At 50.7% G+C, this 60,948-nt stretch overlaps 4 protein-coding genes across 6 annotated transcripts; 3 read left to right on the forward strand and 1 right to left on the reverse strand.

Annotated features, from left to right (window-relative positions):
- The first annotated feature begins 2,267 nt into the window (after positions 1 to 2,267).
- On the forward strand, positions 2,268 to 14,579 carry GPR157 (G protein-coupled receptor 157). Its single transcript, XM_032131858.1, has 6 exons — positions 2,268 to 2,370; positions 2,706 to 3,188; positions 8,960 to 9,173; positions 10,405 to 10,599; positions 11,308 to 11,564; positions 13,782 to 14,579. Exons 2-5 carry the CDS (start codon positions 2,812 to 2,814, stop codon positions 11,527 to 11,529), a joined length of 1,008 nt encoding a protein of 335 aa, XP_031987749.1. The 5' UTR covers positions 2,268 to 2,370; positions 2,706 to 2,811; the 3' UTR covers positions 11,530 to 11,564; positions 13,782 to 14,579.
- Positions 14,580 to 14,676: 97 nt separating this feature from the next.
- On the forward strand, positions 14,677 to 26,317 carry LOC116454828 (solute carrier family 2, facilitated glucose transporter member 5-like). The gene is made up of 13 exons (XM_032131855.1): positions 14,677 to 16,724; positions 17,766 to 17,896; positions 19,471 to 19,569; positions 19,932 to 20,092; positions 20,588 to 20,712; positions 22,468 to 22,620; positions 22,703 to 22,828; positions 23,101 to 23,288; positions 23,666 to 23,776; positions 24,043 to 24,144; positions 24,547 to 24,622; positions 24,933 to 25,060; positions 25,696 to 26,317. Exons 2-13 carry the CDS (start codon positions 17,840 to 17,842, stop codon positions 25,921 to 25,923), a joined length of 1,554 nt encoding a protein of 517 aa, XP_031987746.1. The 5' UTR covers positions 14,677 to 16,724; positions 17,766 to 17,839; the 3' UTR covers positions 25,924 to 26,317.
- Positions 26,318 to 26,710: 393 nt separating this feature from the next.
- Positions 26,711 to 43,702, reverse strand: CA6 (carbonic anhydrase 6). 3 transcript variants are annotated; one of them, XM_032131853.1, is made up of 10 exons: positions 43,367 to 43,701; positions 36,551 to 36,642; positions 35,412 to 35,597; positions 31,966 to 32,114; positions 31,477 to 31,572; positions 30,897 to 30,963; positions 30,255 to 30,412; positions 29,261 to 29,384; positions 28,158 to 28,256; positions 26,711 to 27,638 (listed from the first exon to the last, which is right to left on the reverse strand). In XM_032131853.1, exons 2-10 carry the CDS (start codon positions 36,627 to 36,629, stop codon positions 27,025 to 27,027), a joined length of 1,572 nt encoding a protein of 523 aa, XP_031987744.1. In that variant the 5' UTR covers positions 36,630 to 36,642; positions 43,367 to 43,701; the 3' UTR covers positions 26,711 to 27,024. The 3 variants fall into 3 exon arrangements, with proteins under 3 accessions (XP_031987744.1, XP_031987743.1, XP_031987745.1); XM_032131852.1 differs by lacking the exon at positions 36,551 to 36,642 and having other exon boundaries at positions 43,367 to 43,702; XM_032131854.1 differs by lacking the exons at positions 36,551 to 36,642; positions 43,367 to 43,701 and having other exon boundaries at positions 31,966 to 32,109; positions 35,412 to 35,513.
- Positions 43,703 to 46,770: 3,068 nt separating this feature from the next.
- On the forward strand, positions 46,771 to 60,173 carry ENO1 (enolase 1). Its single transcript, XM_032131857.1, has 12 exons — positions 46,771 to 46,883; positions 50,951 to 51,044; positions 52,365 to 52,460; positions 54,676 to 54,734; positions 55,393 to 55,462; positions 55,653 to 55,786; positions 55,938 to 56,160; positions 57,704 to 57,901; positions 58,145 to 58,346; positions 58,702 to 58,810; positions 59,226 to 59,284; positions 59,709 to 60,173. Exons 2-12 carry the CDS (start codon positions 50,960 to 50,962, stop codon positions 59,776 to 59,778), a joined length of 1,305 nt encoding a protein of 434 aa, XP_031987748.1. The 5' UTR covers positions 46,771 to 46,883; positions 50,951 to 50,959; the 3' UTR covers positions 59,779 to 60,173.
- The last annotated feature ends 775 nt before the right edge of the window (positions 60,174 to 60,948 follow it).

Here is a 60,948-nt window from a genome sequence, read left to right on the forward strand (position 1 = left end):
GCTGTAAAAAGCATCTGAAGGTGAAATTCTGAAGGGAGAATTTTCATTGTGTGTGTTGCTATATGACAAGCCACTTCCTTAGATTTTTATTCCTGAGCTACAGACAATGCTGCCTTTGAATTGAGATGTGTCTTTGGGCAGTTTCCAAATATTTCTGTTCTCTGGGCAACTGCAGATTCCTTGGGTCTGGAGGGAGGAATGTGTGTTTGGGCAGGGACAGCTGCTGCCCTGCCCCGCGGTGAGGAGGTGACAACACCAAGTGACAGGAATGCCACAGAGATGCTGAATGTCTTGCAGGTGGAGGTGCCGAGAAAATGGAAGGTGATGGGACTCTTCAGTAAGAATTATTTGCCTTTTGTTGCTCAGTTTTGAAGCACAAACTCTGAGTATGCCCTGCTGTTGAGGGGTGACTTCTGTGTGCAAACTTACCGTGCTCGAATCCTCTGCCTGTGCTGTTTCTGATGGTTAAGGCAAAGATCCATTTCTCAGTTTTTTATTTCCACAATTTATGATGACCTGACAAGCCACTATTTTAGAACTGAGGAGAAAGGAGTATCTGAATCACAGCCACAAGTTAGTGGAAATGCAAATTCTGGATTTATCTTGATTCTCTATCTGGCAAGACTTAATTAAGCTGTGTTGTGGAGCCACATCCATCACCCAAAATAAAACAGCACTCAGCAGCCAGGGTGTTTGCTGACCTGGTGTGTCTGGATGTCTGTGATAGGTGGGTCCTGTGCTATAAAAGTGGGGAAAAGGGAAACCAGGGAACAAGGAAGAAGCCAAGAATGTGCAAGAGCAACAACTGGGAATGCAGCCTTGACAAAGCTTTGTCTCGTGGGTTTTTTTTGAGGGGTCAGATGGTAGCTAAAGAAAGCCTGGAACAATGATAAAGTTAAAAAAGCTATTGGTGTCAGATTGTGGGGGGGGGGGGGGGAATGCAAGTTGCTGCAGCTTCCTTTTTCTATAAAGAACATGCAGAGGGCATCAGGCTCCAAAATAAATTGCTAAAAAAGCAAAGCCTGCTTGACAGAAGTTTAACTGGGTGGCAATTAAGGTACGTTGAAAGAAGATCTTGTTTCCAAAGGAAGCAACTTCAACCAAAAGGTGCATCAAGGTGAGCAAGAAGCAGCACAGCAGGCCTAGGTACAGGTGAAGAATTAGTGAAGAGAGTTTTAAAAGGCTCTGAAGTTCTATCCAGTGTCTTCTAGGAAAGGTTTTGGTGTGACTTGTCCCTGGAGCTGCCTCTCTGGAGCAGCAGGAATGTCTTTGGGTGGCACAGGGAGGAAGCTCTAAGATGCTCCATTTGTGAGGTGCTGACCCATGGGCACCCCTTTACATGCTGTGGCAAAACTGATTTAAATCAACCTGATATAAAGCTCTAAAGGCTTCACTGGCACCCAACCCAGGGCAGCCAAGGCAGAGCTGTTGGTTAGTGAAATCCTCCTTGAGAACTGGCAGAGCCATTTAAAATGTGGAGAATCCTCTCTGTTTGGAAGATGGGAAGGTGAAACTGAAAGGACACAATGGCCAAAAGTACTATAAGAACGTGAAATCATTTGTAGTTCTTAAAGATGTTTTTGTCAGGTGTTTTTTCAAGGGTGTGGTAGGATGGCTTCAGGGTGCTGGGAGAAGCTTGGGTGGGGCTAAGACACCTGGTTTTACAGGTCAGACTAAACCTTGTCAAAAGATGAGTTCAGTGGGAATCCTTCATGGCTGGGTGGCTGGGAAATGATTAAACTATTTGAGAGAACAAGACAGCTGAAACAACAGCCCTGTCCTTCGGAAACGGAGCACATCACTCTTCACATCAGAGGTGTGAAGTATGAATGATGCCACAGAGGGATCCGGCAGGTTAGGAGCAAACAAGGACACGATTCCAGCCTGGGAGTTCTCTGAAGAGGAGGGGGGGAAGCACTCCCTGAGTGCTCGTGTGTGTGTCCATAAATCCCGGCAGCTCTGGCTCAGCAGGGGAGATGAGTTGTGCGCTGTCCTTGGGGAAGGAGGTGTCGATAGTAAAGGAGAGGAGGCGACAGCAACCCAGGCGTTTATTTGTCCCGCTTCCTGCTGTGACGCTGCTCTCGGCGGCCAGGGCGGGTTTTTCGATTGAAAGAGAAAAGGGCTTTTCTGGGCTGCGGGGCCGCGGTGGGTTCGCTCCGTGCGCCCCAGCGGGAGCGGCTCCCGATCCCGATCCCTGTCCCGGCGGGGATTCCCTCGGGAGCGGGGGCAGAGGGGCCGGCCCGGCCTCACATGACGGCGGGGGCGGGTCGGGCCCCGCCGCTCCCGGAGCTGCTCCTGCGGCTCCTGCGCTCGCCTTCCCAGCCGGTCCCGCGGCTCCGGACAGAGCGCTCCGGTCACTCCGGCAGAGCGCTCCGGGCACTGCGGACAGGGCACTCCGGACAGAGCGCTCCGGGCACCGCGGACAGAGCGCTCCGGGCACTGCGGGCCGGGCACTCCGGCAGAGAGCTCCGGTCACCGCGGACAGAGCGCTCCGGGCACTCCGGACAGAGCGCTCCGGGCACCGCGGACAGAGCGCTCCGGGCACTCCGGACAGAGCGCTCCGGGCACTCCGGACAGAGCGCTCCGGGCACCGCGGACAGAGCGCTCCGGGCACTCCGGACAGAGCGCTCCGGGCACCGCGGACAGAGCGCTCCGGGCACCGCGGACAGAGCGCTCCGGGCACTCCGGACAGAGCGCTCCGGGCACTCCGGACAGAGCGCGCCCGTCCCTCGGGGCTGCATCGCGCTGTCCCCTCGCTCCTCTCCGCTGTCCCCTCGCTCCTCCCCGCTGTCCCCCGGCTCGGGCCGGGCCATGGCCGCCCCGCTGCCCCCCACGCCGCTGTTCGCGGCCGAGCGCGGGGCCGTGCTGGTGTCGTGCGCGCTGTCCTGCGTGGGCTCCGCGCTGCTGCTCTGCACCCACGCGCAGTGGCCGGAGCTGCGGACGCGGCCGCGGCAGCTGCTGCTCTACCTGTCCCTGGCGGACCTGCTCTCGGCCCTCTCCTACTTCTACGGGGTGCTGCAGGACTTCGAGCGCACCTCGTGGGACTGCGTGCTGCAGGGCGCCCTGTCCACCTTCGCCAACACCAGCTCCTTCTTCTGGACCATGGCCATCGCCCTCTACCTCTACCTCACCATCGTCAGGGGCTCGCCCACGGGCACGGGCTTGCTCTGGTGCTTCCACGCCGTGAGGTGGGTGCTGTGAGCTGCTGCTGCCGGCTGGGACCCCCGGGCACCCCCCTCCTGCCGTGTGCTCCGCTCGGGATGGAGCCTCGGGTGTCGCTTGAGTTTCTGTGCTTTTCTTCTCCTCTTCTTCCTCTCAAATTCCTTTTCAACAGGGATTTTGCTGTCTTTTAACTAACCGACCCTGTTTGTATCCCCTTTCCCTCCCCAAGTGAAGGGTTGGAGACATGGAAAAGTTAAAAATTCTTTGTTCAAGGTCACTTAGAAAAACCTCTGGCAAGTTCTAACGACTGAAAATCCTGGCTTCTGCTTTCCCTCCAGTCTGCTTTGATGTTCTAGAAATAATGTAACAAAACTTGTGTCTGTGATACCTGTCTGCTGCTGCCCAAGCTTCCGTGGTTGGGATCTGTTTCCATGGGTCCCCAACTTCCCCCTGTCAGCCTGGCCCGTGGATCCTTCCCCTCTCCCCAGGCAGGTTGCTGTAGTTCCATACTCATAGGACAATGTTGTCTACAAGTGATGAAACTGCTAGAAAAGCACTCGGAAGGTTGTTTTGGCATGTTTGATTGAAAGCAAGACAAACCAGACCACAGCGTAGCTTTATGTCTCAGTTTCTGCTATTTAGGGCGCTGATTTTCCACATCATGTTTAGTAAAGGCTTTCATTATGCAATTGGAGCTTGTGGAATCATGTGCTACGTCCACACTGAGCAAAACAGTGATCCTTTAGTCCTCTGTGTTGCCAAGCTTTTGCAATAAATTATGAGGAGTGATCTGGTTTAAAAGGAAAAAAAGCCCTCAGGACAAGTACAGAATTTTCTTAGGTTTCTTAGTCAAATATTTGTCACCTTTGAGTTTCAAACAGCATCGTTTGGCAGATGACTGAACTAGAGCTGAGTCCAGGTGAGGATGGGCCAGAGAGAGACTTTGAGGCTGAGTGTGAACCAGGGAGAACTTCAACTCCTGCCCTGCCTGTTGGAATTGCTGCTTGATAGCAGGGGCAGTGTGAGGGAGCCTGAGGGGACTGCACATGGCCCTGGCACACCAGGGTGGTGGTGAAGCTGAGGGAAGATGCAGTGGAAGGGTTTTGAGGTTATTTCATCTCCAGTAAATAGAGAGTTGCACTCTGAGAGCTGTGGTGAGGACGGGGTGCTGGTAAAGAGCCACGTGTCGCTTAATGGATGTTAAAAACAAGTCTGACTCCTTCCTGGGCATTCTGGCTCCATCAAGCACATCAAAGAGCTCAGGCAAATCTGGCCTGTTTGTAATTTTCCTGTCTGCTAATTGCCTGTGTGGCTTTTGTCTGTACTTCAGTTTCTCCATCTGGTTTAATGCTCCTCAGCATTACCAAGCTACCAAGCGTGGAAAGAACAGAGCCACTGAAACAGCGCTGGTGCAATCTGTGCACTCTCTAAAGCTCTAAAAACCCTGGAAGATCGCTCTAACCCCTGACATGGAGGGAGAGATGCTCAGACTGAGCTGCTTCTGGGTGAATTTGTTAGGTTTATGTTCAGTTCTTCACAATGAAAATGAAATGCCACCTTCAGTCCTTGGAATTGATCAGCACCACTTGCTCCTTTTAAAGGCTATTGAGCACCTCTGATCAGGTTCTGCTTTGTAAATGCCTCCTGTTCTGTGCAGAGCCAGTGTTTAAAGCTGCTTCTGCTTTATGATCTGTCTGAAAAGCCAGAGAAAACAAGCAAGGACGTGTTCCCTGCCCATCCCCTCGTGACACATCATCCTGCTTTCCTTCCCTGCACCTTTATTGTTATCTCAGTTACCTGAGAAATAAAATTCCAGACATAATGCTTGGAGATGGCTCCCCCTCACCCTTTCCAGCATTTCAGGGTCCCCTGGCTGTGGTGCTGGTGGGCTAAAAATCTGTTAGAACCACGCAAGTAGAACTGCTTCAAGCAGTGTATGGAGAGTGTCTTTTTGTATGTGAGTTGCAAGGGGTGGGTGAGGGAGAGCTGTTTAGAGCAAAAGGGAACTTGGCAAAGGAAGATGCATTTAAGGATTTAAAGTTAAATTTCCAGTATTTTAGCCTAGGCAAGAACCTGGAATTTTTTCCCTTCCTAGCTTTGTAGGTTGCCAGTAGAGCCATGCAGGGACCATGGGGTGAGAGTCATCCCCAGACACCTTTGGGAGGGACCCAAGGCAGGGTGGAGTTCTGTCAGGCAGGTTCCCTGTTCTTCACAAGCTCCTAAGGGCAAAGTGCTTGTAAAGACGAGTACTTGGTTAATGTTGGCTCTAACCAGAGACTCTTGATTCTTTAGCTGAGTGGAGCTGACTAAATACATGTTGGAAGTCAGTACCCGAAATTTTCCTGAGGGAAGTCAGGATGTCACAGTGGATCGGACCTGTCAGACAGGTTTGTGCCACAGGGATTCCTGTGGTAACACATCCACCAATTCCAGGCTGGAGAGCTGCAGCCTCTGCTTTGGTTTTAAACTTGTTGATCTCGGATGAGCTTTGAAAACCAGCCTACATCAGCTTTGGAAATAATTACGTAGCTGTGAAATGTGAGTTCTGGCATCCAGAGTGCAAACGACCAGGCTGCCTCACTGCTCCTGAATTTCCAGGTGTCAGCCGTCCTCTGGTTGGGTAACATCACCTTTGTTGTCAGAGAAGTTGATCCAAACTTGGGGTGAGGAATGGAGCAGACAGACAGAACCCACCTTGGCATTGTTTCCTGCTTGGCTTTTGATACCAATTGCTGCCAATGTTTGAAGGGTTTTCATTTCATGATCAGGCTGTGCAGATCATTATAAGCATAAATATACTTACTTTAAAAAATATATGTATCTATAACATATGCATGCTTATATATTAAAATATACGTGTTTATATATGTATTTACATTTATAACCATGCATGTTCTTTGAGTGCCTGGGGTCATTTCATGCACTGCTGCACTGTTCATCTCAGCCCTTGATGGGCTGCCTCCTGCAGGATTAAACTGGGGCAGATTTGGAATTCTGGTTACAATGTGTGCTCAGAGCTCCTTCCTGGAACTGGCTGGGATATCCAGGAGCCTGATTTTTCACTCCTCACAGAGTAAAAATTCCTGTCCCCTGAAGGAACTGCCTGCAGGCCTGCTGGCAGGATGGCTCCTCGTCTAACCTGTGCAGGCAGGTGACAGCAAATCACCTGCTTCTGAGAGCCTCCAGGGAGGAAAAAGCAGCTGTGCAGCATAAATCAAAACGTGGTTATTGAGCAATCTGACCCAAGAAGACCAGGACAAGTCGAGGTGAACACTGCTAGAACTGAAGGGTCCTCGCCTTGCCTTGTTTTGGTGTGACTGTGCAAAGATATGCTGGGTTGGATGATTTCTTAATTCACAGATGGTCAGGAGCTGTATTGAAGGAATAAGTACGGTTGTGTCTGCCTTACAGGTGGGATTTCCAGCCTTTCTACAGAAAGGAGGAATCGTTTTCCTTTCTCTCCCACACTGTGCCTAGATCCAGGTGTGCTTTGGAGAGGCCCAGCCTACATAATTGCTCTTTGGGGCTCAGAGGAATATTTCTGCCTCTCTGTGATCTTGGATCCTTTTTATTCCAGGCCTTACTCACACCTTGGGTGATGAATCCTGATTCTTCAGTTCCTGCATTCTCCTGGTTCAGTAACAGCACTGACGTTTTGCAGCCCTCCTGAATCTGTCATTTAGGAGCTCTTAAGAACAACCAGATCACCAGTCTCAGTTCTCCTTTCCAGTCTGCTGAAATGGAGCTGAAGTTCACGGAAATGTCTGATTCCTTTCTAGATCCTTTCTAATTTCATTTTGTTGGTAATCCTTTGTGCTTGGTGTTAGTGGTAAATATCCATCTGATCCCAGAATGCTATTCCAGTGAAAATTTACTGCCTGTTAATGCAGCAGTTCTATTCTTCCTTTCACCAGTTATCTCCTGAAGGGTTTTAAGTCCCTTGCTCAGTGGTGTGTTATTGCCTCCTGTGGCCCCTCTGTGTCTGTACTTACACTGTCCTGTCTTACATCCACACACCATAATTTCACCTGGTTTTGTCTTAATTCTCTTTCAGGTCACTGTTGAGATCATTATTTAGGCAAATGCGTTTTTTAATTCACTTCCTTTTTCTTGGTGCTTGTGTGCCTTAAAATGGTTTCTCTAAGGAAGTACCATTTCTCTTGAATTCTTTACCTTAGTGCTCAGTTCTTCCAGGAGTGCTGAGAATGGAATGGCTTTGCATGTGCAGTTGTTTTCTGAGAAATTGCCAGTTTAACCAAAATGACTCGTGAATTGTGTGGAAACTTTCATGGTGGTGGTGACGTTTGGGATGTTTTTAGAAAGTCTGCTCTGATAACAGAGTGGGGAGGGCTTCCTGCAGCACAACTGTCCTTAAATAACAGCACTGGCTTGGATTAGCACTGCCTGTTCTGAGCTGAACCTTGAGACAAAATGTTCTAAATGTGCTGAAGAGTTGACTCTGAATTTTTTTACAGTATTATATTTACATTTGGTTCTTTCATGAGTCGGTGAATCCAGACATTGTTTAAGAGTAGGAAATGGGGTATTTTTGAAATCTAATATCATGGGATTATCTCTGATTTTACAGCTGGGCTATGGACTTTCAGATAATCTGGTCAAGGCCCCTGCTGGCTATGGAATTTCAGATAATTTGGTCAAGGCAACTGCTGTTTGCCTGCATAGCCTGGTGTCTCTGAGACTGATTTTTGGGGGCAAGATCCTTCCCATGCTCCCTGCAGCTGCTCCAGGCTGTCAGTGGAAGACTGTATGAGAGCAAGACAGTCATGAATTTGTTTTCTCTGCACCTGGCGAGACCAGGAGGGTTATGCTGGAAGCTCAGTCTGAGCACTCTGAGCATTTGTGTCCTTTATTGGAGCTGTGGCCCCCATCCCTCTCTCCAGGGTGGCTGTGGGGAGGGCAGGTGACACATTCAGCTGGATGCAGGGCACTGTTGTGGTGTAATTTTTGTTTGGGCTGGTGGGATTTTTCTGTTCTTCCTCATGGTTTCTTGTGGGCAGCCTACACTGCTGAGTGACTTAATTCATGTGTCACCACAGTTATTTTTCTTCTAAATGCTTCCCTGTATTTGACTCTGCTGTCAAGTGAGAAGCCAAAGTCACAGCTCCAAGTTGTGTGAGTGTGGCTCCTTGTTGCTTTCTTGGCTTTTTGCTGTTACTGCCAGTATTTTTCCCTGGCTCTTTGTCCTTCAGAAATTATACTTTTGCTCCCAAAATACTGACTACACCTTCACTTAAAAGCAAAGCAAACAAACAAACAAACCACTGATGGAATGAAGCTGTGGACTTCTTTGTGTGCCGAGTTTCACTTTGGAATCAGAAGGTGGGACTTGGCTGCTTGTGCTCGGAAAGCTCAGGATCAGCTGGCTGAGTCCTGCAGGAAAATCACATTTTACAGTGCCCTGGCCTTGTCAGATCCTCAACCTCCCTGAGTCCAGGAGGGAGTGGGAGAAGGGCAGGAGGTGGGCTGGGTTCTGCTGCCCTGGCTGCACCCTGTGCAGGCCAGGGGGGAGTGCAGCACATCACTGCACCTCTGCCCTTCGGGGCTGGGGCTCCACATTCCCACAGAGGGTCCCCAGGAGGTGGATTTGCAGTCCTCGTTCATACACTGCCTGTTTGCCACTTGCCCTCACCTGCTGCAGCAGCGCCGATGGTCTGGGATAAGCACTGGAATCCTGGCTGGGGAAGAATCCCTGGCTCTGCCACCCATTTCCCGAGGTGTGGGGGGCTCAGCTGAGGATGTTCTTGGCTTAACCTCGTTCTCTGTGTCCCTCCCTCAGCTGGGGTGTCCCCCTGGCCATCACGGTGGCGGCTGTGGCTCTGAAGAAGATCGGCTACGACGCCTCCAATGTTTCTGTGGGCTGGTGCTGGGTCAACCTGGATGCTGAGGATCGGCTCCTGTGGATGCTGCTGACGGGGAAGGTCTGGGAGATCCTGGCCTATGTGACCCTGCCAGTGCTCTACATCCTCATCAAGAAGCACATTAACAGAGCAGTGAGTATTCTGCTGGGTGATTCCATCCCCCCATGCTCTTTGCTCCTTGTTTAGCAGCTGCACAGGCAGGAGCTGCTTCATGACACTGAAATGTCCCCACCCCTGGGAGAAGCAGTGCCCCGATCCAGCAGCACCATCACACAGTGACTTAGCACAAGCAGGATGTAAAAGCCCTTTGAAAACGAGCAGGGATGTGGGATGTTCATGATGGAAATGTTCAATGCTACAGTAAGAACTGAAACACAATGTGAAGGACAAATTCAGCTTTAATCAGTTTTCCGCAGTTCCACTTGTACCAAGATTGGAATTCTCAAACCTCAGTCCTTTTAGTATCTCCAACGAAAGTTTGTGTTTATGAATTTATTTTGTACTGGAGCTTAAAGCTCCATTTGGGAGTCCAGGCACTGGATGGCTTTGGATGCCACAGAGGAGACTCCCTGTCCTAGCAGGGGTTTGGAATTCAGGGGTTCAGTTGTTGCTGTTCCTTGTGAACACACAAAATCCAGGCATCTAGGACAGCATTTGCACAGCAGACAGATCCAGATGAGAGTGGCAGAAGGAGCTGCACCCAGAGTTTCCTTTTTTCTCTGGGTTGTGTTAGGGAAAAAAGCCCCCCGTGTGGAGAGATGCCCTTCTGGAAATTTCTGCCTCTGCTTGTGGTGCAGCTGTGGCGGTGCTGAGGATGAACACAGCCCTGCTTAGGGCAGGATCCTGCAGAGGAGGTGGAAGAGCGAGGCAGTTTCCAGCAGCCCCAGCGTCCTGGGAAGGGAAGGGGAGCCGGGGAGAGTTTGCTGGTGCCTGTCAGCATCACCTGACGTGCAGCAGGCAGGACACGCTGTCCCGGCCGTGGTCAGAGATAGCAGCGTGACCTCCTGGAAACCTGACCCTGCCCGGCCGGGCTGCTGCCTGTGCCAGGGATTCCTGGGCACGCTGCTGTCCCTCCCCACCCCACTCTGGGAGCAGTGCTGAGGGCAGGCAGCTGCCCCTGTTCTTTCCTCGGGGGTCTGGGTGTTCAGGGCAGCAGCACACGGAGCCTCCTGGGCTGTCGCTCTTTGGCCGCAGCAGGAATGTTTGTGTTTCCGAATGCAGAGTGTGGCTGCTGCTCACAGCTGTGCCCCTGTTACCCTCCTGCAGGGCTCAGGGATCCAGTTTGCTCTGGCAGGAGCCCCTGGGGCCGGGGTCCCGTGTCTGTAGGCTCTGCTCACGTCCTTGTCTCCCCCGCTCCCCGCAGCACGCCGCGCTCTCCGAGTATCGGCCCATCCTCCCGGGAGCCCCGGCCCTGCAGCCCCGCACCTCCATAGCAGACAAGAAGCTCATCCTCATCCCCGTCATCTTCATCTTCCTCCGCATCTGGAGCACAGTGCGGTTCATCCTGACCCTCTGCAACTCCCCCGCCGTGCAGAACTCCGTCCTGGTTGTCCTGCACGTGAGTGTTTGCCAGCAAACGCATCCAGGGGGGTGCCTGGGAGGGAGAGAAGGGTTTGGTGCTCGCAGTATCCCCTTTTTTGGCAGGATGAGAAGGGTTTGGTGCTCGCAGTATCCCCTTTTTTTGGCAGGATGGAGAGTTGCAAGAGCTGGGAGGGAGAGAAGGGTTTGGTGCTTGCAGTATCCCTGTTTTTGGCAGGATGAGAAGGGTTTGGTGCTCGCAGTATCCCTTTTTTTTGGCAGGATGGAGGGTTGCAAGAGCTGGGAGGGAGAGATGGGTTTGGTGCTCTCAGTATCCCTTTCTTTGGCAGGATGGAGGGTTGCAAGAGCAGCAGCAGCAGCAGCAGCAGCAGCTCCGGGCAGGAGCTGCTCCAGCAGCATCTGGCGGCTGCAGGGGAAAGCTGCGCTGGCAGGGAGGGCCAGGGCCCGCAGCCGGCAGGGAAAGCAGCTCTGGTGGGAGTGCTGCCTGGCTGTCCTCCAGCAGGGCTCAGCCTGCTGCTGCCCGACACCGGCGCCGGCCCGCAACAGCCCCCTGGTCTGCTTTCGGGTGCTTTTTGGGAAAAAGAAAGCTCATTCTTCGGAATTTGTTGTTGTCGTTGAGGTCGAAGTCGGTGACTGTCAGGACTGCAGCTGCTCTGACGCGGCGTTTGCTCCTCTCTGGGGGTGCCCGTGGGAGCAGCCCTGGGTGATTCCTTTCCTGCCTTTGCAGGGAATTGGAAACACGTTCCAAGGAGGAGCCAACTGCATCATGTTCGTGCTGTGCACACGGGTGGTCCGGGCTCGGCTGCTCTCCCTCCTTTGCTGTGGTCACTGTGACGAGCTGGACTGGCCTGTGCAGGGATCCAACAGCTCCTGGCAGCGCCCACGGCCCCACAAGGACAAGGATGTGCCCGGCCCCGAACAGACGAAGCCGCTGCTCTCCAGCACCTGAGCTGCCTCTGTCTGCTGCTGATTCCTTCTCTCATGGTAAAAACCCAGAGTGAGCCTTTCCTCCTGCCCTGCCTGCACAGATCTGAGGGCTGGGAGCAGTGACAGGGGGCTTCTGCTGCTGCTCTGGGGAGTCCCTGACTGACTCTGCAGCCCCCATCACGCTCCCAAACCATTCACAGAACTGCTCTGCTCCTTTCCCTCTGAGCTGTTCCTCGAGCCTGCAAAACGAGGAACTAAACTGCAGGGCTGTCTGGCCCACAAGGACAGGACACCAGTCAAAACTGAAGAGGAATTGGTGTCTGTTTTTAGTGTGAAATGCCGCATGCACACACATTTCGTCAGTACTGCACAGATCAGCTGTTCAGGGCCCCAAGTTCCCCACAAGCAGATGGCAGCCCCTGCTGCCATCATCATAGAGGGGGACAGAGGGGAAGTGATTCACCCAAGCTTGCCTAGAAAGTGTCTGGGAGCAAAAAAATTGACAGAAGCTCTTCACTGCAGGTGCAGGATCCTTGGATTGGTCTATTTGTGTAAGCACCTCGCTTCCTGGAGCTCGACCTCAGGAGTGATCATGGCAGAATTTATAGGGGTGTCAAACTTAATGTGGGCTCCTGTCTGTGAATCAGATATTGATAGAGCTCTTTGCAGTCCCAGAGTGCAGCTGAAGGAGGTAAAACCCAGAGCAGCTGTCCTGGCTGCTCAGATGGATGTGCTGGCATGTGCTGTCTCTTCAGGCAGAGTGTGAAACCTGCTATGAAAGGGCACTTTTGTACTCACCCGGCAGCTCACACTCAGTCCAAAGGGTGAGTCTGGAGGGCAGGATGCCCATCTGGGCCGTGGGGCATGGCAGGAATCAGAGTCTGGGAAGAAGGCAGGCTGTTGGGAATGGCAGACCTCTCTCCATACACCTGTTTCTCCTCCTCCCAGACCACACGGCTCAAAAAACCAAAGGACTTTTTATTTGTCATCAGCTGACATTTTTAATTTGTAGAAGAGGTTTTTGCAAAGGGAACAGGAGCCTCGTGAGCTGTCTGGGGAGGGAGGGCAGCTGCAGGCCCCCAGCTGTTCCAAAGCTGCTTTATTGGCCCATGTTAGTCAAGTTTACAGCAGGCAGCAGAGTTACGTGGCGCAGAGTCCTAGGGGACTGTGGGCGGAGGTGAGTCCTGCTATTTCCTGAAGCCTTGGCATTAACTTTGTAATTTTATTAGTATATTTAAGCTCTATTGTGCACAGGCTGTGTAAACGTGGGGTGTCTTCAAGAGCTCATGAGCCCAATTTCATGGGGCTGCAGAATGGCCCTGCTTCTCAGCATCCCTGGAGTCTTTGAAAGGTAGCTGGAAGCATCTTATTTTTGCCACAGACTTCAAGAGGTTTTTTTCTCCTTTCAAAAAGCTTTTTAAAACTTCTAAAAGCTAAATAGAAACCTTGATAGCTCAGCCTCTTGTGAATCCCACAAGGCTTGGAAAGAGGAGCTGTGTTAAACTTCTTGCAGAAAAGTAGGATAGAAATTCTTTAATTTTATCCAGCTTAGTATTATGCTATATTCAGTTTTTTTGGAGCCACCCCTGAAGAGAAAAAGTAAAATTGTCACCGACTTGGCTTAAGGGAAAACAAAACAGCAGAAAAAACAACACCAAAAAAAAATCAAAACAGATCCCATGTTGTCAGTTTGCCTTTTTCCATTACAGAGCTCTGAGAAATGCTTTAGGAGGAATGTGCCAGGGTCACATTTCCAGCTCCAGGGGTTCAGGGAAGCGCTGGGCTGCGAACACCAGCTCTGGGCTGCAGCACCTGCACTGACACACACGGGGAAAGTCTGGGACATCTCTGACATCCTCAGATCAGAGAGGCCAGAGAGAGGAGAGCAGCCAACAGAAAACCTCTCAGAAACGTCTGTGGTTCCTAACACTGCAGCTGAGGGCAGCCTAAATGCGAACAGAGGAGGAAGAGCAGGGAAGGGGTGTGGAAGTGCCTGGCTGCTCCTGGCAGGGCCCCCTCTGTCCCCACACCAGGTGTGAGTGCAGGGGAGGTGCCTCAGCTGGCTCTGAAGGTGTCCCTGACCTCCTCCCTGTCACCATGGGCGGGGGGATTTTAGCAGGAGGGGCTGAGGTTGGGGTGCCAGGCTGTGCCTGTTGAGCTGCTGCGAGGTGACATCCCTGCAGCCAGCCCGCTCTCCTGGGCCAGGGCAAAGCGTGCCCGGGCTGCGGGGCGCTGGGACAGCCCCGGAGCGTGACTGTGCCTGGTTCTGTGCAGGTGCGGGATGGAGCCAGAGCCCCACAGAGGGAGCTACAGCCCGGGGAAAGCGCCGCTGGAGAGGCTGAGCCGAGGAGAGGTCCCAGCCTTTGCTCTTCAGCTGTGCTCAGGATGCTCTGCGACAGGCTGTACTCCGGTTTCCTGGTTTATCTCCCCTCCTTCCCCTCACCCTCCACTGTAAAAACTTGTTTGGGGTTTTGCTTTGGGGTTTTTGAGGCCGATGTGTGGTGAGTTCTGAGGTGAACAAACACCGTGGGGAAAACTCGAGGAGCTGCTGGACCGACTGTCCTGGGCATGGACTTCAGTCGTGGGGTGTGAGCCTTCCCGGGAGCCCCAGCCTGGCTCCTGCTCTTCGCCTGAACGTGGGCAGCACCGTGCTGACAAGTTTGGTTTGAGCTGGTGCTGGACAGACGGTTCCTCTGGATGGTTTATCCCTGCTCCTCGGTGGTTGGGGGCCACTGTCTGTGGTGGCAGCACGGGGGCATCTCCTGAGGGAATCGGAGCCCTCCAGGCTCCCTTGGTGCTCAGGGATATCGGGATGTACCCCCAGGGACAGCCCCTGCCAGGAGCAGGACAGAGCCTGGCTCTGAGCCCCAGAGGTGCTCTGCTTTGTCCATGCCTTGGGAGTGTTGTATCGGACTGGGGAGGGCATGGGGCTTTGTTTGCTGTTCGGAGACAATGTTTTGCCTTATTCACAGCTCCTCACTTGCTTGGTTTTTAAGTATTTTCTCCAAGTTTTACAAAATAAAGTTCTGTTTCTTCACCAGGACGCTGCCCGGCATTGCATTCGTGCAGCAAGAATAGGATCTGGGTTGGTTCTTGGTTCCAGAGCCGCAGCTCTGCTGCTGTTCCCTGCACAGTCCATATGGATCCGGCCCTTTCCTGTTGCTGGGGGATCAGACTGCCAAATCTGCCTCCTCCTTATTTGATTGGGAGCCATTTGTACCGCTGATAAAGCAGTGTCTGTTTATCACTTACTTTCAGGCAGATAATTTATTCCTTAAATCCTTGTTTCACCCCAAGGCCCGTTGTAGCTCAGGGGCCCAGAGTATTGAATTGGCCTTGCCTGAGCATGCGATTCCTTCCCAAAATGCAGGTGAGAAGGTGCTGATGTCACTCGTGGACATGTTCTGTGGGCTGCCTCCTCAGGGTGGGAGTTGCAATGAACACTGCAGCACGGCTGGCTGCCAGCTCCTGCTCAAACATCCCCGTTTAGAGCTCACCACTAATGTTCTCCAGCAGATTTACTGTCCTGGAAACTAAGCTTGCCCTCTTAATCATCTTTTTCCCCCAAAGATATCAGGGTTTCATAGGATCCAGCCTTGAGCACAGACCATTAGGCTGAGAGTAAATAAATAAATAAAGGGGAACTCTTACCATGAGGTGGGTGACACCAGAGCGGAGTTAAAGTCTCCAGACCAGCACGGGCTGGGGTGAAGAGCAGATGTAAGAACCTTGATACCTGCTGTAGCTGAAATGGAAAATGTGCTTGTAAAATGCCTGTAAAATCAGCTTTTTGCTTGTTCCTGGCTCTGTCCTTTGCCCAAGTCCAACAGGATCCCAACTGCTGAAGATGTCATGCCCCTGCAATTGCTTTGAAAATCCAAGAAGCTGATTTACTATCCTGTCTCCCTTCATCGACCTCTTCCAACATCATCCCAGTGCCAACTACAACCTTGCAGATGTTTTTATCAGGTTCTTGCTGCGTCTGGAAAATATTCAAACTGTTCTGCTGCCATAAGCAAATATTTACTCTAACGAAGGGTCTTGGATGACAAACGTGTTCTCTTTGATTCCTGTATGTTTCAAGATTATTTCTTCAAGTTCAGGAACAGACTTTAAAGACTGTAACACAAGGGAGCAGCGAGGAGTCCCCAGGCAGGTGCAAAGGAGGACTTTTATTTGCAAAAACCCGGCCTTTTTATGCTGTTAGTCGGTTGCCAGTTTACATAGTGTTAAGGCACAACAAACCGAATTTAACCAACCACCACACACCACGGTGCGGGCACGAGGCATTCACGCAGCCAGCGTGCCTCCCTTCCTCTATCCCAGCTGAGTCACTCTCCCTCAGCCCATTTCTACTCAGGCTAAGTAACAGAGCCATGATTTTACCAGGCCTTCCCTGGACAGAGCTTTACCTATCGGTCACAGAAGACCGTGGCAGAGAATTCTCCTTCCCTGTCTTTACTGAGTGTCAGAGCAGCTGTCGTTCTGCCCAGAGCTCCCAGAGGTTGATACGTGGAACTCCATGATGGAAATTTGTACTCTTTGCATTTTCCCCATCTCTGGGGCAGAATTTTCCCTCTTGGCTGATGGTCTGCAAAGGTGAGGACAACAGGAGTTGCTGAGTGAGCTGTGGGCTCAGCAGCTGTGACACAGGAGCGTCCTTGAGGTGTGATCCCCATTAAGACACCTGGGAACAGTGTCCTTCAGGCTGTTCACTAAAAACATGCAATAAAAGAGAAACGCCAAGAAGTCTGAGGACTAAATTCCACCACCCTGAGAGCAGCGGGGCTCTGTTCTTCTTCCTGCTTTGGAGCACAGTGCTTCCACGTGGAGGAAGGAATGCTGCAGCCAGCCAGAGAACGTGGGCAAGGACACGTGGAAAGGAGCTGCTGCTCAAGAGGATTCCTTTTGTTAAAGTTACACAGCCAATAAACAGCAGGTTTGGTTCCAGTTTCTCCGGCTGCTGGGGATATCTGTGAACTTTGCATCTCTCTGATAAACCCTAGGAGTTGTAGTGGATGATTAACAAGGTCTTGGGCTGTTAAAGCAAGCCCATAACAGAGGAGGTTAATACTGAACCAGCAGCACGTGGTGCATCTTGTGCTGGAGGAGGGAAAGGAACCAAAGTGCTTTGGAGGAGAGGCTGTCAAAAACCCAGCTCTGGGAGGATGAGCTCTGAGAAGCGCAGGAGCGCCTGAACCAGCTGGTCCGTGCGAGGTAGGACAAGAGCAGATGGATTTGTGAATTTGTGGCTGCAGGGGGGTTGCTGGGGCTCAGCTGCAGTGCTGGGGCTCAGGGCAAACACTCTCTCTGTTGCCAGGGCTGCTCCCTGTGTTCCCTGATGCCGCAGTTGCTGGGCAGCATCTCCAGCTGTGCCATCCACGGTTGCCCAGGAGCTGCAGCTCTGTAGACTCACCTGGTCCTTGCAGAGATATCGGGGGAAATGGGCTCATTTTAGCGACTTTGGTGATAAGTCTGCCCCGTCTGGTTGGACAGGTGAGCCTGTGCCCCCTGGAGCTGGGCAGCACCTCTCTTTGAGACAGGATCTGATAAAGAACATCTGACACTGGCAACAGACTTGAAAGAAAAATGAGTTGAAGACATGGGAGAGTCAGGCAGAGGAAGGGAACGATGAGGCACAGTGCCTTACCCCGCCGGTAGCGCCTGAGGGTGATTGGATGTGTTTGGAAGAGTCACAGTGGATCAGGGGAGGGGGGGAAGCCGAGGTTAAATGATTTGCTAGGAAGCAGTTTGTTAGAAGCAATGCATACAGCTTGCTCAACACTTACTGTGCCTACCAAAGCAGGATGAGAAGGTATAACACTATTGATAAAGGGAAGGAATTTTGACCAAAAATCCTGGTTTTAACCTAAAACTAACTTAAACCAGCCTTGAAGTTTGGAGTTGGGCCAGTTGTGCAGGGAAGCAAGGTGAACAGTTCAGAATGAGGAAGACCCCTGCCCACGACCACCAGACGACACTTCACAAGCACAACGTGGATGTAAATGACTTTTGGGCTCATTGTAATGCTAGGCGGGGCCAGGTAATGAATATGTATAGCTGTTTTGGGAAACTTAACGAACATGGAGCTTGTAACCCGATCTACACCAAGCTCAATGCAGGTGTCGGCACACATGACTTCGGAGGAGCTATCCCCCCATGCATCCCAGCGCTGGAATAAATATACCTACTTTACTGCTTATTCCAGTAGTGGAGTCTTTCCGTGTATCAGCAGAAGGGGTTTGTTTTTCCGTGCAGGGCGTTTCCATCCCCTGCCGTGGCTGCCTCGGCTGGAAGAACCTGTGCTCAGCATCTGAGATTCAAACACCAAAATGAAGCTGAAAGGAGAGAAGCAGGAGGGCTCCGAGGGCACTGAAGGTGCAAAGGGGGTGAGTATTATCGCTGCCTTCTTCCAACCTGAGTCTCCCACAGGGATACAGAATAAGCATTGGAGACCTGTGGGTACCTGTAAAGAGAGGAAAAGACCTGTGGGCACCTGTAAAGAGAGGAAAAGACCACGGTCTTTTGGGCTGAGATACCCACAGGGAGAGCAGAGATGTTTCTGTTCCTGAGCCCAGTTTGTGTCTGTCTGCACGCGGTGTTGCACCGAGTCTGGTGCCTGCCTGCAGCTCTCCTACCCTGTAACTTCTGTGTCACTTTCCCCTTCTGTGTGTGAGTTTTCTTTCCTACTTTCTAATCAGCTTTAGGCTGCAGATGCTCCTGGATGGGGCTGCCTTTCACAGCAGTGTTTGGGGAGTCTTGCACAACGCGCTGCTCGGGGATGCCAGAGGTTTTCCTGAAGGTGCTGGATGTCAATAATTAACACCAGTGGCTCTTTTGAGCTCCTGGGATTAGGTTAACTGGGAGCAAGGCAGCTGCTTTTCATCACCAGTGAGAGAATGTCAGCAGTGTACTCGTAGAAAATGGACCTGGAAGCCTCAGCTTCCCCCTGATCCTTTGTGTGAGATCAACTTGAATTTCGATCTCCTGTAACACCTTAAACTCTGCAGATCCCTGGAGCTGAACTGCCAGAGATTCTGAGGAATAGAAAGAAGCACCAGCAGCTTTTTGGACAAATGTTCAATTAGGGAAATGACAGAGTCCTCATGTGGGACCTGAGCTGAGTGCTGGGATGGAAAACCTCGCAGACATTAAGGCTGGTGACGGTGGCAGCAAACGAGATGAAAATGGAAAGTGACTTTATTGATGTAGCAGCAACGAGATGCATTAGTGAGCTATAAAACCCAGCCAGACAAAACCCCAACAACCCAGCTCTGTCAACACAGCCTGGGGGCTGAACAGCAGCTAAACTGTTGTGCAAAGGGAGTTGTTTGAGCTGTTTGTAACGCTGGGAATGGGTGCCCACAGCGGGGTTTGATCCCGCTCCAGATGGCAATTCCCCTCCTCTGCTCAAGTGCAAAGCTCTTGTACCCCTCAACCAAGGCCTCCGTGAGCTGCTTGGAGAAGTTCTAATTGGCTTCAGTGGCAATCAATTAGATCCATAAATAGCTCTATCCCAAAATGCAGAGGAAGAAGAAATGAACAGGAAAGGGATTTTGCCACTTGATGCAAAATCACTTCTTTTTAAAGCTTTCCTGTGCCAATATCCTGTGTTGTTCCACTACCCAATTTGCATGTTGGAAAAAGAATAATTGCAAACAACTTTTTTTCCCTGCGGGGTGGCTTTTTAAGAATGATGACTTGAAAAAAAATTAATCATCCAAAGGATTCATCAATACCAGCAAAGCAGAGTGAATGACTGTAATGACTGTGGGCATATCAAGCAGAACAAAATGAGTTGTAATGAAAACTACCCACTGGGCTTTTATATGCAGTAAAATGAAGGGAAAAACACAGAAAGCAAGACTTTGGGTATTTCTTTGTTTTTATTGAATGTTATTAATGCCTAAAAGCCAGACCCACTTCTAAGGTGGTGGTTATGCTTTTTTCTTTCCCTCCACAGAAAATGACACTTTCCCTGGCCCTGGTAGCTCTGATTTCTGCATTTGGATCTTCCTTCCAGTACGGCTACAACGTGTCTGTGATCAACTCTCCTGCCCCGGTGGGTTGTGCTTGAGAGCAGGGTCAGAGCAGAGCAAGGCAGATGTAGCATTACGTACCCAAAATGTACTTTGTGGGTGTTTGTGGGCAGGGGCCCGTCCCCTCTTTGTGTCTGGGACAGATGAGCCATGGGGTGCCTCCCCCTCTGGGAACCAGGCACATCCTACAGGGCAGGACACCCTGTAGGAACAGTTACCCAGCCCAGCCTTCTCCATCCCTCTCTTGCATTCATTTCCCAGCTCACCCCACCTGGTTTTTTTTTTTATCAAGACAGTAGTTTAGAGCTTTATGGCATTTGTTATCTGGCTTTTACAGCACGAAATTGTATTTATTGCTCTAAACACGCTTTGTGTTTCATTCCAGTACATGCAAGACTTTTACAACAGAACCTACCTGGACAGGACTGGAGTGCCCATGGACAGCAACTTCCAGACGCTGCTCTGGTCCCTCACCGTGTCCATGTTCCCCCTGGGTGGCCTGTTCGGGTCCCTCATGGTGTGGCCTCTGGTCAACAACTGTGGCCGGTAAGTGGGAGCCGTGCCCGAGGTCCTGCCCCACGATTTGGGATCAGATAAGATTCATCCCGTGGTGACTCCACCTTGCCCAGCCCTTCAGGAGCATGACATTGCCACACACCCCTTGAGGCTAAAGCAGGTGGGATGAGGGTGGATTGCTGGGCTCAGCCCCAAGCGTTGTCCCCCCACTGTAAAGGAATTTATGTGGTTCTGGTATGGCCAAGGCCAGGCTGTGGGCTGGGCACTGAGCCAGGCAGAGCAGGGAGGAAAGTCCTGGGATCCCAGCTCAGGCCCAGATCTGCTGCTCAGGTTTCCTGAGAAACTTCTCTTCTTCCTGGAAGCCTTCGTTGCCTGCAGGAAAAATGTGACAATTGCCATTTTCTCTCCTTGCTCAGTGTTTGGGATGATGATTTGTTTGGGTTTTGGACAGCAGGACACAGAGGGGATCTATCTGCAACTTAGAAACACCCTGCTGACTCTGTCTCCTTTCCTGCTACTTTGCAGAAAGGGCACTTTGCTGATAAATAACCTCTTTTCCATCGCTGCTGCAATCCTCATGGGAACCTCAGAGCTAGCAAAAACCTTTGAAGTAATCATCCTTTCCCGTGTTGTCATGGGAGTATTTGCTGGTAAGTGGATGGTAAAGGGAGAGCAATAAATATTCCCTGAGCTCTGTAAAGGTGTTTCATTCTCCCAGCAGATGCTTTCACAGGTAGCACACTTTAGGATCTGCATGACAAGGCTGTGCTTTAGCAGTGGTGCAGAAGTACTAAAGATCTTGGGGAGATAACGGCCCTGGGACTGGGATTGAAGCTGCAGGGAGGAGATGTGTGTCTGTAAATGCAGCAATAAACATCTGCTGGGCACTGCAGCTCCCACAGCCAGCAAACCTGCTGAGGATAACCTGTTTTCCCAGACAAAGCAGATAGTCTACTTTTTTCCTTTTTAACATAACCAGAATAATCCATCAAAATCATTGCCAGGTCCAATAATCCAGTCCTGGAACTGACTGTTCCTTCTGCAGGAGAAAAGACATGTTAAAAGGGAGAGCAAAGGGCTCAGAGCCACAGAGACAGAGGGAAGCCAAGGACATCTGTGTGTTGCTGGTGTGGCTTTATTGGAGCTACGGTAACAGGGAACAAACAGAACCATGCTGGGTACCCCAGCAGAGCCAGGTCTATGAGGGTCCTGAGAGCATTTACACTCAATTATCTGGCTTTGGGCTGGCGAGGCTGGCACACTCCATGGTTTGTTAATGAGCTGGGGTAGCCTGTAGAGATAAATTTCCTGCCTTAGCTCACCAATGGTAATTGCTGCATGTACAGATCAAGTTGCTTTCCCAAGCCAGTTTCTTGTTTTCCATTTTTTTTTAGTCCAATGGTTTTATTTTGGCTTTTGACTCTCAAACCTGGCAGCAGCTCTCAGCACTGGAGCTTGGAATAAACGTTAAGGGTCTTGTTAAATGTGATCCCTCTTTCCAGTTATTTATAACCCACAAACAAATCCAGCCTGGCTGTCCTGACTTGTCCTTCTCAGGCTGACCTCACTTGAACTGTGGATGTTGTGCCTGGGGAGGATCTGGGAGGATCCAAGTGTCACCCTCCAGCATTGGTGGCACTTGCTTCTGTGCTTTTTAGGCCTTTTAGCTTTCAAATATCAGCCTGATTACCTTTGTAACCCCTGGCTCCTGAAGCCTAGGGACTCTAGAAATGTCAGATAAGAGTCTCCCGTGGTCATTTGATTCCAGGAATTTGGGGGCTGCCAGGATTTACAGCGTAAGCACAGGAGCTGGTAGCTCGCTGAGGTCACTGTGGGCAGCCCTAGAACGTTCCTCAAAATAACCCATGTCGCTGGTGTCCTTATTAGAGCATAAATACCTATTCCAGCAAGCCACCTGCAAGCCACCTCCGACCAGCAAAGCTCTCAGCACTGCGTTACTGAGCAGGGAATTTTTAAAAGCCGACACAAAATCATTTCCTTCCACTTTCGCGTCAGCGTGTTTGGATGCTGATTTCTCCTCTTGTTTTAGAGGAAGCAAAAGTTCCTCTCTTACACTTGGAGTTTGTTTCCAAATCTGAAGCAGCAACATTTTTCTTTGTGTGTCTTGTGCTGCTCCTGGCAGACCCTGCTGGGAGAAAGCTGCTTTTAGGAGGATAAACACTGAGAGCCCCCAAATCATCTGCTGGCTCTGTAGGCAAGGCAGGCTCCCGCTAACTCTGTCAGACTCCAAAAATGCTTTGCTGCCCAGCAGTTGGTTATCCAGGCACTCAAAGCAGAAGGGTTTGAGTGTGAAGTTTCTGCATGTCCTGTGGTTCATCAGGAATCTCTTTTGCCCCCACGGGAAATCAGAGCTGCATGTCTAACACCGCTCTCTTAACTGCTAGGTCTGGCTTCCAATGTGGTTCCCATGTTCCTTGGAGAAATGTCCCCCAAAAACCTGAGAGGGGCTATTGGGGTGGTCCCACAGCTCTTCATCACCATTGGCATCCTTGCAGCTCAGATCCTTGGTCTCAACAGCATCCTTGGCAATGCTAAAGGTAAAGCTCCGGCTCAGGGCCTCTCTGTGGGCTCCACAGGGGGAGGATTTCTCTCAGCTGATGTCTCGTGTCCTTTCTGCAGGGTGGCCTGTGCTGCTGGGGCTCACTGGGATCCCATCCCTGCTTCAGCTCCTGACATTGCCCTTTTTCCCCGAGAGCCCCAGGTACCTGCTCATCCAAAAGGGCAACGAAGAGCAGGCACGGAGAGGTACGGTCCATCCTTCCTTGGAAGGCGAGGTGGGGTGGGATGGATCTGACTGTGGGACGTGGCTGACAGCAAGAGCGTGTGAGATTCTCCACTGACGTGTTGCTGGGGGGTGGAATTCTTGGAACACTGCTCCTTTCCCTGCATGTGTGGATCCCCGGGTTCCCACCACAGAAGCACTGCTGCCCAGGGTCACACATTGCTCTGCTCTGGTCTGAAGCAGGACAGCTCTCTGTAAACCTGGGGCTCACAACTCCCTGTGCTCTCCCCACCAGCTCTGCAGAGGTTGAGGGGCTGGGAGGACGTGGATGATGAGATAGAGGAGATGTACCAAGAGGACCGGTCAGAGAAGGAGGAGGGGCAGTTCTCTGTGCTCAGCCTGTGCACCTTCAGGGGCCTGAGGTGGCAGCTCATCTCCATCATCGTCATGATGATGGGGCAGCAGCTCTCGGGGGTCAATGCGGTGAGTGGGGAAGGCCAGGGGGGTACTAACAAAGGGGTGGGGCTGCAGAGGGGCTGATGGGGGCAGTGCTGACCCAGGAGACAAACCTGAGAGTGCCTCTTCACCCAGGACACACCCAGTGTCACACTGGCGTGGGTTGACCCTGGCCACTACCAAATCCATGGACGAGGTACAGGGTCAAGCTCCCCTGTTAAGGATGATTGGAATGCTTTTAGAGTGAAGTGCTTGTGCCCACGTCCAAACACCAGTGTCTCCAGAAAGGGACTAATTCAGTCCTCAGGCTTCTGTGCACCAGTGCCAGGATTTAAAGCAGCCAGAAGGGGGTTCCCATGTTCTGCCTCTGGCCACGTATAGACACAGCTGTGGTTCTGCTGCAGGTCTTCTACTACGCAGACAGAATCTTCGAGTCAGCAGGAGTGGACAGCAGCAGCATTCAGTACGTCACGGTGTCCATAGGTGCCATCAACGTCGTCATGACTTTGCTTGCTGTAAGTTTGTGCTGGGGCTCTCTGAGTTCAGACTTGTGCAGTCTCCCCTGCCCCTGTTTAAATTAGGTTGTGCTCATGGAATCCTACAGTCACAGAATGGTTTGGGCTGGAAAGGACCTTAAAGATCATCTCGTCCCAAAACCTTTCAGTAGAGAGTTATTTGCTGGGAGATGCTTTCCACGACAGATGTCCTGTGGTGCCCGTGGATGAAAACATCTGCAGCAAGTGCTGAGCCCCTGGTGTCATCCCTCTCCTGTCTCTTCCAGGTTTTCATTGTGGAATCCCTGGGGAGGAGGATCCTTCTCCTGGCTGGCTTTGTGCTGTGCTCTGCCTCCTGTGCAGTGTTAACCCTGGCTCTCAATCTCCAGGTGTGTCTGAATGGCTCAGGTGGTCCCAGCCATGATTTCTGGACTCCCCAGGGAGCAGGCCATTGGAATATTTTGAGGGTGGTTCTACACCCTGGGGAGGAGGGGACAATATGAAAGGTCTCTGTACCTGTGTATCTACCAAGAGAAAAGCCAGGAAAAGCTGTGATCCTGCTTGCCTGAATGCTCCTTCCAGGATGTCACGTTCATAGTCCCTGTTGCATCCCTTTGGCAGCAAGGATCATACCCAGGCTGGGATTTCTGTTGTCTGATTGTGGACACACCTGGCACTGGAGGGTGGCACTGCCTTCAGAATGCCCTCACATCTTACTGGGAGCAGTGCCTCGAGTGTGCTGGTGATGTTCAGACAGGAACCGCGTCTAACCTGTGATTCAATCCCTGCAGACCACTATCTCCTGGATGTCCTACCTCAGCATAGCCTGTGTCATCATCTACATCATTGGACACGCCATTGGCCCCAGTAAGTACCCACAGCCTGCCCAGTCTTCCCCACAAGCCGAGTAAAGCCAAGTGGTGTGTTCAGTTTCAAACCAAAACCTTTGTGGAGCTCATCCAGGGAGGCTGAATTTCATCTCTGTGTGGCCATGCCCCGTGCAAGTCATTTCATTGCCCCGCTGTTTTCTTTGAATTTAATCTTTGTTTAATTTGCTGGGTGCTTCTAAACACTGGTAGTTAGAAACCACTGTTTGCCACTGAAATGAGCTGTCTGATTAGCAATTCCAAGTGAGGGGATTGCCTTTGGGATTTCCTCACCTGCAGCTGCCCTGCAGGTCCCATTCCTGCTGTGATGATCACGGAGATGTTCCTGCAGTCGTCCCGGCCCGCGGCGTTCATGGTGGGGGGCTCTGTGCACTGGCTGAGCAACTTCACCGTGGGGCTGCTGTTCCTCTACATGGAGGTAAGAACCAACCACAGGGCAAAACCTCATCTGAAAATCGGCCTCTTCACCCCTGTGCTCTTACAGAGAGGCTTTGAGGAGCTGTAAGCGCACTCCTTGGTTCCCAGAACCTGTGTGTGGGATTGTGTTAAGGGCAAGAGACTGATGTTCATCAGCATTTTCTTATCACACCTGGCTGTTGCACAGGCTTTGAAAGAAAGCAGTTTCTTTGCCAGGTAAATGTCTCATCCTGAGCTCAGGAGCATGGAAAAGATGACAAATTCCCCATCTCCAACTGCAGGATGTGCCTTGGGGGGACAATTTTAGCTTCTGAAATCTGGGTGCCCAGTTCACACTGCCCTCAGGAAGTGACCCATAAACTGCTGCAGTCCCTGACTTTAACCTGTGCAAAGGGAGCTGCTGAGTTGGGTTTGATTTGTGGAGCAGACCCTCACCCTCCTTTCCCAGTCAGTTCCCAATAAACCCGTGCTGGTGGTTTGAGAAGACAGAATCTACACCCACCCCAACTTTGAGTCGTTCAGCTCAAACTATGAGCTGCATTTTCTGTAGCCAGTGCAGGGTCCTGCGTGTCCAGAGCAGGTAATTTCCACCTGGAATGTTGCCCTGATCCCTTCTCTCTCTTGTCACTGCCCTAGGCTGGGCTGGGGCCCTACAGCTTCCTCATCTTCTGTGCCATCTGCCTCTCCACCATGATTTACATCTTCTTTATTGTTCCTGAGACCAAGAATAAAACCTTCATGGAAATCAACAAGATCATGGCCAAGAGGAACAAAGTGGAGATTCAGGAAGACAAAGAGCTTAAAGATTCCTTCCCCCTAGGCAAGCGGGAGGAGAAGGAAGCACTCTCCAGCACTGAGATGTGACCCAGCTGTGTTTGGCCTGACACAATCTGTTCAGCAGGAAAACAAATACAGGGATTCCTGCTTTGATGCTGATCTGAGAATCACAGAACTGTTAAGGCCAGAAAAGACGTTTAAAATCAAACCCAGCCGAAAACCTGATGCTGCCAAGTCCTCCTCTTGTCCCAAGGAAAGGGAAATGTCCTCAGCCAGCTCAGTTCTGTGACCAAGCAGCCGATGACCTGAGGTGATGTGTGTCCCTGGTGTCCTGACTGACACGTCCTGGGGGACACACGCCAGCCCTTGGGCTGGGTGTGGGGCAGTCGTGTGTAAGGAGTGCACTAAATTCCTCTGAGGAATTGGCACTTGTGTGTTTGAGGGTCCAGCAAGGGGAAATTAAATTTAATTTGTTATATCAGTGTGCCGCCCTCTGTTTTGAAAAAAGCAGAAGTGTTGAACAGCCTGGCACAGATTTGGTGTGGTTGATGGAGAATCCTTCACATGACTTGCTTTAACCTTAGAAAATTAGGTTATATATGTAATATCTCTGCCCTCAAATTTGTGATATGTAAATGTTGGAAAAGGAGCTGTTTCTATGCTCTGTCTCTACATCCACTACAGAAAAGGAGGCAAAGTCATGTCCTCAGCCAAGACACAGGGACTGCACAGGGCCTGTCCCAAGACCTGTCCTGCCAGGGCCTTACATCCCCCCCTCCTGTGGGATACGACTGCAAGGGAAAGGGGTGGTGAGCTGATGGTGACAAACAGAAGGAAGGACACATGCAGGGAAGATGGTGAGACACAGACTGCGTGAAGGATGGGAGAGAAATTTTATTTGAGGAAGTGGCTCCTTTGACCAGAGAGCAGCTCTTTGGCATGAAGAAAGATCCATATATGGGGACCTAAATCAACCCCTCAGCAGGGATGTAACAACCCAGGGTGCTGGACTGTGCCAAATCCTGCAGTTCTTTGCCTCTATCTCACTGATGGAGGCTTTGCTCTCTTGGAAAAACATGCCAGAGCACCAGGAGGTGCTTAGTGAGCCTACACAAAGCAGGAGCAGAAACAAGCAAACAATCTCAGATTTTCTCAGTTTTCCCAACAAAAAAACCCCAGAGGTTGGGATCAGTGGCAGCTGGTGTCATTGTGCAGAAGCACCCCCCCGAGGAGGGCCATGGGGGTCTGTCCCCAGGCTATGACGTCCCCCTTGAGCTGCTCTGCTTTGCACAGCGCCAGCGCCCGAACCTCTGCGGCGCTGAGGACTCGGCTCCACAGGTTCACCTGCGTCATCCACCCTGCAAAACCATTGGAGAACGTCCCCAGCAGAGTGTCCCTGTCTTTGCCAAGGACCAGTGTCCCCCCAGCCTGGCTCACGTAGCCCTTCTGGACACTCTGTGCTTTGCCAGCTGCCCCGTTGAGCCAGAGGTTGGCCGCTCCCGCCTGGGAGGCCCAGGTCACGCAGTGGTGCAGCCAGTCCTGCGCCTCGTGCTGCAGGGGGAAGCTGAGGAAGTGGCCTCCGATCCAGAGCCCCAGCTCTGCGCCCACGGTCACCAGCAGCTCGTGGTCACTCTCCCCAGTGGAGTAGGACAGGATGGTCTGGCTGCCGGCGGGCTGGGCTCTGCTCCAGAAACACAAGGTGAAGGCTTGGAGGGACACAGCACGGAGGGGATGGACCTCCACAAAGCTCTCAATGTTTTCCACGGGGAAGTAGAAAGCTGGAAAGGTGCTGGATTTCGTACCTGAAATAACCAAAAAGCCAGCAGTTACATTTCCTGTAAATAAGTCCAAATCCTGGAGAATACACCCACAGAACTGAGGGCTGTGTAGTCTGAGCTTTCCAGTTACTGGTGTGTGTTGTGCCAGCAGGGAAGGGGCTGGAAATGATGAAAAGCTGAGCTGAGCTCCCCCACCCAACTGTTTAGGGAAATCACTTTTTTCCCTCCTTCCTCCTCTTTTCTCATGTTGTGTAAAATAGAGAGGATGATTGTTTATCCCGGGGGAACTGTGAGCTGAAATTTTTCACTTGTCTGTAAAAATGGGCTCCCATGTGGCAGGAGAAAGCTGCAGCTGCTGTGGGAGTAGCTGGGTTAGGGCTGGCCCTCATGATACAGGATTTCCATCAGCAGGCCCAGATATGGGACAAAATTCTACCTGTGGGTGTCAGTACCAAACCTGTCAATGATTTAGGCCACCAGGGTCGGCAGGGCACGGGCTCCTCATCCTCACAAGGTAAGCTGGACTCAGCCTGTGTTTCTCACCTGTGTGGCTCAGTCCATTCAGCAGCTCTGTCTTCATGTCTTGGAGCTGCATCTGGATTTGGTCCAGCCTGAGGGTGAACTCCTCTGGATGACACTGGGCTAGAGCAATCAGACAGCTGAACTTACAGAAGCCTGGGGCCTACGTGTGGTACATTTTCTAGTCTGAGCAAACCCTTAGTTTTAAAATGCAGCTTCTCTCCTCTGTGTGGTGCCTGGCTGCTCAGCCAGAGCTGTTCCCACACGGTCCAAGCACCAGACACACCTGAGCTGAGGGTCCTGACGTGGTGCCAGGTAGCACCAGCGACCCTGGAGGTGTGTGACACTCAAAAGGCAGGGCTGGCACACACCTTAAACACAGGGTGCCAGCAGGGAGGCACAATGGGGGCACAATGGCCACAGCTGAGGACAACTGGGGGCACAGTGGGCACACCTGAGGACAATCAGGAATACAATGGGGACACCTGAGGACACTCAGGAACACAATGGGGACACCTGAGGACACTCAGGAACACAATGGGGTCACCTGAGGACAATCAGGAACACAATGGGCACACCTGAGGACAATCAGGAACACAATGGACACAGCTGAGGACAATCGGGAACACAATGGGGACACCTGAGGACAATCAGGAACACAATGGGATCACCTGAGGACAATCAGGAACACAATGGGGTCACCTGAGGACAATCAGGAACACAATGGGATCACCTGAGGACAATCAGGAACACAATGGGCAACACCTGAGGACACTCAGGAACACAATGGGCAACACCTGAGGACACTCAGGAACACAATGGGGACACCTGAGGACAATCAGGAACACAATGGGCAACACCTGAGGACAATCGGGAACACAATGGGCACAGCTGAGGACAATCAGGAACACAATGGGCACAGCTGAGGACACTCAGGAACACAATGGGGACACCTGAGGACACTCAGGAACACAATGGGGACACCTGAGGACAATCAGGAACACAATGGGCACCTCCACCTGAGCAGGGACACTGCTGCTCCCGGGATGGGGGGTTCCAGCACATCCAGCTGAAATCACCTGCAGTTCACCACCTTCCCCAGGTGTGCTGGGTCCTGTGGCCCTTACCCTGGGCGCGGTGGGCTCGGAAGGAGGCCTCCACCACGCGGCCCTGCAGCGGCTGCACGTGCCGGTAGTCGTTGCGCAGGGTGCGGTTGTGCCAGTCCAGCAGGGAGTTCTCCAGGAGCCGGATCTGGGGACAGCACAGGGACACCACAGGGACATCACAGAGGGCTGGGCACAGCAGCAGCTCTGCCTGGAGCTGCAGTGCACATCCTGCAGCTCGGGATGAGGCTGAGCAACTCGTTAGAGAGGAGTCCTCAGGGTCTCTTGCTGAGTAGCAGCGAGGGAAAGGAACAGAACGTGAGGCTCTTATCAGGTAATTCATGATAAAGGCATTTGGCCTGGGGGGAGTTCTGAACACCTGCCTGATGATATGCACGGATGGAGATTTTGCTGCTATTCTGTACCTTTCTCACAAGTGCGTTGCAGCCTTCCCTGCCAAAAAGAGTGTTTCTTTTTCAAAGAGAGCACACTGTGATCCCCCACTACTGTGGTCTCAGTTTTATCTTGTTCTTCTCCTGGAAGAAAATGTTTCTGATGCTTCTTTATTATTTATTAACTTTAAAGCATTACTTTCAGTGTAAGTCTAGACAAGGAAACCCCCTGAAATACCTTCTAAAATCTGCCAATTATTCTGTAATTATTTTAATGCTATGAATGGCTCTTTTTTGTTTTTTTTTCTTTTCAGGGGGACTCTCTTGCAGTAGTTTTTGCCTTGTTAATTCTCACTGGTCTCTTCCTTTCTATAGTGCTTCAGAGTGCCTGAGATTAACTGAGCAGAGAGTTTTGTTATCAGTCACCAGACCTCGGGTCACCTGCTACACAGCCTGACCCTGCTGTGATGTAGAATCACAGCCACCGGTAACTCCAGTTGCTCAGGAATCCATCCCAAAAGCTCTGTATGAGAGATGCCCTAAGAGCTCTTCTGTTCCCAAGATCCCTGGAGGACAGAAAAGGAAAGGTGTGGAGGGAAGAGAAGCTGGTGACAGCCAGCACTGACCTGTGCATGTGACAGGACAATTGGGGAGTGGAAGATGGTCCAGATGACGCTCTCGGAGCACGGGGGGGTGGTCAGGGAGCCCTGGTACCTGTAGAAGTGTGCAAGGTTTTCTGGCAGCATGGCTTGGACGTCCAGAGAACTGAGCATTGTTGATTGACCTCAAAAGGAAGCAGAGAGATGGTATTAGAAGATAATGGGGAGGGAAGAGAGGTGAAAGTGCTCTCAGAGCTGGGGTTGGCACATCCCCCTGCCCAGAGCACTGGCTCATTAGACCTTTGGTGCAACTGGATGGAGATGGAGAGGAATGAATGGCCCTTTCTGGATTTGTGGTTTGTCAGTCAGAGATATTTGGGTCCTGGGGATGGTGGCAGCTGCTCTCAGTGCTCTGCCAGTCCCTGGGGGTGCTCCCAGGAGGCATTAATGGGTGTGCAGGCTGCAGGAAGCTGATATTTGGTGCTGCAGTGCATTGCACAGACCTCCAGGATGTATTTATTGCTGCCCTGGGAACCTTCCCCACCGCCCTGGGCTGGGCTGGGCTGGGCTGGGCTGGAGTTGTGCAGGGCTGAGGATGTTCCCAGCCCCAGCGTGTACACACGGGCTGTGAGAGCATCAGGGACAGAGAAGGGCGTTCCCAGCTCTTACCTGCAAACCTGATTCTTGCCAGTTTGGAAATGAACTCGCTGTAGTAGGTGTTCTCAAAGTGCCCATCCTAAACATAGCACAGACACTTGGTCAAAAGGCGTGACCTGCCTGTCCTTCTCACTGCTAATCAGCTGGGAGGGGCTAATTGATGAACCGGGAGACCACCACAGATCTCCTGATAGGCCGGGCAATGCAAGGCGTGGTCAGCCCTGTACAGCTTGGGTAGAACAGTGAACAGGACTCTTTTTCACTACTTTTAAATCCACACTGAATCAAGTGTTCCCACTGCAAAGCAGAGCAAGGCTTGGGAGGCACAGCAGGGAAACCCCAGCTGCCACACCTGATACTGCTTTATATATATATGTATATATAATACTAGTTATGGGGCAGTTTTCTGGGGCTCCCAAGTGGTATTGGCTGGTGCTTGTGAAGCCCAGACGGCCCAGGGGAAGCAGCACAGCTTCCTACAGAGGTGTCAGGCACCATCCCTTGGGACAGCTGTACAAAGGTGGCACGGCTGCTTGTGCCTGAGGGAGGTTTCAGCCAGTGCCCCCTGCCCCCAGCCCGGGGTCACACCTACCGAGTACAGGAAGGCCAGCACAGCCAGCCCCTGGGGCTTGTCTTTGGCTTCCTCAAAGCTTGAGTAGTTAGCAGAGTTGTAGTGGACAATGTGCAGCTGTCGGGAGAGAGAGTCTTTTACCGAAAAGTGATGAATGGCTTCTGGGTGCTTTAGAGGAACAGACTGAAGGGACATTCACCACCCAAACTCCTGCTGTTTGTGCCTCCTAGCAGGCCAAAGGGACCTTTGGTTTAACAGGTTTGTGGTGACTCTGGGGGAGCAGCTCCAGCTCTGAAGGACACGAGTGCTCTTGCCCTGGCTTTTCTTGGAGCCCTCTGTGCCAGCACCATCAGGCTCAGCCCTCCCACTGCACCAACCACCCACCCTTGTGGGAGCCCTGGTTTCCCCCCGTGCCTCTGCATTGCTTCCTGCAGGCTCTTCCTGCAGCTCCCGGTTTCCCAGCGTGAGAGGCCCAGAGCCCCCTCCCTGCAGCCCCTGTGCCACACGAACCTCGGCGAAGTATCTCATCCCATCGATGGTGTGCTCGGAGCCACTGGTCTCCAGGTCCAGCCCACCCCAGTGCAGGTGCATCTGGACAGCTGTATAGACACCTGGGAGCCCTCTGGAGATGTTCATGGTGGGTGGCAAATCGATCTGAACTGAAAAATAACAGCACTGGAGACAGCAGAGCGTGCAGCCCTGCCCACGCCTGTGGTGGTTCCTACAGTGCCAGTGGCACCCCTGAAATGAGCAGGCACAGTCACGACCCCAGTATGGGAGGGAAAACACTGAAGTTTAAAGCTGGGTGTGCTTAAAACCTTTCCTGGGCTCAGGCTCGTGCAGCACACCAGGACTGGGCACTCAGCAGTGCCTGCAGACTCCTTCTCCCTGAGCAGCTCTGGGTTTGGCATTAGGCACGAAAGAAAGGCTTTAATGCTCAGCTCTCATACTGCACAGCACATCTTGCACAGATTTGTTAACCACTTCCTTTCCAAGGCAGAAAAGGGGAATAGGAATCAACACAGTGCGTGGCCTCATCTGTCACCATAATTCCCAGTGTTCTGGACTCTGCATTTTTGAGGCCCAGCCATTCTGGGAGAGCCCTGTAGGTTTGAAAAGGCTGTGTCATTGCTTGAAGGATTCATGGAGACAAACCTCTTTTCTTCTCCTTGCCAAGGAGTAGTCACAAACCCTTTGTCTTCTGCTAATTCCCTGCCACAAATCATAGATTATGTTAATAAACCTGGGAGCGAAAGTGGAGAATTGCCTCATCTAAATGGAGGCCCCCAGCATGTCATAAAAACTAGCAACCCTCCTTGCAAAATGCAGCCCAGCACATTATTCATTAGTCATAGTTTGGGTTTCTGAGGAGTTGCTTTTGTTTGTGAACTGTTTATAGACAGACAGGATGAAAGCATGCTTCCTTGTAATATCCCAAAGGGTCTAGAGTGGGAGGGATAAAAAAAATCTACCTTCTTCACAAGTTCCCTGCTGACTGCCTTCCATAATGAGGGTTATTTACTTCAAGCACCTCACCAGGGTTTCTACTTTCTACAAAACACAGCCAGGGAATCGTGTTGTGAGTTTGTAACAAGCTTAAGGCTCCTCTAAGATATTCTAAGCAAATATTTGCTGCAAGCACGAAGGTAGGGAATAGCCTGGTTTGCTGCTACTTTTCACCCATGTGGAGGTGAGTGGCAAGTGTGACTGCTCTGAGCTGGCAGTGCCTCGCTCCTGCTTTGCTCTGGCTCTGCCAGGCGGTGGAGGATTGATGCCATGAAGATTTTTGCCTTTTCTTTTATACCCCTGTTATACTTTTTTACAGCTTCTGTATTCCCAGTGCTTTTTGCCTACATTCTTGGACTTGTTTGTCAAGCTAAGAGACTCAACATTTTAGAAGCTTCGTAGCCAGGGATCAGTGTGCCCCAGAGCCCAAGGTCCTCTCCAGAACACATCCTGTAAACCAAGATAGAACCATCCAGGGGAAGGTTCCTTGGGGAGGGGGGCTCACTCGAGCCTCTCATTGGGGAATCTGTGATAGATCTGCTAATTAGTAACACCTATAATGTTATACCCAATGTTGGGAGACACAGAGACACAGACAGAGACAGACTGGGCGGGGTGCATCTCGATGCATATGACCTGGACGTGTGCACCTGAGGATCCTTAAAAATAAATCCCAAGGTAAAATCCCTTTTCCCCTTCTAACCGTGTATGCCTCTTGATTTTAAGACCAGGAAAAGGCATCAGGATGAGCTGGGGCTGTGCAGTGAGAGTGCAGCCGAGCCTTCCCCAGCGTTCCTGCTCTGCAGACTGGACTCTGCCCAGCCCTGCCCTGCAGGCACAGCGCACACAGCCAGCCTGCCTGCCCAGCTCTGCCCCTGAGGAGGCCGAGTGAACGAGGGGCACACTTCAGGTCCCACTTAAATCTGCCCCTGGAGGAAGATGCACACATGGATGATATTTTAATTTTTCAGAGCTGTGCTTGTCCTCGCTACCAGCTAGAGGACCAACCCTCTTTAAAACGAAAAGAAAGGTCCAAATACAAAAGGTTTTGTTAACCCAAGGCTCTGTGTGTGAGTGTCTGCACCCAGACTCACACCACAGCAAACAGGCCTTAGCAGGTGGGGTTTAGCTTGGTGCTAACACAGCTACAGAGAAAATGAACCTGGTTTCCTGGGTGAGACATTTGGGGTTTGGCTCTGAGAGCCTGTAAGGAGAGTCCTGCTGATAAATCCCTCGCCTGTCCCTTTCAAATCTGCTGAGTGTTTTCCCTGAGAGGTTCTGCTGCCCCGTCCCATCTCACTGAAGCCAATAGAAAACCCCAGCCTGACTCACAGGAGCTGTGAATAGGGACACTCGTTTGTCTTTGTGCTTTAGGAAACTGCCCCGCATCAGAAAATCATTGTTGGGAAGTTAACAAAAGACTGGGCAAATACACACGCTCAGTCAAAAAAGCTAAACCTGCAAGAATTAATGTCTAGGCAGGCAGGGCAGTAGTGCTGACAGGAGAGCTTCGAGCTGAACGCTGAGTCTGTGTGGCAACACAAAAGGAGGTACAATTTTCAGGAACACAATCACAACAGTCTTCCTCTGCTGGCACTTTGTCTCACCTCTCCACTGCGCTGCCCTCACACCGTTTTTCTCCCTCCTTGTTACAGAGAGCAAGGAAGAGCTGTTGTGCAGCATTCAAGAGCCGACAGCTTTATGTTCCCAACGCCTTCCCAAAAGCACTCATCCTCTCCACTGCAGCCGCCAGAAAATTCTCTCATTGCTTATCTGTAGTCCAAAGGCATTATCCCAACAGTACCAGCTGATGAATTATTTAGGCAATGAATTACAGATTGCAGCAGGGGAATCTGGGATCTCCTAAATTGTAAGCCTTGCCCTGAAACTGTGCAGCCAAAGGCCAGGCTTTTAACATGTGCTGTGCTTCAGTTTCCCTTCCTGAGCCCCAAAATACCAATCCTCTGGCTGTGAGGGAGGGATCCTGCTCTGTGTGGTACTCTGGGTGACCTACATCCAACCAAACCTGGGATGCAAAGGTTTCCATTCCTGTCACTTCTTATTAACATACAGGCCAAGAGATGCATTTTTCTGAATGCAGAGGAGTCAGTGTGGCCCAAACACCACTCACTGCTGCAGTCCTGTTGTCTCGTAGCACATTAAAGGAAAGGGTCAATCTAGAATTCTCCAGATGCATTTTATCCCTTTTTCATGTCCAACAGAGAAAACACCTTGCAGAGACCTAGCTGCCTTTTATTTGTCTGGTTTATTTATGTATTTCTGGAGAGCTTTCCTGGGCGAGTGAGGAAAACAGCAAACCCAAGAGAGCAGAACGAAGTGAGATGGCAGAGTGAGTTCAAGAAAAGGGCATTGTCTGTGAGTGCATTTCCATAGCTAAAACAAGAGATCTGCTCCTGCAGTGCCCTGAGCCTGACACCCCCCAGCCTTACCAGAGTGGCCATTGTTGGTCATCCTGAACTGCCCCTGCAAGGGCCCATCGTAGCCACCGAGCTCCAGCTGCAGCAGCAGGGGGTTGTACCTCACTTTTCTCCTCTGGATGTCGATTGGAGATTGCTGCTTGCCAGCACAGTCTGGGAAGTGCTGTCCCCAGTGCTCTTCGTCCAGCTCTCCTTCTCCTGGAGGGGAGGCAAGGGAGGTGACAGGGGCGCGGGGGGAAGTGCTGTTAGTCAGGAATCAGAGAACTCTCCTCACCTGCCAGCAGGAAATGCCAATCTAATTATTGTAACACCAGGAACTGCAGCCATGAAAGGTTGCTTTGCCTTCCCCAGAGTGAAAATGCACATTATTGTGTCTGCAGGACAACTGTGCTGCAAAGTAAGAAACCTGCATTGCAGCAGCAGCTCAGTGATGGCTGGAGACTGAACCTCCAGCAGAAGAGGAGCGGTGTTTACATGGAAATGGGGATTTAAACGGGTCCCGACTGCCAGAGGTGTGGAATTGGCTTCTTAACCAGCGTGTGAATAGGATCAGAGCAACAGGCAGGAAGGCTCAGCTTAGGATCAGGAACTGACAGCAATTAGTTATTTTTAACTACAGAGAGAGCAATTGCATTATTGCAACTCTTCAGCAATATCCTTTGTTTTAGCTTAGCCCACTGAAGATCGTAAAAGGATTAACACTTACTTCAGTGAGTTCTGCAAACAACCCCCTGACAAATGAAATTTAGATAAAATTTCCCCCCAAAAATATAAATACCTAAATAAGTACTTCTCAGTGCTCTGTACTGCCTGGGATATGACAATAAAATAAGAAGCAGGCAGTATTTAAAGCTTTTCCTTCCAGGATCACCCAAAGGGCAGCTTTTCTTCTAACACATTCTGAAGGTTTCCCCCATTGTTTGAACCTCGTTGTGCTGCCAACCCTGATAATGTGTCCTAACCACACAAAGGAGTAAAAAGAGGTGACATTGAGGAGAATCACTTTCAAGACACAGAGGCATCAATAAAGTGGAATAAATTAGCTGCTCTGTGATCTCTCGCTAAGGGACAGCCAGGCTGCTTCTGCAGCATAAAAGGGAAGGGAGCCTCTTGAGCAGCAGCAGCCCCAAAGCAGCCCCGTTTTTCGTTACCTTTGTATGTCCAGGGCACCTCGTGGGTGTGGCTGAGAGGCGCCAGGAGCAGGCGGAGCAGGAGCGCTGCCATCAGCATGTCCGTGTTGTACCTGCAGCCAGAGCCCAGGGGAGTGATTGCTGCAGAACACCCTCAAGATGCTGACAACCCCCCACTAAATGCTGATTTACTGCGGGTCTGGCCTTTCCAGCACCTCTCCTGCCCTTCTCCTCGCCCACCCCAGGCAGTAACACCAACGATGCCCGCAGACAATCTGTCCGGCCGGTCAGCTCTGCTGACCCCCTTGGCTGAGCTGGCCCTGCAGAGGGGACGCGTTTCCCCCGATGGCCAAAGCTGATGCCCTCGGGGTCGCTGTCTGACCCCGGCTGCTGCCCAGCTCTGGCCGCTTTTCCTGTCCGTTCATTCCCCATGAATGGGCTGAAAAGCTGCTCGCTGCAAGTACCGGTGCAGCAGTGCTCTGTAAGCAAAAATACCCAGCCCGGCTCTCAGACCTGCTTCCCTTTACACAGAGCAAGGAGCCAAGGCAGAGGGCATTTAGAGGACTGGATTTCAAAAGTGCAGAGCATTCATAATCTTACCAGAAATCGAAACTGTGGACACTTATAAGCTTGTCTGAAAATCAGACTCCTGAGACTGCGTTTAAAAGCACTCCACACCCCTGAGCCTTAGCATTCAACTTTCAGCACCTTCCCTCATCACTGAAAATCCAGTTTTGAATGGGAGAGATTTGCAACCTTTGAAAAACTCAGAGCTCTCAAAAACCATTCAGACTTGAAAGATACAGGCACCATACAAGAGACTGAAACCCTGATGGCTTTTCAAAAAACATACAGGAATGCAAATAAAAACGAGCAGGTGACAGGTGTCTAAATGCTCTTGTGGACTTCTGTATCTCTTCAGACACTTGATTTCCTTAAAAATGTGTCCCAAGCAAATACTTGTCTATGGTCCAGTAAAAGTCCTTTGGCAGAACAGGGAACAGACCACGGATTCTCTGCCTGCCTTTTTGTATCCTGTCACCAGGCAAATGCCATTCCTTTTGAAAAACCTCCTCCTCCCTCCAGGAATGACACACTGCTGCCAGCCCTTTCTTCCCAGCCGTGGCCCCCAGCTCCTAAACCCACGGTTCCAAAACAAAAGGGGAGCAGAAATCTCCCCAGGAATGGAATTTTTACCTTCTATGGAAAAGAACTAGCGATTCCAACAAAAGCAGCATAGCTTGGCTGTTGGTTTTAGGTGTCAGGCAGCAATATTAAACACAAGGCAAGGCAGCTCAGATCAGTGATATCTCAACACTTCTGTTTGCAGTGTGCCTGCCTCTTGTTATAAAATTGGCAATTATTTTCAGGAACAAGGTGATTTTCAGTCACTCAGCGAGGTGACTCAGGTGAGTCTAGGGGTGAGGGTCAGTTGAGCTGCACAGAAGGGTCCCAAGCCCAGACCTGGTGTGGCAGTTTGGGGCAGTTTGGGGCAGTTTGGGGCAGTTTGGGGCAGTTTGGGTGGCAGTTTGGGCAGGACAGGCCCCGAGATGCTGCAGCACAGGCAGTTGGGGGCAGTGAGGTGGGTGAGGAAAGATTTTTCTGCCTCGCTGAGTATGAACCACCCTCCATTCACTTCTTTCTTCACAGTTGGTACCTGGGGCACAACTGCCCCAGGTGCCCCATCCCTGGGAGTGTCCAAGGACAGGTTGGACAGCACTTGGAACAGCTGGGGATAGTGGAAGGTGTTCCTGCCCATGGTGGGGGGTTGGAACAAGCTGCTCCTCAGGATCTCCTTCCAACCCAAGCCATTCTATGAATAATAACAGCAATTCAACACTAAGAGCCACAAGTGAGCTACAGGTGCCATGGGAACTCAGGTTTCTGTGCTGCAGAACAGAAGCAGGTCTTCTACTCAAAATTTTGTTCTTTGCAAGTGAATTGTTAACATTAAAAGGCCTTTCCTGGTTTGCTGTTGGTGCAGTGCCTATTTAATCTTTGGGAACTGGTGCAATATTGAGCTGATTAACCAAATGTGTTTTTTCCCCTCTCTCCTCCAAAGAAGTCATTTATTCTGACGGTTGCACTGAACTGTGTATGGACCAAACTAAGCAAACATGCCCTGCAATGCACTTCTTAATCCTTGTGTATCCAGTTGTGTAAATAGGCTTTGAAATTAGCTGAGGGTGAAATTTTGGGGGTTTATACCTCTTTGCACTTCAGGATTCCACACAGCAGCACAGGAGGGCGTGAAGAGTCAGGCACAGGAGCTGACCTCTGCTTGGAGCACCTCTCCTGTCACCTGCCTGTGAGGGCACCAGGGGAGTGGAAATGGATGTCACACGGTGACAAGCTGCTTCCCTTGCCTGTGCTTTATTGATCAGCCAGCCCAGTCTGCACAAAGGACTTGAACTAAAGCCCATTCGGGAATGTACCAGTGCCAGGAAACTGGAGATGACAGTGAATTAATTTTTAATGGAGCTTTTGCAACATTTGTGACATTTCACTTGACATCAGCAGGAGCTGTGGGTGCTCAGCACATCCAAAACCCACATCTCTGGTAGCTCAAATTATTGTCTTTAAAGTCCCTTCTAACCCAAACCATTCTGTGATTCTATGAAGACAGCAGTCTGTGGAAAGGATTTACTAAGGGCACAAAGCATGAATTTGTTTTGGGGTTAGGACAGAACAATAATTCTAATTAAGTGATTTAAATGTATTTGGATATTAAGCTTCTAACTACAAGCTGAATATTATGGAAGTCCTTCTCCCATATAACGTATTGCCCACGTCCACCACTGGTTACTGGATCTTGGAGCTTTTTTAATGTATGTGGTGTTAAATCTGGCTGGCCTGAGGCTTGTCTTGGTCAGCTCTTTTGCTACCTGGATATAATTGCTAGAGAGAAATATGGACAAAGTGCCTGGGAACTCCATGCCTGAGGTGAACTGGGGGTTCACAGGTGAAGACTGTAACAGGACTCATCTCTGCGCTGAGATTTAGCCAGTGATAAAATCTGATGCTGTATATATCAGCCATGAATATTCTTGGCATGATTTCTTCCCAAGGGCAGGGAACTTTCACACAGACTCCAGCCTTCCCCCTCCCGCCTCGACTGCAGTAGGAAATAAGCCTTTTATCCCACATCATTGGCTTCCATGCACTTCACTTTTATCTCTACAGTTTTCCCTGACTCTTTGCCATCTTTTAAATCCTGATTCTCCCAGGCTATTCTCTCTGTCCTCGCTGGCCTAAAGCTCAGCTCAAGTCTGACATTCTGAGTATTGGTGGCCACATTAAAACCTTGACAGGGCATTGAAGTAGCTGGCTCAAACCTCAGTGCTCCTTTGACCCAGAACTTGAAAGGGTTAACTCCTCTGCCTCTGAATCAGCAGGAATTCGGGCAGGGCTTGCAGTAAGAGCTGCATCACTCCCCAGACCAGCAAACATTTGACCAGGAAGAGGCTGTTTGAAGTGAGATGGACAGAGTACCTTCAGTCAGGCTATCCAGGTTTTTCTAAGTGAGTCTAAAACCTCTTCAAACAGAGCCCTCTCTGCTGAGGTTGTGCTGGATGAATGAAAGTATCCAGAGCCTACACAAGTTTTATGAAAGACAAAGATCAGCCAGTGCTGGCAGGCCCAGACCCCTGAGGAAAGCTGACAATAGCTGTGCAGATTGAAACATGAGATTCTTTTATTCAACAATTCCTGTAATGTTTCTACATCTTATTTCCAAAACTGGCCCTCTTTTCTTTGAAATTTTGCCCATGGTTTTTTTTTTCCCCCCTTTTTGCCCCTGGTTTTCAAGTACATACAGAGATCACAGAGGTAGAAAAGCGCTGGAATTCATTTCTCCAGTTCACACAATCCCTTTAGACCTCCTTCATCTTATATAATATTTTGATGTATTTGACTAAATTTAATCATAGAATCACAGAATGGTTGGGTTTGGAAGGCACCTTAAAAAACATCTAGTCCAACCCTCTGCCATGGGCAGGGACACCTTCTTACTTTCTTCTGATACAAATTCAGACACCTTTATTGATTCTGCTGAAGCTTTGTGGTAGAAATGGGCTTTGAGGCAGTCAGAGACAGACACCAGAGATCTACACCAGTGCTCCTAAAGGCAGGATTTGCCCATTTGAAAGCAGAGAGGTTTCCTCTGTGAATTCCATTTCACGGTCTAACAGATCTCAGCATTAGCTACCTGCAGTTCATTGTCAACCTAAATTTTCTTTTGCTCAGTTTCAGCCAATTACTCTTAGTTATAGCTATAACCCTTGGATTATCTTAAAATAGTGTTCTGTTTTTAATGTTCACATCACTTCTGGGGTGGTTATCACCTCGCTGTACCATGGGCAGGAGCAGCCTTTCAGTGCCATTTCCCCAAGGTGGAGGAAAGGACAATGTGATGCTATAAAAATGAGAGAACACGGTCAAATAATCCCCCTTCATTTCCATTTCCAGGAAACGTCAATACAGCTCTTGTAATGCCTCTTTAGAGCTGCTCTACAGACTTCGCTGAAAGGGATTTCATGTTCTGGATCTCTGCTTGAGACTTTGGAAGAAAGCAAAGCAAGAAGGGAGGATTAGGAAGGGGGAGGCCAAACTTCCCACTGCATTGAGTGTGAGGATTGAAGGAGCTGTGTCGAGAGAGGGTCTCAGAGAAATGTTTCCATCATCCCAGGGCTCTGTGCTGTGCACTGCATGGGATAGAGGAGGAATGACTCTGTGACAAAGCAGCTTGGCAGCGTGTGCCAATACCTGTTCACGGTGCTATTGGTGAATTACACCTATCTGCACTGCTCCCCTTAAAAGTGTTCCGTTTGCTCCTGATCTCCCGGTGTAATGGCAGGCAGAGGAAGCACAATTGCTGCTCAATCTCTCTGAAAATCAACATCAGCAGTGCACAAACAGAGGAGAAGACCCCAAGCCCCTTAACAAACAAACAGTGCACAGAACAAGGAAAGGCTCTGGAAACTGCTGCTGCCCATTGCTGGGTAAGCACTTTTCCTTTCTGCATTGTGTGTTGAGCAGCTGTGACATCCAGTGGCCAAACACAATACAGTTGGGTCTGGTACAGACCTCTTCATACATGGTAACAATAACAGAGCCCTTCCATGGCACTTTTCATCTTCAAAAAGCTATATAAGCACGAATTCATTAACCCCTGCACAGCTCAGCAGGGCAGAGCAATGCAGTGATCCCAAGAGAGGGGGACACCACTCTCCAAGCTCTCCAAAGACATGGCAATCAGCCCTCCAGGGAGAGAAGAGCCTGCTACAGGACCAGAGTGCAGGACCTTCACCCCCCAGGGCAAAGAGCAGCTGCTGAGAGATAAGGGATCAGAAAGGTGCAGCTCACTCAGCACCTGATGAAGAGGCCACACCTGAGGAATAGGTTGTGCTTGTTTTCCCAAGAGAAAAAAAATCCATGGTAAAAGAGGGGAAAAGATGGGGAAAGCTGAGATTACAGCAGGACCAGAGAGGCTTTGGAAGAGATCCTTTGTCAGAGGCCTGGCCTGAGGAAAAAGCTTCTGCAGAGATTTTCTGAAAATATCAGAGGACTTTGCTGATAGATGTGGAAGGTAGGGAAGGCAGCACAAGTGTGGATTAGGATTAAGAAATGCAGTGGTAGAATCAAAATGTGACTGTAAGGAGATGCTACCTTAAACTTCCTTTCTAGCCCACGCAGGAAACCAGCCTTGCCAGAGAAGCTGTGTTCTATATGGGTACCTTTGGTGCCAACCCAGGCATGCCTGTTCCTCTTGATCATAAAAGCAGACTTCAGTGAGATGCATTCAGAGATCCAAACTGAGGACAGATGCACCCAGTTTCAGTGACCAAGAAACCGGTCCCTGCTCTCCTGAGCTCATCACTGCCCCAGCGTTTGCTTGCTCAGCTCTGCAGTGTTTTCTTCTGCAGGCAAGGTCACTGCAGGGACCTTCAGAAGGAGCAAAGTGCCCCCAGTGCCTCCTCTCCCAGCACCTCATCACCACTGCATTCTGAGGAGCTAAAAGTGATGATGAGAGCTAAAAGTGTTTCCCATGAGAATGAGGTTGAATTTCAAGACAGGAAGACAACATGAAGGAAATTTAAATCCTACTGTCTGTGCTGTACCTGTTCTGTGGCAAGAGAATCCTGCTTGATAACTCTTGTACTTTACATAAGTATTTTGCACTCATTAAGGAAACAAATGAGTTGTTATTGGACTACTTTTCTTTTTTTTGGTGGTTTTTTTTTTTTGGTTTTTTTTCAGGTTATCATTCAAAAAAACTCCAACCCTAAACACCAAATACTATTTCTTAATGGCTAATCGATTCCTATTGGTTTCCTTCCAAATGACCATTCCCCACACCCTGAAAATGGATGTAGTAGTTGTATATGTAGGTTAGCATTTACAGGAGTAAAGAATATTCTGCCTGGTACCACCTGAGTGTCTCACACAGCCCTCGTGTACTTGTGAAGGCTGAGGAAGGACCCACACTGCACACAAACCTGTGTCCACACTAACCAGTATGGACTAGCCAGTCCTTCTCCAAAGCCCTGGGAGAAGACAGGATAATGAAGAGACGTGCTGGAAGTTAAGAGCATTAAGCAAGCCATGAGGTCTGTCACCTCCAGCTGTTTCACTATTCATGTGCCTAAAGCCCGTGTGCCTCATTGCAGGGTGAAGCTGTGAGACAAAGGCATGGCAGAAAATGAGATGAAAAGTGAGAGAGAAGGATGTAAAGTCAAGTCTGAGGAGGTTCTGAATGCCTGGAAGAAAACATCTTAAACAGTCACTCCACAATTTAATAGATACCCAGAAAGAGCATTAGTCAGACTCTGCCATTACCTTTCCAATGAGCGTTCCTTAAAAACACCAGGATCTGCAGGGTCAACGAAGAGCAGAAATCTGAGGGACAGAGTGCTGACTTCTGCATCCGATGGCTTCCCTCCGGAGATCCCACCCGGACTGGAGTGAGGTGCAGAGCCTGGTTCCCTGAGATGCAGAGCTGCCCTCCCAAAGGAACCTGATCAGAACACAAACAGGCTGGCACTTGCCGAAGTGTCGGATGGAGCGGGCGAGGGAGGTGCACACGCAGCCACCCAGACACATCTTCAGGTGTTCTGGGAGGCACTGGGGAGAAAGAGAAGTCCCTGAGCATTCAGGAAGTGCTTTCAAGGTGCTCTGAGAGCTCACGCCCTGGAATGCGCCCTGCACTGCTGATGGTTATTAACACTTTAATGCATCGCAAACAAGTCCTGATCTGTGGTGGTTCTGCTCCTACCTTGGCACCCTCAGCTGCCTGAACCAGTGATTTCACACTCTGCAAAGCTCATGAGGCTCCTGCCCAGCTGCTTTAAACAGGGCAGGGAAAGGCTGGCCTGCTCGGCTTCTGTGCTCAGCAGCGTGTTGCAAGCAAACAAAAAATTGACATTTATCACACTTCCAATTTTACCTGTAAAGCACAAGGAATGCCAGGCCTTGCAGCGGAGGGATTTTGCTGGTGAGAGTCGTCCTCCATTTCTGGCTGGTGGATGCCTGTGAGCCAGGTCTGTGTAGGTGGTTTTTCCCCATCTGCTCCATCAGCAGTTCCTCTGCTGTGTTAGTGTTCCTGAGTGGGCTGTCGAATGGGAGCACAGGCTTCATGTGTCCCCAAACTCTCTGTCCCCAGTGTCCACCCATTAGCCATACAAGGCCACTTCCAAACCACGAAATATTTTAAGAGTGTACTGAGTATTTGATAAAGCTCGGATTCCCAAAGAAACCCATGCTTCCTAGATATCCCATAGCCGTGGGGATGCTCTTTAAAGGAAGACAAAAATCAGGCAGGATACATGACTGAGCAGTGGCATTTTTAACATCAGCTCTGAGTTTAATTTTAACACGTACGGCACAGTGCAGTTTTAAATCTGCTGATCCAGGAAAAAATTATACCAACACCTGAACAGCGCCAGGCTTGTGCTCATGGATGCCTGACCACCTCTGTCTGCAGCTACCACAGCCCCGGTGCCTGCAGCTGTGTCTCCACGGGGACTCGGGGCCACTGGAGCGCACGGGACCCCTGGCACAGCGTCCGTGGCTCCTGCCAGGATGGGGAATGCAGGCTCTCAGCTCTCAGCTCATTGCTCACCCTCCAGCCAAGGAAATGTGTGCTGCCTCTGTGGTCGCAAGGGAAGGAGAGCCCAGGCAGGGGACAAGCCCTAAACCCTTCCTCGCAAGCTCCGAATTCTTTCTCGCAAGGCTGGTCTCCTAGGGTCAGTTCTCCCCCACAGCTTCGGTTTGGTTGAATGGGAATAGGGCAAGAGCTCAGTGCTCCAGGCAGGGGCTTTGCTTTACACCCATTTCTGCCCCCCCACCGAGCTAATGATGACCTCTCAGAATACGTTTTGTCCCCAAAGAGCACCCTGCTGTACCTCAGCATCAGCCTTTGCTCAGCTACTACAATGTTTAATTTCAGCCTCAGGCTTTCTTGTGCTCCATTTTCTTTAGCTCATTATAAGACTTGACACCTCTGTGTGATTTTCCTTCATGGCAATAAAGGCACTTCTACAAAGTGCAAAGATAGTGAAGCATCTCTAATCCACCAGTTAACCAGCATTAAAATCCAGCTTTATGATTTCCAGCATCTGGAATGTGTTTTTACAGGAAATGTTCCCCTCTCGTGCCCTCCCACCAGGAAGGGTAAGGCTGCAGGATAAGCCAGTGCTGCCAAGGACACAGCTCTGAGGGGTACAATGTGCAGTTTTGGGGGGGCTGGCACTTCAAAGAATTCTCTACCTGCAAGTGACAGTTTAATTCCAAGGGTTTTTCCTGCCCAATGTTGCTTTATCTCAGCAGCATTTTGACCTCACCCATGGCTGTGGAGCCACACGAACGTGCAGGGAAAGCACGAATCCCGCATGCAGTGTCACACAGGGCACTGTCACAGAGCAGCCTGGCTTCCACAGGGAGCCTGGGGGTCACACGGGGGTCCGAGGGCACTGTGGCAGCCTGGAATGCCTCGGGAAGGTCAGTCCAGCAGACTTCCTTTGCTCTTTATTAGACTTTAAGCTTGCCCCGAGGGGATGTTCTCAGGAAGGAAAGAAAAATGTGCCCAGAAGATACATCAGTCAGAGGCTGGCAGGGCGAGGGAGGGCTGGAGGAGCACAAACTGCACCCGTCTGTGAGCAATAAAATGGCTTTGTTGGCACAGTCAGGGTGAACGGGGCACTGCCATATCCTCACAGACAGAACCAGAATGGTTTGGGTCGATGGGACCTTAAAGCTCAACCCATCCCACCCCAACCATGGGCAGGGACACCTTCCACTATCCCAGGTGCAGATCCAGGCAGAACACCTGGGAAAGTTTGTGTTCCTGCTGTGTCATAGCCCAGCACATTAGTGCTCCTCCTCCACCCCAGGAAGTGTGATGGTTATTCGCTTCAGAATCAGAGTGAGTATTTACTGTGTTTGTAATTAACCTTTCCCTAGAGCTAATACAAACATGCACGCACGCCCCTTCCAGCCTTCCTCTTTCCAAGTTTACTCGCTATTCCCACACCCTCTCAAGCCCAGCTCCCACAGTCCCTCTCATCAAGGAGATGCTCCAGACCCCAGCCTGGACCCCCTCCAGTCGCTCCTTGTCTTTCTTGCACTGAAGAGCCCAGAAGTGGACACAGCGTCCAGATGGACACAGCTGTGGGGAAAGGCTGAGGGACGGGGATTGTTCTGCCTGCACAGAAGCTTTGGGGCGGCCTCACTGTGGCCATCCAGTGCCTGAAGGGAACTTAGAGGAGAGATGGGGAGACACTACTTACAAGAGCATGTCGTGACAGGGTAAGGGGGAATGGGTTCAAACTGACAGAGGGCAGGTTTGGACTGGAGATTAGGAAGGAATTCCGTGTGAGAGTGGTGAGGCCCTGGCAGATGGAGGATAACTCTGAAAGCGTTCAAGGCCAGGTTGGATGGGGCTTGGAGCAAGCTGGGATAGCGGAAGGAGTCGCTGCCCGGGGCAGGGGCTTGGAACATCCCCAGCGTCCATTCCAACCCCAGCCGCGCGCGGCCCCCCGCGCTCCGCTCCACATGGTCCCGCCCGCTCCCCCCCCGCCCGCGTGGGCCGCGCCGGCCCCGCCCCCTCGCACGGGGATTTTCCACGAGGCCGCGGCTCGGCGGCACGTAGCGCACGCACGCGGGCCCGCCGCTGGCGCGAGGCGGCCGCAGCCAATCGGGGCGCGGCGGGGGACGGCGCCGGCCAATGGGCGCGGCCGGGGGGCGGGCCCTGCGCGCGAGGGCGGCTATAGGCGGGCGCGCGCGGGGCTGCCCGGTCTCAGTTAGAGCCGAGGCGGCGACAGCGGAGCGGCTGCGGAGCGGGGCTGCCGGCACAGCGGTGAGTGCGGCCGCTCTCGCTCAGCTCCCCGCGGGGCGAGAGGCCGCGGTTTCCCTTCTCCAACTAGCGGCGGCGGAGCCCCGGTCGTCCCCGTGGCGTAGGGCTGGGCCGAGCCTCGGTGGTCCCCGGGGGGGTGCAGGCCGCTGTGTGTTCCCGCAGCACCGGCCGGGAAGGGAGGGCGTGAGGCGGCCTGAACCCCGGCAGTGTGTGGGGGCGGCGATTATAAATGGGGGGGGGTATGATGGGTCAAGGCGGGGGCAGAATCAGGGGAATATGATGGGTTAAAGCATCCTCAAAGGCAGAGTTTAACCTCTCTCTCTTAATCATTAACAGTCGCTCTCGGATTGCGTTTGGTGATTTGGACCTTCTCCTCTTTAGTGGATGTCCTTCAGCTTCCCATCTCAAATATTTAACGTTTGCTGGCACTCCAGTCTATGCCTGAGGCCTCTTAGTGGGTAATTAAGTGCTGGTTATCCCAAGGCAGCGCTGGTGGGGAGAAGCACCTGGAAGTGCTTAACATCTCTGCATGTTAAAGTGTGGATAAAGAGCTGCCTGTTAATCATTCTGCCTCGTGCAGGGCTGCTAGAGAGGATCCTGGGCTTTCTCCTGCTCCGTTACTTGCCTGCTGAGTCACAGGGTAGGGCCATGGCTTTCTGAGCCTGGCAGGAAGTAGTGAATTTTGTCATCCAAACCCACAGGCTGAGCCAACGCAGTTTCAGGCCTCCATCTTATTAAACACGGAGAGAGAAAGTGGTTGAACGTGTCCGTGACTTGCTCCCTGCCAGGCATCCTTTAGAACCCGTTGGATCATGTTGCAGAGGTAGAGGTGAATTAATACCCCGTGGAGTGCAGAGGAGCAGGGTTGGAATGTGCACATTTGTCCAGTTTCTAGGGGTGCTTTGGCAGTGGAATCGATACGTTGGGATCTGGTAGAGTGCGCTCAAAGGTCTCAGCTTTTTTCAGAGCACTGGTGGTATGAGAGTTATGGTCATAAGGACCTTTAAGTGTCAAGAGAGGCTTCCACTGATAAATGTGGCAGGCCTGTAACAGGACACTCACTAGGGCAGTTATTTCTATGGCTAAACTTTAGTCTTGCTTTTTAAATCTCCATTCAGCTGCTTGCAGTGCTCAGCCTTAACCCTGTATTTCTAGAGAAGTGTGCCTGCAGAATAGTTCACAAGGACAGGTTTTGGTGGTAGGGCTGGCTATAAAAACAATCTTTGGAAGTAATTTTCAGTTGGAGTAATGGCCAGTTGAGAGTAGTGCATTCCCTGTGCAGGGCATGGAGTCAGGTGAAGAATAAGTGGTGATTTCTTAGACTTGAGCTGGCCATGGGTTGTGACTTACCCTTGGAGTAGGTACTCACATGTGCTCCCGGGCAGGCCAGGTGAGCTGGAGTGCGGCTTCTCCCCTGAAGGGAGACAGTGACCTTGTCAGCAGATTATGCTGCAAAAAAGGTTTAAGGCAATGTGCTTGTTAAATACCACTGTGGTATTTGCATGTTCGGCAGAGGTCAAAGGTCTGAGCAGACAGTGCTGCTGTGACCTGTTCTGCCTTCAGTCAGCATTTCCATGGTTAAACCTGGGCACAGGCTGACACTTGTGTTCTAGATGAGTTGACTGAATTAATTGAGGCAGAATGCATCGTGCTGAGCTTGTGAGCTAAACGGCATCAGTTTTACCCTATAGGTCAGTGGGAAAATTGGTTCTTGAACACAAGAGTGGGGAGTTTGCAAAAGGAGCAAAAAAAGAAGCATCAAGAATTTCTGGGGTGATGCAGTGGTGTGAAATGCCTCTTTCTGCAGAAAAGGGAGGGACTTCTGGTCCTTTGTCAAGGATGCTCGAGTGATGTCTGACCTGGCAGACATTCCCTCTGGAAGCTCTTGCAGTGTGTATTCCTGAAGTGCCTCCTTTGTGAAGGTCAACAAACAGCTCTAGCACTGCACTGAGAGCTCCTGCTAGCTGGCTGTGCTTTCAAAGAATGAGGCACCTATGGTTTTGTTGCAAAGCCATGGTTCTGAAAATGCAAGTAAGGTTCAGCAGGTGCCAGCCTAATAAACTCTGAAAGCCCTTTTTGGATAAGTGGGGATTCTTCCTATTAGCCATTGCTCAGTGCATCTGCAGAGAGCTCAGTGTTAGTGTGGGTGGGACTGATAAGCAGAGAGTTGCAGGGATTTATTTCTAGCGTGTATGTTCACTGGTTGAAACTAAGTAGTGGCAGCATGAAGGTCAGCCTAAAGAAGTTGTCTTGCTTCGTATTTTAGTCATATCATGTGTCAGTGTGGGGGTCTGACTGAAATCTTAGACAACATGCAGGGGGCAGGACAGCTGGAAGGGACACTTGAAAGCCAAGGGGGGAAAGCAGATGGCTGCCTGTGCTTTTGACCCAGGGAGGGCAGAGTTTGCTGTGGGGGAGGAACGAGTGTGTGCAGCTACCCCCTCACACACACTGAAGCAGCAGCAGCAGCATTTCTAAGGTCATGTTTTTTTAACTTCGCAGTAACTGTGGAAGGATTCATGACCATTTCTGTAAACAGGGTTGCCACCCACATTGGCTTGCCAAAAACCCAGCTTCCAGATAGTTCTGCTTCTGAGGCTGAGCTTTCTTCTGTGCAGATGGGCTGGGTTTGGTGCCAGTCGATGGCTTACAGGCATGTGTATGACTTGATTTTTAAAATGTAGCTGGGCTTACATAAGAATTCCCTTACCGCAGTTTTCTGAAGTTAATAAATGTGAGAAGGGGGAAAAGGAAGTATTCAAAAGATTAGGGTGATTTTTATTCTTTTTAAGAGGAAAAACTATTCCTGTAAATGCTCAGCAGGGTGTAACTATTAATGCAAGCTTTTAATGAGAGCTGTGACTGCTTCTGTTTCGTCATTGGTTCCGTTTGGCTCTGAACAGCTGCTGTGCATATTAAGAGCACTCTGTGCATACTGAGAGCTATTGCACTCTGGTCTCTTATCAAAAAGAACTCTTAACTGATAGCAGAGATTCGCTGTTTTGGGATCGATTGGCTGCTTTGATGTGGTGAGGTGATGTTCCTTTAGATCACTCTGGAGACAAGACTTCTGCTTTTAGACTCCTAGGCTGAGACTTCTGTCTCCCCAGCATTTGACTCTCAAGTCTCACCAAGTATAAAAAGTTTCCCAGTTGAAATAGTGTGAGGTGATGTTTCTGAATGGCCTTAAGACTGCAGGTGTTAGTACAGGGTATAAAAATGAAGCTGCTGTTAGGAGCAGTTGCTGCGTGCTGAGAGCAGTGCAAGGCCTGTGAGGCCCCTGGGCAGGGGATCTGAGGGGTGTCTGTGTCCCTGGCACCCCGGGGCTGTGTGGGAGAGGTGCTGGGCCAGGTCTGCTGGGTGCTGCTGGCTGTGCCTGCAGCCAGTTCAAGTTCTGGAAGCCACCCACAACTGGCCTTGGGAGAGTACCAGCACCTGGGATGAGGAATCAGGGAGTGGCACCAGCAGCCAAGTGGCAGTTGTGGTGGGCAGGGTGTGCTGGTGATGGGCTCTGCCTGCTCTGGTCACCCCAGCTCAGCTGCTGACAGCAGAGCCTACCCAGAAGCTTGAGGACTTGAGCATTGCCACTTTTACTAGTTGGTTCTTTTTCTTAGAACTATCAGAAGACTGCCCTGCCACCAGAAAATCATGTATAATATTAATAATTAGATTCCTTGATGAGAGATGCTGAAGCTCCCATTTTCCATTCAATTTCTCTAGAGAAGTTTGCTGTCTGCCAGGAGCTTGCATTTGTCATCTGCTCCTGCTGTTCTGTCTAGAGTCTCATGATACTGCAGTGAGGCCACTTGGAAACATCAAAAGAGACTGTCCCTTGCACATAAGGAAGTGTTTTTTTTATTCTAAAAGTCATGGGACACTGGAAGAGCTTGCCCAGAGAAGCTGTGGCTGCCCCATCCCTGAGAATGTTCCAGGTCGGGCTGGATGGGGCCTGGAGTAACCTGGTCTGGTGGAAGGTATCCCTGCCCATGGCAGGGGGTGGGATGGACTGAACTTTATGGTTCATTCCAACCCAAACCATTCAATGAGTAATTCTAAGCTCCTCTTTTCAGGTACTAAAGATGTCTATTACCAAGATCCATGCCCGTGAAATCTTTGACTCCCGTGGGAACCCCACTGTTGAGGTAGACCTCTACACCAACAAAGGTGAGTCCTCAGCTGCAGCTGTTCACCCCTGGCTTAGATCTGATAGAACTCGAGGCAGTCAGAAGTACACACACTATCCTGGTCTAGCAGTGGAACTGTGCTGACTTTCTCCTCCATACATAAAACTTGTTGGAACTTGCTGTGAGATTTGTGGGAAAAACCTCTGCCTCATTCTATTGGACGAGTTTGCTGAGCTCGAGCTCCTGGCCTGGGCAGTACAGGGTTTTCTGAGGGCTGCTGCTTCTTACAGCCTAAACTGTGTGAGAGTTATTATAAACCTGCCCTCCTTCCCTTGCCCCAGCATAAACTGGGATAGCACTTGGAATCTCGGAGTTAAGGCCTTTGTTCCTGTCCTGGAGCAGCTGCTAATGGCCTTGCTTGTCAGTGCTCCCAAACTCTGTATGAGTACACTTGAAGTTTAATTCTTAATTTGTCTGCAGTGGCTTTCTGTAATGACACAATCTGCTGCACTGCTGAATTTTGGGTAATGGTTTCTTCTCTGCCTAAGTACTCAGGCATGACTAAAAAACTTGTCTAATTGGGCTTTCGCATGTAACATCTTACATTTTTAATTATTGTAGGACTTTCCCTTGGTTTGTTAGTTGTTCATCCCACATCTGATAGGATCTGACAAAGGCATTGTGCAAACTCATAGCAATGTGGTCTGGTGGAATGAGCAAACACAATGGCTCTAATACACTGATTAAAGAGCTGATCTTTCTGTCTCAAAAGATTAATGCAGTCATTTAATGAGACTGCCCCCACTAAGCTCTTTGATTTAGTGGGATAAGGGAAAGACTGGAGGCTGAAGTTAGCATCTTGAACCCCAGGCAGAGCAGGCTCCAATGTGCAGATTTGCTCCAAGTTCAGCGTCCTTGGCTGAAGGAATGGGCTGTCTGGGTGGTTCTGCTGTTGTCAGAAGAGCTCAGAACTCCTGTTAAGAAAATTGGTCTCCTAATTGTCTCTTTTATGCCATATCCTGGAAGAATTTAAGAGCTTGCCTTGCCTGAGCTCAAAAGTAGATCCAGTGAATAATTTGAATAATCCAGTGAATGTTTTTGGAAGGGGAATGGATGCTTCCTTAACTCTTGAAATGCACAGTGGAAGAGGAGTCAGTTTGCTGTTGGTCAGTGTGAGGGTGATGCTGTAAATGAGCAGACAGCCCTCCTAGGATCACTGTATATGTCAGCAGAGGTGTGGTTTAGAGATTCCCGCCCCTGTCTCCAGGGGTGGAAGCATGTGGCAGGCTGGGATGGTGTCTGGGTGGAGGATATTCTGTGGATTTGAATGTGCCAAGGAGTGTTTTCCTGTTGTGGACAGGTCTGTTCAGAGCCGCTGTTCCCAGCGGTGCCTCTACTGGAATCTATGAGGCCCTGGAGCTCCGTGACAATGACAAGACACGCTACATGGGCAAAGGTAAAGCTGCACCTGGGCACCCAGAGTGCCTGGGACAGCCCTGTCACTGCATGTGCTGGGCTCCTGTCCTGCTGTCTGTGCTCGGTACATGGCGGGGCAGTGGGGACAGGCAGGGAGTGACAGCTGTGCCTGCCATGGGTGAGCTGGGGCAAAGCAGAGGTGGCTGGGTTGGTTTCCTGGGATGATGGGGAGGGTGACTCTGCCTCCAGCAGGGCAGCTGCCTGGTGCTGCAGGGCAGGGCACCTGCACATGTGGGTGTGTGGAGCTGGGCACACACAGCCAGGTGGCAATGTCTGTGGTACAATGTGTCCAGGTGTGCTTTGTCACCCTGCTCCTTGTGCCCTGTGTGTTGGTGTGTGTCAGAGTACAGAGTGCTTTAGCAGTGCTGTGAGGGCATCTAAACTGCCAGCTCCAAAAGCCTTGGTCATCCTGCAGTTAGTCACAAGGTCTTTTCATAGACCCAGCTTTCCCAGAACTCTTAAATCTGTCAGCTCTGACACCAGAGACTCCTTAGATTCCAGCATGTTAAATCCTGAACCTGAGGTTTTATGCCAACTGCTGTCCACTGCTAATGTGCAGCTCTGCACTGGTAGTCCTGGAAGGTGCCTCTGTTTCAGACCTCACAATAGCTGCAGCCACTCTGGCTTTTTGTCTGTCATTACAGGTAGCCAGGATACTTAAGTTTGTGTTAGTGGTGTAATATTTTACTTCTCCGGGGGCTGGTTGTGCCTTCTGAAAAGAAACTAAACCCAGCAGTCACCAGGCTGGCTTGGGAACAAGTATGGGTGAGAATGAATAGCTGCAAACAAGATGTCACTACCTAATAAACATCCTGGTAGTGCTTCTTGTGATTATTCTGAGAGCTTGGACAGTTGGGGCTCCTTCTTAACTTGCTGCTTTAAAAGCATTGGTGATGCCTTTGAAGTGTAAGCAATCATCTTGACTTTTGGCTGGGAGAGAGAATTATTTTCAAACTTTCCTGCCAGTCAGGTGAAAAGAAGCTGAAATGTTTTTTGCCTATTAAGAAAGAGCAATTCAAGTGCATAGCTACTGAATTGAACTTGGAGAGCTTTGTCTTAGAAGATTCATGGTTGTTATACCTTAACATGGAATAAACTTCTGGATGACCAAATATCCCAAAAACCCAGGGCACTCTTTCTTGGGAAGAGTAAATGTGTATTTACCTCACTGTGCTAAATGTGTGTGTGCTTAGACCTGTTAAGTCTGATCCTATGGGCAGTTCTTAATGGCATTTAATTAGACTGTAGTTAACAGGCTGTGGCAGCTGAAGGGCTTTGTCAGCTGGGAAATAACATGAGTTATGAAAAAATAATCATCAAATGGGATCAATTGCAGATAGCTGGTAGGCCTTTTGTAATAGAGATCTGCAGACTTAGACCATTTGAAAAAGCAATTAATGTAGTTTAGGATGCAGTCAATTCACATTCATCCTTCTGAAGCTTAGGTTTTTGGAAGTCTTTAAACAGTGCACAGTAAATAAGGTGATGCTGTGGCAGTTACAAAACAGTGCCAGGTAGTGAAGTGCCTGAGCTGCTGCCCGTGTAACTTTTGGGGAAACTTTTTTCCTTCCCCTTACCCCTGGATTCTATGAGTTGAGAGGAGAGCCCATCCTAAAATCTTCTCTAAATGCTGTTGTTCAGTCCCTTGGGGTTTTGGCCTGCGGTGGTGATGGCAGAGTTATGGAGACCTGGGTGTGAAAAGCACAGAGCCTTGCACAGCCTCCTCTGCTCTTTGAGCCTTTTGTCTCTAGTCCACTGCTCAGTCTGTGTCCTCTCTGGCATCCCTATGGGGTTGGCTGTAAGTCTTCACCTGTGCCGTGATTCTGGTGTCTGTTTTGCTTCTGTCAGGTGTCTCCAGAGCTGTTAAATATGTTAATGAGTTCCTGGCCACAGCACTGTGCACACAGGTAATGGATGTGCTCCCAGTGCAGCCCTGGCACTCGGATGAGTCTCTCCAGTGCATGGCCTGGCAGACTAACCTGGCATTCCTGGCCAGTTCCTAGCCAATGCATCCTTCATGCACCTCCCAGTCCAGCCAAGGCGCCTCTCAGTGTTCAGACCTGGCCGTAAGCTCAGGTTGGACTGGGGTTGGAGTAGCATGAGGTGGTATTCCTGGATGTTCCTGTTCCTGAGATCCCCTACTAATCCCTGCATAACCTGTGTTGACCAGTGTCTGATTTGCTTGTTCCTTCCAGGTGTCTCAAAAGCTGTTGAGCACGTCAATAAAACTATTGCACCTGCACTGATTAGCAAGGTAGGAGCAGTCTGTCTTCTCTTAACATCTCCTACAGCCAGGCAGCATCCAAACCATCATCTGGTGGTGTGTGACCTGGGGGGTGTCAGCCTGTGCATTGGAGTGCATGTGAACAAACTGACTACAGCAATTGTTTCACTTAATTTACTTAATGAGTGCATATCTAACATGTAATGAAACAATCTCCAGCAGCCTGGTGTAGTGTGCAGGAACACTTCAGCCCCTGGGAGCTATGGTGGTGTGCAGTTAGGATGCAAGCTGATTTATGCTTCAAAGAGTGGCTGAATGATGAGGACGGGCTGGATTTTATCCAAGCAGGGTAATTTGGAAGGGAGTCTGAGGGGATCTAGAAAAGTCTGCTTGAATGGGATTCCTGTGTGCTTTGTGGGTGCTAAGCCCTGCCTACAAAGGCTGGTGCAAAACTAAGTGGTAATGTGTCAAGTGATGGCACATCCAGCTCAGCTGCCAGCCTTGGGCTGCTGTGGGTGCCCAGAAGCTGCTGCTGCTGTGGTAAGGACAGGGATTGGCCTGGTCAATTGTTGGGAGCTGCCCTTGAGCAAGTTTTGATGCCTGCCAGGGATGTCAGTGCGGTGGTGGGCAGGTGAGAGTTTGTGAGCCTGTGTTTGGTGTCAAACAATTTGGTTGCTTCTCTCTGCAGAATGTCAATGTTGTGGAGCAAGAAAAGATTGACAAACTGATGCTGGAAATGGATGGGACAGAGAACAAATGTGAGTGGGCTTTGTGGCACTGAGGGGTGAAAAGATGAAGATGGGTCAGTAGAATTCTAGTTCACCTTACCAGACCCAACAGCCAGTGTATGGCCTGTGCTGTGCACTGCCATAATTCAAACCATGGGCTGGTATTGCTGAGTCTCTTTGTAAAAAGACAAGTTTTCTAAACAATTTCTTCCTATTTCAGCCAAATTTGGTGCTAATGCCATCCTGGGTGTGTCTCTGGCTGTGTGCAAAGCTGGTGCTGCTGAGAAGGGAGTCCCCCTGTACCGTCACATCGCTGACCTTGCTGGGAATCCAGAAGTCATTCTCCCAGTTCCTGTAAGTCCCTGGGTGGGGCAGGCTCAGGCCTCAGTTTGACTTTAGCCTGGTGATCTTGGATCCAGCTCTAGAGAATGAGGAGGCTGACTGTAAATGCTGTTACCCAGTTACCCTGACACTTTCCAACTTGGCTTTTCCTGGTTCCTCCAAGGCTTTCAACGTGATCAACGGGGGCTCCCACGCTGGCAACAAGCTGGCCATGCAGGAGTTCATGATCCTGCCCGTGGGCGCTGAGAGCTTCAAGGAGGCCATGCGCATCGGGGCAGAGGTCTACCACAACCTCAAGAACGTCATCAAGGAGAAGTACGGCAAGGATGCAACCAACGTGGGGGATGAGGGTGGCTTTGCCCCCAACATCCTGGAAAACAAAGAAGGTAAGAATGAGACAAGTGTGGGAGGGGATGTAACTGATAGCTGGAGGGTGAAGATCATGCCTGCCCATATCAATGACAAGCAGGATCAATAGGATCAAAAGTGTAGAACTTGCTGCTGTTTCTTTGCTCTGTTTCTTACCCTGACAAGCATCCTAATATGCTCTACTGATAGGGTCAGGTATTCCCTTGGACATCAGTTTATGCAGTTTGACAGGACGGTTTTTCCTTCAGTGCCTCATTACTCTCATTCCTGTAGCAGCTTGAGGGAGTCTTGTGCCCTTCCAGTTGAAAAGTGATGTGGGAACATCTGTGCACTGCAGGTTTTCCAGAAGTCAAGTCAGAGATCAGTGGAGTTGTTTTTCTGCAGACAAAGAGGGAAAACAGTTTGTGCTCTGCCTGGTTGTGTGTGGGAGGGCACGAAGGCTACCCTGGGAAGCTGAGGTGGTTGCTGCTTCCATGGCCAAAAACTTCTGTTCAGGAACCTGTGGGAGAGGCAGTTTGTCCGTGGGAGCAAAATATCTGTTCCTACAAAATCTGTACCAGAGGAGCTGTTTCTGCACCTCTCCAGAAATGGAGCTGCTAACAAGGCAGTGGAACACTTCAGTTCAGTTGCTCTTCACTTTACAGCTGCTGGTTATGTTATTGTGGAAGGGGACTGGTGAACTGCACTGCCTTTTTTGAAGATACTGAGACAGGACCAGCAGTTGTGTCATTTCTGAGTCCCAGTGTCACATGCAGCTTTGCTGGGTCTGTACCCCTGCAGACATCACTGAAGATGACCTTGAATGACAATTACATTCCAAGGAATTTTTTTTGCTGGCAGCAGCTGCTTTTTCAGTTTGTGCTATATTAGCATCTTAAAAAACACAGCCAAACCCACACAAAAAAAAACCAAAACATAAAAACCAGCCCAACAAGAAAAGAAAATACTTAATCTAAGCTTCCTGCTGCAAACAGTCTGGCTGATCCCAGCTGCTCCCCTGCAAGTCAGAGGTGGTTGGGACTCTGACAAACAGTAGCACAGTGGGCAGTATCCAGAGACTTCTGCTGAGTGGTTCTGTTCCCTCTTCTGCAGGTAAATGTGCACATGGAGAAGAGGTAGATACCAAGAGGGGTCTCCTGTGCAGAGGCAGGCTGTATCTCCTTGCTGTCAGGGTTTGGATGCTCACCACTTCCATGGTCAACACCTGATGTGGAGCTAAAAGGGATTAGAGTGCAGGCACTGCTTCCTGCCCACATGCATAAAGCTGAAAGAGGATGTGGTATCATCTAGTATTAAGCTTTCTGGGCTGATGTGTAGTCCTGCCTGAAGAGATTAGGAATCCCATAATGGTGTCTCAAGGGTATTACAAGCTAAAAGCAGTATTAAAGTAATATCTTGTTCCAGTCAGTTCAGAAGTGGGAGAGTTTAAGAACCTTTTCCTTTGGGCTTTCTGAAGGGGTAATTGAGATTCTTTGCCAAGTGACTGTGCTGCTGTTGGGAAACAAAGAGCTTTGGGGTTAGGATGCCTGGCAGGCACTCAGAAACACCTCTCTGTTGCAGCTCTGGAGCTGCTGAAGACAGCCATTGCCAAGGCTGGCTACACTGACAAGGTGGTCATTGGCATGGACGTGGCTGCCTCCGAGTTCTACCGCGATGGGAAGTATGACCTGGACTTCAAATCCCCTGATGATCCCAGCAGATACATCTCTCCTGACCAGCTGGCTGACCTGTACAAGGGCTTTGTCAAGAACTACCCTGGTAAGTTGCCCATCAATGAGAAGCACAGCAGTAGTGGTGCATCGGAGTTGATTGCAGAAGGAAGGAGTTGGGGTGCAGCACCTCTTACAGGAGAGATTGAGAGCTCCTGCTTTACTCAGCCTCTTTGGAGTCTTAGGAATGTTCTTGGAAGTGGGTAGGATTTGTCGGCAGCACTTTGGTAGCACTCATTCAGACAAGACCTTTGTGCTGGCATTGTCCTAAAGCTGCTGTGTCCCTCCCCAGTGGTGTCCATTGAAGACCCCTTTGACCAGGATGACTGGGGTGCCTGGAAGAAGTTCACTGGCAGTGTCAACATCCAGGTGGTTGGTGATGATCTGACTGTGACCAACCCAAAGAGAATTGCCAAGGCTGTGGATGAGAAGGCCTGCAACTGCCTGCTCCTCAAGGTCAACCAGATTGGCTCTGTGACAGAGTCCCTGCAGGCGTAAGTTCTGTCCTCTGGGCCAGGCCAGGGTGGGGCTGGCTTTCACTGGGGGAGATGAACATACAGACCAGATCTAGGGGAACAGAAATCTGCTGGTGGGGCATCTGTGATGGGTGAACAATTATTAATTGATAAGTTATTAACTGATAGGGGACATTGACAAGTAAACCTGTACCTTCATGGTCCTGACATCACATGGGTGCCCTGAACGCCTTCCCAGGGTCTGTGTGACAGCAGCTCCTGATCAGCACCTTGTCCTGTGATCCTGCCCTGTGCTGCCCCTGGGCAGTGTCCCTGGAGCAGAGGCTGCTGGGCACAGGGCATGGTGTGAGCTTTCTCTCCTGATCTCTTGCAGCTGCAAGCTGGCCCAGTCCAACGGCTGGGGTGTGATGGTGAGCCACCGCTCTGGAGAGACAGAAGACACCTTCATTGCTGACCTGGTCGTGGGTCTCTGCACTGGTCAGGTTGGTATCTGCAGCTGCTGCAGTTTGGCATTTTGCTTGATGAGATCATTTGGTGGTGAAGCCAAAGCCCTGGTGCGGTGCACTGCACTGCCCTGCCTCCAGGTGTGCAGATTTGCTGTGTCTGTTTGCAGGGAGCTGATGTGTTAAGGGAGTGTGATGAGGGAACATCTTATCTTGTGCAAACTCACCTTTGTCAAAAGTCTTAGCTCCAGTGGCTGTTGTGGGGTTTCCTGGTCCTGCAGCTGATAGCAAATCAGCAATCTCTATTGCTGCCAAGATAGGCTGTCTACTGTTTGTTTGCATATGTAGATACTGAGCCTGATGCCTAAGCAGAGCTTGTGATGATGCTTATTACCCTGGATAGTTTTGTGTTGGCACTTGGAGTTCTTCACTGACTTTGTGATTTCCCTCTCAGATCAAAACTGGTGCCCCGTGCCGATCCGAGCGTCTGGCCAAGTACAACCAGCTGCTGAGGTGAGCCTGGGACAGGGAAAGGGCATTCATTCTGGTAGTGCTGTGGGGGCACAGCTTGGGCTCTGCCCCTCAGAAACACCCTGCAGCTGCAGGACATGCCCTGACCCTGGCAGAGGTGCTTGTGTGGGTGCAGGTGGCTGTAGGCTGAGGATGAGCTGGGTGGGTGAGGTCCAGAACAGATCACACAAAGCATCCTGTGATGCTGGACATGAGGCCTTGTCCTCTGTGCATGAGGCAGTTCCCTTGGCAAGCATCTCCAATGTTGGGGTAGAGTTGTGTGGCCCTGCCCCTCTGTGCGGGGGCTTGGTGGGAGCTGCCTTGTCACTGTAGGACCTGCAGTGCCAGCTGGCTCAGATGCTCAGTGTGAGAGCCCAGAGGGGTTCTGTGCTGGCTGCTGACACCCAGTGCTCTCTGTCCTTACCAGAATTGAGGAGGAGCTCGGCAGCAAGGCTCGCTTTGCTGGGAGGAACTTCAGGAACCCTCGCGGCAACTGAGTGTGGAAGAGTCCCCCCGTTCTGGTTCAGCACTAGTCACTGACTTAGATCACAATTACCTGTACTAGAAAGATAAGGGCAGCTGAAGGAAAAGACCAGTCTGCAGGTCCTCTTGTCCTCTAGATGATCCCTTCACCCAGTGTTTTCACCAACTCTGGTCTGTTAATTGTAATGCTCTGCTGCTTCTGTAGAACAGGCCCTGGGGGTGTTCTGTGCATTTAACACCCGCAGGGGTCATGACATTGTGATTCTGGGCATAAACACTTTAGTTCCCTTTTCTGCCTGTCTGATCTTCAACGTTTGGAGCTGTGTGATTTGCAGTGCAGCAAGAGGTACCTGCAGACAGAGACAGTAGTGTTTTTACATGTGATAAATAAAAGCATCAAACAACCCAACAACCTGTGTGGCTTGGAGTTCTTTGGAAGAGTCGGGGGAGCAGGGATTCCCACCTTTACATCATAGAGTCATGGAATGATTTGGGTTGGAAGGGACCACCTTAAAGCTCATCTTACCCTTTTTCTTGTGGTTTGGAAAGAGTTTTTTGGGTGTCTGTCCCCATGGTGGTTCTGTTATGCTGTGTGGGCCCTGTCACAGGGACCAGAGTTGTGACCTGAGTCCATTCCCAGACAGGAAAAAACAAATTATTTACACAGCTGAGTGAGAGAGGATGCTGCTTATGGGTTTTTTCCCGTAATGGCAGAGTAGTAAGAAAAGCCTTAATTTCCGATGCTTAATAATCCTTAATTCCCGAGCGGGGCTGGTGCTCCCTGGGACGGGCCCAGCACTGCCCCCCGGTGGGCGCGCCAGGCCTTGCACCGCACTGCCACAAACCGATTTTGTCTCTTTTAACATTTTAAATCGCCGCGGTGGCAATGTTACAGCCAGCGATGCTGCAGGGCACGCGCCATCGTCTGCCTTAAAGAATATTCTCAGTTCTGGTGTGGGAATAACGAGGAAACAGCCTTCCCTGGGCACTTGGCAACTGTGTTCCCTTAGGAGATTTGGCTCCTCTTAAGAAGAGCTTTGCTATAAATACCAAATTTACCAGCCCCAGCACAGGGCAAGGACCTCCTCTCTCCCACATTTGTCCTTTCCCCAGGCCTTGCTCTGAGCTGGTTGCACTCCGAGGCAGATTTGAAGCCCACTGCACTTCTCACACTTAGCTGATCT

The sequence above is a fragment of the Corvus moneduloides genome, chromosome 22 (assembly GCF_009650955.1).
Source record: "Corvus moneduloides isolate bCorMon1 chromosome 22, bCorMon1.pri, whole genome shotgun sequence".
NCBI lineage: Eukaryota > Metazoa > Chordata > Aves > Passeriformes > Corvidae > Corvus > Corvus moneduloides.

Excerpts from the sequence above, each read along its gene's own strand:
- GPR157 (XM_032131858.1), top strand. The coding sequence starts at position 2,812 with ATGGCCGCCCCGCTGCCCCCCACGCCGCTGTTCGCGGCCGAGCGCGGG. Across the intron at positions 9,174-10,404 it reads AGAAGCACATTAACAGAGCA|CACGCCGCGCTCTCCGAGTA; the intron begins GTGAGTATTCTG and ends CGCTCCCCGCAG. Across the intron at positions 10,600-11,307 it reads CCGTCCTGGTTGTCCTGCAC|GGAATTGGAAACACGTTCCA; the intron begins GTGAGTGTTTGC and ends CTGCCTTTGCAG.
- LOC116454828 (XM_032131855.1), top strand. The coding sequence starts at position 17,840 with ATGAAGCTGAAAGGAGAGAAGCAGGAGGGCTCCGAGGGCACTGAAGGT. Across the intron at positions 17,897-19,470 it reads GCACTGAAGGTGCAAAGGGG|AAAATGACACTTTCCCTGGC; the intron begins GTGAGTATTATC and ends TTCCCTCCACAG. Across the intron at positions 22,621-22,702 it reads CATCCTTGGCAATGCTAAAG|GGTGGCCTGTGCTGCTGGGG; the intron begins GTAAAGCTCCGG and ends TCCTTTCTGCAG.
- CA6 (XM_032131852.1), bottom strand. The coding sequence starts at position 43,679 with ATGCTCAGGGACTTCTCTTTCTCCCCAGTGCCTCCCAGAACACCTGAA. Across the intron at positions 30,413-30,896 it reads GGCAAGAATCAGGTTTGCAG|GTCAATCAACAATGCTCAGT; the intron begins GTAAGAGCTGGG and ends CTTCCTTTTGAG. Across the intron at positions 27,639-28,157 it reads GAATGGACTGAGCCACACAG|GTACGAAATCCAGCACCTTT; the intron begins GTGAGAAACACA and ends TGGTTATTTCAG.
- ENO1 (XM_032131857.1), top strand. The coding sequence starts at position 50,960 with ATGTCTATTACCAAGATCCATGCCCGTGAAATCTTTGACTCCCGTGGG. Across the intron at positions 51,045-52,364 it reads AGACCTCTACACCAACAAAG|GTCTGTTCAGAGCCGCTGTT; the intron begins GTGAGTCCTCAG and ends TGTTGTGGACAG. Across the intron at positions 58,811-59,225 it reads TGGGTCTCTGCACTGGTCAG|ATCAAAACTGGTGCCCCGTG; the intron begins GTTGGTATCTGC and ends TTTCCCTCTCAG.